The 72089-nt window shown below is 38.4% G+C and overlaps 2 protein-coding genes across 2 annotated transcripts in view; both read left to right on the plus strand.

Moving 5' to 3' along the window:
* Nucleotides 1-344: 344 nt before the first annotated feature.
* LOC308242027 (transmembrane protease serine 11G-like) lies at nt 345-19759 on the plus strand (the record flags this gene model as incomplete). Its single annotated transcript, XM_080655828.1, has 10 exons — nt 345-382; nt 3717-3838; nt 4409-4530; nt 8521-8588; nt 10137-10297; nt 11574-11612; nt 12938-13109; nt 14837-15096; nt 17005-17147; nt 19598-19759. 10 exons carry the CDS (start codon nt 345-347, stop codon nt 19757-19759), a joined length of 1287 nt encoding a protein of 428 aa, XP_080511954.1.
* Nucleotides 19760-42372: 22613 nt separating this feature from the next.
* TMPRSS11A (transmembrane serine protease 11A) overlaps nt 42373-72089 on the plus strand; it is a gene marked incomplete at both ends in the record, with an annotated part of 38978 nt that continues 9261 nt past the window's right edge. Inside the window, 8 exons of the mRNA XM_080655839.1 lie at nt 42373-42643; nt 45146-45278; nt 46584-46705; nt 48572-48690; nt 63253-63320; nt 64358-64518; nt 68037-68075; nt 70011-70182. Coding sequence (XP_080511965.1) covers nt 42373-42643; nt 45146-45278; nt 46584-46705; nt 48572-48690; nt 63253-63320; nt 64358-64518; nt 68037-68075; nt 70011-70182 — 1085 coding nt within the window. The remainder of the gene's footprint in view (nt 42644-45145; nt 45279-46583; nt 46706-48571; nt 48691-63252; nt 63321-64357; nt 64519-68036; nt 68076-70010; nt 70183-72089) is intronic.

Genomic DNA, 72089 nt, shown 5'->3' on the forward strand with positions numbered 1-72089 from the left:
AGATCAAAATGGGTTGCTTTTTAGAGTGCCCTTCTCTTAGCAGCTCTGAGGACCCCTTTCCACAGTCACAGATCACGCCAGCCCCTACAGCCACGGATTTTTCTAGGCACAGACTTCCCTGGTCCTCCAGCTCCTGCAAAACGCGCGTTCCTCTCTCCCGCCGGGACCAGAGACCTCACCTTATCCCAGGCGAAATCTGACCTTTCCGTGGTGGAGTGTAGAGCTTCTCTGAACCCGTGTGCTTGCGCCAGTTGGGGAGCGTTGTTCTGGGGCTCGCAGCTGTTCCTGGGGTGCCGCAGTTGTGGATTCTCAGGCTTCAGATAAGCTCCACTTTCCGGATCAAGATGGCGCAGACTCCTCTTCTTCTCTTCTATGTGTACTTGTAAGATAAAAAGAAGCAGTATCTAGAATTATCAGAACAATATTTCTGTCCAGTTCTCTAATTTGTTAGATCTTCCTGGACAATCCCTGATGGTCCTCTTCTAGCCTGCCTTGATTCTATAAATGTTCAGGTTTAGTCTTAACTGTGGGCTCTGAGCCTGAGAGGGGGAAGAGCTTTGTCACATTTTCCTGTTTCCACAAAGGTTTGTCAAATGTCAGTCATTTGCATATCACTTTCATATTTTTCTCATATTTGCATGCTACTGGTACTATTATTATCTTAATATTTTCTTTAAATTGATTCATTATTTACTCAAATAAATATGGCCTTATTCTACACAATATTATCTATAAAAAATCACAGGTTTGAATCTTAGAATCCTACTAGAGGCCTGGTGCATGGATTCATGCACTGGTGGAGGCTGTGGCCTGTGGGGATTGGCCTGCTGTGGGAGCACCACTCATCCTGGTCAGCCAAGTGGCTGTGGACCTGCCCTGTGAGTGGCTGCTTCCACTGTGGGAATGCACTGACCACCAGGGGGCAGCTCCTGCTTTGAGTGTCTGCCCCCTGGTGGTCAGTGCATGTCATAGTGACTGGTTGACTAGTTGTCCTGGTCGTGCTGCCATTGGGTCGCTGGGCTTTTATATATATAGATGAAATGGATATTCATTATATACCCGTAGTGGTTCTCAGGCCATGAAGTTTCTGGGTGCAAAGTCCTGATCTATCATTATTTATTTGTTTGTTCATTATGTAAATGATTTCTTTTTTGTGCTATTATTTCTTCCTTATTGTTCTTTTCTGTTTTTTTTCTACATGCCCTGTTTTAGATGTTCTTTGTAAACATTACAGATTACTTCTTCTATAAATGGAGATTAAAGGTTTATGTACAGATGTGTGCAAAAAGTCCTAACAGACCAAGTCTGTATTCTAGCTCCTCCAGGTTTCAGTAGTCACTCAGAACCTCTGTCTGTACATGCTAGAATGAAAGGAGTGTCCCATTTGCCCTCACTCTTTGAGGATCATTGTGATTTGAAGCACATGAACCACATATATGGTATTAGTTCATTTACAAAGAAAAACTATTTTAGAAAATCTAGGTAATGAACTGGGGAATATATGAAAAAGTAGTAACTATAGTGTAATTCTGACTTTTTAAAATCAAGATATAAAGTTAATCATCAATGAGTTTTTATTGACAGTATTTTTTCTGATTTTTTATTTTTAATATATTTTATTGATTTTTACAGAGAGGAAGGGAGAGGGATAGAGAGTTAGAAACATCGATGAGAGAGAAACATCAATCAGCTGCCTCCTGCACACCCCCTACTGGGAATGTGCCCACAACCAAGGTACATGCCCTTGACTGGAATCGAACCTGGGACCCCTCAGTCCGCAGGCCAACGCTCTATCCACTGAGCCAAACCGGTTAGGGCTTTTTCTAATTTTTTATAGATAAGCATATTCAAATGTTACTAAATGTAATATGAGCTAACCATGAATTCTAGAGTAAAAAAACCATTCTAAACAAATGGAAGAACATACCGTGTTCATGGATTGGTAGAATCAACATCATTAAAATGTCCATACTACCCAAAGCAATTTATAGATTTAATGTAATCCCCATTAAAATACCAACAGCATATTTCAAAGACCTAGAACAAACTCTCCAAAAATCCATCTGGAATAAAGAAAGACCCCAAAAAGCCACAGCAATTCTGAGAAAGAAGACCAAAGTTGGAAGGATCCCAATACCAGACATCAAGCTATATTACCAAGCCACAGTTCTCAAAACTGCCTGGTACTGGCACAAGAACAGAAATATAGACCAATGGAACAGAACAGAGAATCCAGAAATTGACCCAAGCCACTATGCTCAATCAATATTTGACAAAGGAGGCAAAAGCATACAATAAAGTCAAGACAGTCTCTTCAATAAATGGTGCTGGGAAATTTGGTCAGATACATGCAAAAAAAATGAAACTAGATCACCAACTTACACTATACACAAAAACAAACTCTAAATGGTTAAAGTACTTAAATGTGAGATGGGAAACCATAAAAACCTTAGAAGACTCCATAGGCAGCAAAATATCAGACATATATTGAAGCAATATCTTTATCGATGCAGCTCCTAGAACAATGGAAACTAAGCAGAAAATAAACAAATGGGACTACATTAAAATAAAAAGCTTCTGCACAGCAAAAGAAACCATCAACAAAACAACAAGAAAGCCCACTGCATGGGAGAACATATTTGTCAATGCTATTTTAGGTAAGGATTTAATCTCCAAAATTTAAGGGAACTCATACAACTTAACAAAAGGAAGATAAACAATTCAATCAAAAAATGGGCAACGGACCTAAATAGACACTTTTCAAAAGAGGACATTCAGAAGGCCAAGAGACATATGAAAACATGCTCAAAGTCACTAATCATCCGAGAGATGCAAATCAAAACAACAATGAGGTACCATCTCAACCTGTCAGAATGGCTATCATCAACAAATCAACAAACAACAAGTGTTGGCGAGGATGCAGAGAAAAAGGAACCCTCGTGCACTGCTGGTGGGAATGCAGACTGGTGCAGCCACTGTGGAGAACAGTATGGAGTGTCCTCAAAAAACTAAAAATGGAACTCCCATTTTACCCAGTGATCCCACTACTAGGAATATATCCCAAGAAGGTAGAAACACCATTCAGAAAGGATATATGCACCCCTATGTTCATAGCAGCACAATTTACAATAGCTAAGATTTGGAAACAGCACAAGTGCCCATCAGCAGATGAGTGGATTAGAAAACTGTGGTACATCTACACAATGGAATACTATGCTGCAATAAAAAAGAAGGAATTTTTACCATTTGCAACAGCATGGATGGACCTGGAGAGCATTATGCTAAGTGAATGCCAGTTGGAGAAAGATAAATATCACATGATCTCACTCAAATGTGGGATATAATGAACAACATGAACTGATGAACCAAAATGGATCCAGACACAAGGTGGCACTGAGCAGACTGTCCATCCTCGGGGAGAAGGCAGGGGTCAACCAAAGGACTTGTCTGCATGCATATTAGCATGACCAATGGACACAGACCCTGCGGCGGTGGTGGCTTGCCCTCAGGGGTGGGAGTGGCCAGGGGGGGTCAACTGGGGAAAAAGAAGACATGTAATACTTAAAACAATTTAAAAAAAATAAAGTAATTACTCATTAAAAAAATTAAAAATAAACAACAACAAAAAAACACACATTCTATGCCCAAACTGTGAAATTGAGATTCTAGTCTTTAAGTTCTGTTTGTTTTTAATATACAACTCTCTCTTTCAAAAGGCCACCAATACGAGGCAGAAGAACAAATTTCTTGAAACCATGGATGATTGCCCTTATTGTTGCAACTGTTGTGTTGGTTCTAGCAATAATCATCGGTCTCCTTGTTTATTTTCTGGCATTTGGTAAGAATCTATCTCATTGTATTTTTTTTTTAATTTTAAATATCCACTCACTTATTTCAAAACCTTAATATTGTTAAATATTTTAGAATACAATTTTCATTGCAACAATAATTTGCTTAAATGTATACATACTTTGTATAATGTAATGTTGATTTGCATAAATTTATCTACATTTCGGAAATTATAATCTTTTATGTATAAAAATGCTTCTAGCATTTAAAATTTGACTTGGTTCACATAATACTATTTCTTGACCAATGCCATAGATTTATATCCTATGTTATTGTATGATTTAATATTCTCAATATGATTTATTGAGAATAAAAAATTATTTTAGTAGCAATTCTAAATTCAAGGTCAACTTGTGTCAGGACACAACTGAAAGTTACATGACTAAGAGATTGTGCAATCTTCAAAAAGGAAGAGAGAAGTATTTGCCACAGCTATTGAATTAATTCTCAGGAGTTCATCAATTATGGGATATTTTTGCATGCCATTCCCTTTATGTCCATTATTTGTGTAGCTCATATGAACTAAAAAGAAACCATGCATATTTGTTCTCCCTTCCAGATCAGAAAAAGTTGCACTATTTCCAAACCTCCTTCCAGATCCCCAGTATTGAATATAATCCTGATTTTTCAGTAGAGCACTCAAAAGTTAGGACTGACCTGAAACAAAAAATCAATGATGAGGTAAGTCTAAGTTTTGCTGGTACCATTTCTACCTGAAAATACTGTTAGGGAGAAAGAGGTTAGAATAAAGTAAGAGGTGAGTTGAGAACACACAAAATTACATCTATGTTAGGTTTGCCAGATAAAATACAGAATGCCCAGGTAAATTTTAATTTCATATCTTCCTGAAAATATACTTCATTCAATATTTTCAACATGATGATACTAAAAAGCATTTATTATTTACATGAAATTAAAGTTTAACTGTATTTTTATTTGCTACTCCTGGCAACTCTAACCAACATTGTCTCAGGTACACTGGAGAAAGGATGATTGCACCAAAGACTGAACAATGTAAGCTAAACAAAAAGAAAAAAAATTAGCTGAAGTACAAAAAAATAGCGTATTTGGAAATATAACTCAATCATTCAGGCACAAACAACATTACCATATAACATTTATTACACACCTACAGTGTGTATGATCCTAATACATTTCCCATTAGGCAATTGTATTGAACATTTGTTCCTAAAAATAGAGCATAGAAACACATAGACTTCCACTGAAGACTTCAATTGTATACACAGCTTCTACTGAGCCAAGCATTGGCCAAAGATAAAAGATCATTCTTGCCAGGTTCAGAAATATTTCTTTAGCCATTTCCCAACCAAAAGCAGAAGGTGATGAAATGATTTGAAATATGCAACTAAGTGGCATTGGCAGGGTATTGAATATTTTATTACAGGAATAAATATATTGAATTGGAGACAGTCTAAGCTTTGAAGTCAGAATATCTATGTTCAATAGGCTTCTCAACTTTGGGAAGCTACTTGACCCCTCAAGGTTTCCACTTTCAAAATAACGATAATTACACCCACCTCTGAGTTATTCTGAGAATCAGTTTATGTTGCGAATAAAAAGTAGGAAAAACAATGTCTGAATGAATGTTAGTATCTGTTTATTATGTTCTCATGGAACTTTTCACACACCTCTGCTAGAGCACTTATTGCCTTGTGACATTATTATTATTTTATATGTCTAGGTCTCTCTGGATTTGTGAAGGGCTAAATCGACTTATTCTTATAATTCTGGTGCCTGTCACAGTGTCTGCCACATGGTAGGATCATAAAAATACTCATCAAACAAATGACTAGGGAATAAAGAATTTACTAGTAGTGGCCCTGTCCTCTAGAATACAAATGGTGACTACATAGGAGAAGTACATAATTGAGAAGTACAGTACCAAAGTACAGTAATTTAGACCAGGAGTTGGCAATTTTTTTTTTTGGACAAAGCCAGATAGTAAATTTTCAGCTTTGCAGGCCATACAGTCCCTCTGAAGCAATGCAGATCTGTTTTTGAAGTGCTACTGCACCAGAGACAATATGTCAGCCAAGCAGTGTGTCTGTAGCCCAGGAAAACTTGATTCTGGATGCTGAAAGTTAAATTTTATAAAAATTTTTAGCAGTCACAAAACATTACTCTTTTTATGATTTTTCTCAACTATTAAAATAATGTGAAGACCACTCTTAGATGATGGGCCCACAAAAATGAGTGGCTGGCTAGATTTTTCCTATCTATATATATAAAAAGCCAGTGACTGGAATCCCAGAACAACCAGAACAACTGGTTGCTCTGATGCCCACTGCAGCCAGCCAATAGGCCAGACCAGGGGCGGGGCCGGCCGGCCAACCTCCCATGTCCCCTCCCCCGCTGCTGGTCCTGCCAGCATGAGGTGGGCAGGCCGACCCCACCCTTGCATGAATTCTAGTAGGCTATAATTTACTGGTCCCTGATTTAGACTGTGAGTTACAGTTCTAGGAAACATTATCCCAGAAGAAATTACTAAAATTAGTACTAAAATGAAATTTAGAGATGTTTTTTGAAGTTCAATAATCTAGACTGTTTATATTCTCAATTGCCATGGACAATAACATGGTTGATTTAAAGGAAACAACAACAAAATAATGAAATAGAAAAGAGAATGAAAATAGGCAGAGAACTTATAATCCTATCTAATAAAAGAGTAATATGCAAATTGACCATCACTCCAACACACAAGATGGCTGCCCCCATGTGGTCAAAGATGGTTGACCCCATGTGGACACAAGATGGCCGTCACAAGATGGCCAGCAGGGGAGGGCAGTTGGGAGGGACCAGGCCTGCAAAGGAGGGCAGTTGGGGGTGATCAAGCCTGCAGGTAGGGCAGTTGGGGGAGACCCAGGCCTGTAGGGGAGGGCAGTTAGGGGAGACCAGGCCAGCAGAGGAGGGAAGTTGGGGGGGGACCAGGCCTGCAGGGGAGGGCAGTTAGGGGTGACCAGGCCTGCAGGGGAGGACAGTTAGGGGAGACCCAGGCCTGCAGGGAAGAGCAGTTGGGGGGACCAGGCCTGCAGGGAAGGGCAGTTAGGGGTGACCAGGCCAGCAGAGGAGGGAAGTTGGGGGGGACCAGGCCTGCAGGAGAGGGCAGTTAGGAGTGACCAGGCCTGCAGGGAAGGGCAGTTAGGGGAAAACAGGCTGGCAAGGGAGCAGTTAGGCATCAATCAGGCTGGCAGGGGAGAGGTTAGGGGGTGATCAGGCTGGCAGGTAGAAGCAGTTAGGGGCAATCAGGAAGGCAGGTAGCGAGCAGCTGGGAGCCAGCAGTCCGGGATTGTGAGAGGGATATCTGACTGCCCGTTTAGGCCCGATCCTACTGGGGTCGGGCCTAAATGGGCAGTCGGACATCCCTCAAGGGGTCCCAGATTGGAGAGGGTGCAAGCTGGCCTGAGGGACACCCCCACCCCCGTGCACAAATTTCATGCACCATGCCTCTAGTAAAATTTATAAAAATCTATGTAGAAATCTGGAAGGTCATATGCCCAAAATGAAAATAACAGGTTCTCAGCAGTGATTTAGAAATTATTTTAATGCTTTTCATTATGCTTTGCTGTTTTGCTAGCTTTTTATAACTTTTTGCAATGAATATGTATTAGGTTTTGTCATAAATGTGCATGTGTGTATATAAAACTATATCCTTAGAAAAACAAATTTTCTATTATTGTTAAAGGGAAACACATGGTCATTGTTTTTTTTTAATAACTTGATTTTTTTTAATAACTAACTGTTGATTTTTCAATAACTGTATGCATACCATCCTATCTAATAGGATATGATATGGTGCCTCACCAGAGGAAATTTCATAAATGAAATCAGATGAGTTAAAAGCACTTGTTCAGCACATGCCTAGTTTCACATTTTGGCAGCTCTTCTCTTCTGATTTGAGGAAATAATTATTGAGACTCAGGTTCACGTAAGATTTGGCACATGATCTGTCATTTTTTCTGAAAAGCCAGATTGAGGAATCAATGTTAATGAATCACAGATTCTGTAACAATCTGTGGTTTTAGTAAGAAATAATTTCTTCTAGGAATTAATATTACACAGAAATTATCCCACAAAAGTCTAAAATGACACACAAATAGCATAGTCCTATTCTGTTATTATTTCATAATTTTTCTTGCTGAGTATATTCATTTTAAAGAAGTACCCAAAAATATATATTCTTTTCCTCTCCCCCATTTATCACAGAATCAAAATATGGCTTAAAAAGTTTCAGAAAAGACTAAAAGACTGATTCTTTAATCACCTCCATGAGGATGATAACTGAACTTGAATGACAGAGGATTTTAAGTCTTTACATAGCAAGTTTTCAAAGAACCTCAGTCTTTGTACCTCCAACTCTGCATATTTTATATTGGCTGTTGAAACAGCTAGCTTCACTCAACTCTATATCAGCCATCTTTAACCATGTGACAATTTGTTTAAATATCAACATCTAATTACTAGGAAGATCTTTTTGATAATAGGATTATGCCCCAGTGAGCTTTTTGGGTAGGGATAGGTATAAAACAACACAGAATTAAATGCTATTTGAATCACTGCAGGTTTTATACAAACTTTTTTTGTGTTATATTGAAATGTGTGAAATTTATATTTAACAAAGTTCTATGCTGTGTGTGTTTTTTCTTTTCTCAGATAGATAAGATATTTCGAAATTCCAGTTTAAATCATCATTACATCAAGTCTCATGTTGTCAACTTTAGGTAATCATAACTAATCAATTTGTACAATGAAAAGGCAATTTTGTTTTATTTAATTATTCTTCATTTATTTGCTTTGTTGACAGGATATAAAAATCTTAGATAGCTCAGCTGGCATGGCACAGTGGTTGAGCGTCGACCTATGAACCAGGAAGTCCCACAGTTTGATTCCCAGTCAGGGCACATGCCTGGGATTTGGGCTTGATCTTTAGTAGTGGATGTGCAGGAGGCAGCCAATCAATGATTCTCTCCCATTATTGATATTTCTATCTTTCTCCTTCTCCCTTCCTCTCTGAAATAAATAAAAATACATTTTTAAAAAATCTTAGATATACCAAGAGCAAAAATAATTTCATATTATTTAATTATTATTCCTCTTCTACAGAGTACCTATAGGGGGCACTTTCTTGACTTGGGTAGAGATTAAATACACTCTTCTGGTTGTTCTTTTAAAGACTTGCATTTCAGCCCTGGCCGAATGGCTCAGCTGGTTGAGCATGGTCCAGTTGGTTGAGCATGTTCCTGTGCACCGAAGGGTCACTGGTTTGATTCCCCATTGGGGCACATACCCAGATTTCGGGTTTCATCCCCCCATTAGGGTGAGTACAGGAAGCAACCAATGGATGTTTCTCTCTCACATCAATGTTTCTCGCTTTCTCCCCTGTACCTTCCTCTCTCTTAAAAAAAAATCAATAAAAACATTTTTTGGGCAGAAAAAAGGTTGTGGATCTGATCTGGTAGGGCACATACCTAGGTTGTTAGTTCAATCCCCAGTTGGGGCATGTGCAGGAGGCAACCTATTGATGTTTCTCTCACATTGATGTTTCTCTCTCTCACACACACTCTTCCTCACTCTCTCTATAAAAACCAATGAGAACATATCCATGCATGAGGATTTAAAAAAAAAAAAAAAGACTTGCCCTTCAGTTAAAGATTCCCACAATCATTAAATACTTTTACTTAATTTTTTAAAATATATTTTTATTGATTTTAGAGAAGAAGGGAGAGGGAGAGAGAAATAGAAACATCAATGATGAGAGAGATTCATGGATCAGCTGCCTCCTGCATACCCACTACTGGGGATCGAGCCTGCAACCTGGGCATATTCCCTGACTGGAAATCGAGTGTGACCTCTTGATTCCTGGGTCGACACTCAACTGCTGAGTCACGCCTGGCTGGGCTTAATTTTTAAATTTTACTTAAATTTTAAACATAAACAGATATGAATTTTTAAAAATCAAGAAAAAATATATGTTGACAGAGTTGATGGATTTAACAAGTACTTTTGATTTATTTTTCCAGAAAAAAAATTCCAGAACTCTAGAATTTTACTCTCCCCTCCCTGAATATGATCAAATTTTACAAGCAGGGAATAATTTATGTACTAACACTATATGATAAAAGAAAGGGAAAATATATGATAATAAAATATATAAAATATTTATATTTATGTTGTATTTTTAAGATATAACTAATATTTAAATAATAAGGTATAAAATAATAATTATGGGTATGAATTCACTTACTTAATCCGGTGTTTTTGTTTTCCAGGTCAAGTGATAATGGATTAAAAACAGATGTATTGCTTAAATTTCACTTTGTTTCTAACAATGCAGAAACAGTAAAAAGTCAAGCTGCTAACATTTTGCATCAGAAGTTAAAATTAAATGAAAGCTTCCTGAAGATAGATACTTCATTGCCTTATCTTAAAGGTAAGAAATACCATTTTTCTCTCCTTGCTATAGTTCACAATTTTACTATCTTCTCATCTACAGGGAAAGGATCTTTATTTCACCATAAAATAAAACTGCTTTTCATGTTTAAGTCTCTCATTTACTTGATAATAAGCAAAAACCCAATCAACACCAAAATATTCCTTTGGTTAATATGTAAATAATTATGACAGAATAATTATATAATAATTATATAATAACACAAATATAATAGTATTTCCTCCTTTTTTGAAAGAGAGATATTAGTATAATTGTTTGAATTAATTAAACATGGATATAATTAAAAAAAAAAACTACACTCTGCTACTGTGCCATGATAAGACTCCCTTGTGTTACTTCTTTATAGCCACACCCAAACCCTCTGCCCTTCTCTAGCCCCTGGCAATCCTAATCCATTCTCCATCTATGTAATTATATTATTTCATGAATGTTACATAAATGGAATCATACACTTTATATCCTTTTGAGATTGTTATTATTGGCAAAACCTAATTCTAAGGGACTTACTCTAATAAACTCCCTACCCATAGTTATCTGCAGATGCATTCTATGTTCCCGGTTAGAGTCTGACCTACATTAAAGACTCCTTAATTTGCAGGCTTATTGAAATTTCACACAGCTTTCATTGTAACAAAATGTGGGTCTAGATTGCTCATTATGCTATCTGGCATAAGGAAGAATTCATGTAATTGTGGGGAACAACTGAGTGTGCTTTGTTTTCTATTTCACTTCATGAAAAAAATGACTAACATATTTGAGAATTTGTTAGGATATTGGTGGATTTTGATTCCACAGGGAGCATCTCTGGAACAACCCTAGATGCCAGCTGTCTAAGATTCTTGAATGGCTTTACAGTAACACTACTGTGTGAATGAGGATGGAGGAGAACGGTGTCCAAACATATCAGTATATATGTAAAAGTGGTCTTAGATTCTCTTCAGTTTTACTTATATTTTAATAAATTGGCATGGCATTAATTAGATGCTATCCACCTTCATGGCAAACAATATCATCCTCTCTGCCAATGTTTTTATAACCATTAACCAGTATTTTCCTGGAGTCCAAATATAGTAGTCAGAGGAAAGTTTAATTTATATCTAAACCTCCCCTTTCATAGGATTTTATTCTATTGCCTTTAAATTAAGTATTTCCTCACTAATTCAGTTTCTTCCAAATAGAAATATTCATGTCAAGTGTACAGTGTTTTAGATGATAATTATTCCATTGCTGAGCAATCATCTTGTATTTTTTCCAGATATAAATAAAATACAAGCAGAGCACATTCTGAACAGCGGTAAGTTAAAAAATATCACTGAGATGTTTTATAGATCAAATAATAAAACTTAAAACACTTTTAAGAGTTTCTTGCCCTTGCCGTTTGGCTCAGGTAAATAGAGCATTGACCTGCAGACTAAAGGGTCCCAGGTTTGATTCCAGTCAAAGACACATGCCCCAGTTGTGGGCTTGATCCCAGTAGGGGGTGTGCAGGAGGCAGCGTATCAAATGATTCTCATCATTGTTTCAATCTCTTTCTACCTTTCCCTTCCTCTGAAATCAATAAAAAGAGAGAGAGAGAGAGAGAGAGAGAAGAGTTTCTCTACTCCCATAATTACTATTTCCAAAGGCATATGATATCTATAAATGGTTACATGATTTAACTCTCCTCAAGGGAAAATAATTATCCTATATAATAAGAGGCTAATATGCAAATTGACCAAGTGGTGGAACTACCGGTCACTATGACGTGCACTGACCACCAGGGGGCAGATGCTCAATGCAGGAGCTGCCCCCTGATGGTCAGTGTGCTCTCACAGAGGGAGAGTTGCTCAGCCAGAAGACCTGAGCCAGGCTCACGGCTGGTGAGTGCAGCGGTGGCGGCGGGAGCCTCTCCCACCTCTGCGGCAGTGCTAAGGATGTCCGACTGCCCCACGGGGAGTGGGCCTAAGCTGTCAGTCAGACATCCCCTGCGGGCTCCCAGACTGTGAGAGGATGCAGGCTGGGCTGAGGAACCCCCGCCCCAAGTGTACGAATTTCATGCACTGGGCCTCTAGTTAGTAATAATTGGGAATTCATGTCACATGGGCTCCTTGGAAATAACTTGCTCTTCTTAACAGAAGGATTCACTGATGGCTTCTTTTAACAGTCCCCTTTCATTTTATCTTGTTTTTATTTGGTTCACTTTGTTAAAGTAGAAAATTTGTTTAGAAGTAAATGACACTAACTTTAATATGTAAACTTTGATATTTATACTAAGTTATGTAATGGTTTTCATATTAGACAAGTATTTTAATAAAATAGTACAAATAGTATTTTTTCTGCAATAATTAGTGTACATTTCACAATCAAAACCATCGACTATCACAGGGGTAAATGCTGCACCTAAGAACATGACCCCAAAATATAAGAAAAAAATTAAGTGAAATTGCTTTAAATACATCAGACAGGGTATTAAATATTTTATGTTTTAATTAATCATTTTTAGTGTAAATTATTATTCTATCATGTAATTTTGATTAAATTTTAAGGCCAGGCAAACCTATGAATGTTCCCATATTTTACCATGTGCCAAATATACAGATTGATAACTCTAGAAATAATCATCTTATTCTCTTATGACAGGTTGTGGTTTAGGGAGGGAGTCTCCGTCCATGGAAAAAATTGCTAATGGTTATATTGCAAAGAAAGCTGATTGGCCATGGCAAGCCAGCCTGCAAATGGATGGCATCCACTATTGTGGGGCCTCTTTGCTCAGTGAGGAGTGGCTGCTGACTGCCGCGCATTGCTTTGACACGTAAGTCCTCAGTCTGTACCAACAGAGCCACCAATTGCACTTTTTCTTCTCACCTTCACTTGCTTTAATTCGTATCCCTTTTTCATTAATTATCTTAGGCCTCCCAATAGTATTGTGATTTTTCTGGCAGGCTTAGAAAAAGTGACAATTAGTGAATAGTAGAAAAAATTAGACAGAGTATCTTCAGCTTTAACTGAATATAAATTCTCCAGCAATCTCAATTTTAACTAAGAACAAGCTATGGCGGGGTCTCCCTTTTCCGAGTCCAGCACGGAAAGAGAGATGAACCAGTTCTGAGTGGAGGCGGCTGGGGATTGAGAAATAAAAGTAAGAAAGAGACAAGACACAAAATGGAAGGAAAAAAGCTGGGAAATGGGTGGGACCACTGCCCTCTTCTGCTGGAGAGACAGTCAACCCAGAGCGGAGGCAGCGTGTTTATTTATATTCCAAATACCAGGGGGTTTCACCAAAAGCTTAGGATCAAAGGAGCTTGGGTGGGCCCAGGTCCTATTCATTCCCTCATTCCCGGTGCTAGACTAGATTTACACAACAAAGCCCACTCCTGACACCTGGGCAAAGGTAAGAGTCAGTGCTGAAAACACATCTGCCTTTTTGGTAAATGTGTATCCAAGAGGCAGCTCTGCCTGTCGCCTTGGATTCAGCTGACAATAATTTAAAGAATGCCCATATGCCTTCCCAGGCACTGTCTACAACAAGCCAACACTGTCAAAATTTAAACACATTCGCCAGTTTTTCTGAGATATATTGTGGATTTTTTAAAAACTCTGCTAATAATATCCCAACCCACAAACTTACATCTGATCATCCCATAAACATACATCTGATTTTCCCACATAGATATCTTTGGTGCTCTACTTTTATTATTTATATACTCATTGAAGATTTAACATATGGGACACTTGGAGAAAATAAAGAGATAGAGTAGCTCTAGTGAAATACACATAAAATGTGAAAATATTCTGGATAAAATTTAACCTAAAAGAAAGGATGAGAAAACACTGAATCAATTGTGGCTCTAATCTCTCTCTCTCTCTCTCTCTCTCTCTCTCTCTCTCTCTCTCTCTCTCTCTCCCCTCCCCTCCCTTTCTCTCTCTATAACTATATAATACATACATTTATATAACTATGCATGGACATAGTGATATGTATATGTATGTATACAATATCTCTAATTTTTATTCACTTATATTTTCTTCACAAAATAGCAATAATACATTGGTTTCTTTAAAAAAAAAATACAGCCCACACCGGTTTGGCTCAGTGGATAGAGCGTCGGCCTGCGGACTGAAAGGTCCCGGGTTCGATTCCGGTCAAGAGCACGTAACTTGGTTGCGGGCACATCCCCAGTAGGAGGTGTGCAGGAGGCAGCTGATCGATGTTTCTCTCTCATCGATGTTTCTAACTCTCTATCCCTCTCCTTTCCTCTCTGTAAAAAATCAATAAAATATATTAAAAAAAAAAAAATACAAACTCCCCCTGAAGGAGTATACTTTAAGCTACATGAGAATGGGGGGTTTTGTCATCAGCTAAATCAACACAAAGCAGCCCTAGGGGAAAAGCCTTAAATGAGAAGGTGGGAGGATCCCAATCTACTATCACCTTAAACAATCTGCCCTTTTCCCACCCTATGTCCCCTGCTCATCCAGAGTCCTGGGTAACTTCAGATCAGAAATGAACTAACCATAATCCTTTTCATCTGTGATCAGTTACAAAAACCCCAAACTCTGGACGGCTAGTTTCGGAACAACTCTGAGCCCTCCGCTAATGAGAAGAAGGGTGCAGTCAATCATCCTTCATGAAAACTATGCTGCCCATAAGCACGAAGACGACATCGCGGTGGTGAGGCTCTCCACTCCCGTCCCATTTTCCGAAGATGTGCACAGAGTCTGTCTCCCCGACGCTGCGTTTGAAGTCTTGCCCAAGAGTAAAGCGTTTGTCACTGGATGGGGAGCACTTAAAGTAAATGGTGAGTGTCTCAGTAAAACAATAAAAACCTCCATCTGGGTGGAGATGTAAAATAAGATACCAAATCAAAATACAGAAAATAAGAGATTAAACCTGTATGTCCCATGAAAAATATGGCAGAAACAACAAACAAAAACCAGATATTGTGAATTATGAAAACTTTGGCTATTGCTATTACATGGTATTTATGTTTATTGTATTCTTTATGGGTTTCTCTAAAAACTAGTTATAACTTTTTCAAACATAATTAAAGCATATTTTTTTCATATGATTTTTTCTTTCATTGCTCTTTCATATGTAAAGATTCTGTTATGGCTACGTAATTCTTAAAGTATGTTATTTGTGAGCAGTAGTAATGTACCATAAACAGAAATAGTCTTAAGAGAGCAATTTGAGCCGAAACCGGTTTGGCTCAGTGGATAGAGCGTTGGCCTGCGGACTGAAGGGTCCCGGGTTCGATTCCGGTGAAGGGCATGTGCCTTGGTTGCGGGCACATCCCCAGTGGGGGGTGTGCGGGAGGCAGCTGATTGATGTTTCTCTCTCATCGATGTTTCTAACTCTCTATCTCTCTCTCTTCCTCTCTGTAAAATATCAATAAAAATATATTAAAAAAAAAAAAAGAGAGAGCAATTTGAATGACATTCCTGATGCTGTGGGGCCTTCTGACACATGTATCTATAAAACAGTCTTTTTGAGTTTGAGAGTTTGAGAGTGACAAGTATGATATTTTACTATACTTAATAATATATAATAAACTGCTGATAGACATTTAGATACTGATGTAAGTTTCCAGTTTTCTTAGTTGCACTTTTTACATATGGTTTAATCTGTCCTTGACTTACTGATTCTCGTTCCAGGCTCTTATTATAAAGTTGTAGTCTTATTATGTTCTTGCTCAAAGTACAGCTTTTATCTACCAAGTCTTCATCAGTTGATTTTTATAGATGTCTGCTCTCTCGATATGCACTCCAAAATTCTCACATGGAGTTCAGGTTGACACACTGTTGTTATAACTGAGAGTCCTTTTCCTCATTATTAAGGGATCTGTCTTGTTATATAGGGTATGGTGATAAATATGAAGGAGAATTAAATCCTTTGGAATTAGGCAAACTGCTTACTGATTGGAGTAGAAATATATAGCATCAACCACAAGGGCAGGACCATGACACCTCCTCTAGAACCCAATTAAACTTAACATCGCCCTTTCTAGAGTAGTAGTTTAGCAGTGATTTGTGAGTTCATCATGAATCATTCAATGCCCAAAAGTGTGCAGATTATTGTGTATTGACCTATCTATTGTTATAAGTTACATCCTTTTTTAAAAAATAATCTTTATTGTTGTAAGTATTATACTGGTCTTTTTATAAAACAATAGTATTTCATCTATTTAGTATTGAAGTTAATTCCTGATAGTAGAGACTTGCTCTATATTGCTTTTTCTAAAGGATTCTCAATTCCCAATTTAAGTGTGTCATTTGAAGAATGATAATCCAGATTTCCTGATAAATCAGGTAAACTGTGACAGATTTTCCCAGGTAGTGATAAATGCCCTGACTTTAAATCAAATATTATCCCCATTTAGCTAAGTGGTCATTGCAAGACTCAAAGCCAAGTGAACTTTGGTTTATTCATCTGAAAAAAAAATCCATATCTATCTTTAGTAATTGTGACAAGTAGGAAGTAAGACAGTGGAAGTAATCGTGCCAGGGATGATACCTAACACATAGAAAACAAAGGGCATCCAGGAAATATAACTTGACTCCGAAGTGCTGTCATCAAGCCCAGAGTCCCACAACTTCCAGACATATATTTTGTCATTAATCTATCCTTTGTAAGACACAATTAACTATTATAAATATAAGAATTTGGAAATTCTTCACTTATTTGTGTGTTTTTTTTTCTTCTTTAGGTCCTTTTCCCAATACTCTTCGACAAGTTGAAATAGAGATCATAAGTAACGACATATGTAATAAAGTTAATGTATATGGTGGTGCTGTGTCATCAGGAATGATATGTGCTGGATTCTTGACAGGAAAACTCGATGCCTGTGAGGTAAGACTAGACACAAATCCACAAAAATGAATCTGCTGAATAGAGATGAGCTCACTGACCTTAAGTCAATGTCACTTCATGGCTCTCCATAAAATTAAGTTCTGCAGGAGAGAGCGGAGTGTAAAAGGAGGGAAAGGAGGAACCATAAGAAATACTCCTGTTATTATCTCCATGCAAATGTAAAAAATGACCACCACATGCACATTAGGGCTCTAATTAGAGAAAAGGAGTGGCAGCAGATAAGGGAAACTAAGTCAGGAAGCCACACAATCATTGCTTCAAGCCATAATTATAATTGATAGTTAGATATCTAATCCCTACTAGTTGTAAGGCATTGTGAGATGGGATTGGCAGTATCATTCTACGGGTGCTTGAGCCATTGACCTTAAATAGTACATCCAGAGAGAATTACACTATTTAGAAAAAAATTATCTTAATCATTAAACATTTAAAGAGAACATCACTTTTATTTTTTCCCTTTTTAAAAATTTATTGGGGTAACACTGGTTAACAAAATTATACAAGTTTCAGATGCACAATTTCACAACATATCACCCATACACTCTATTGTGTGTTGACTACCCCAAGTCAAATTCCTCTCCATCATTTATTCCTCTTATGGTTTCCTCCACCTCCCCTCACCTTCCCTCACTCTGGCAATCACCACCCTGTTGTCCCTGTCCATGAGTTTCTTCTCTTTTTTCTTTTCTTTTTTGCTCAATCCCTCCACCTCTCCCACCCAGCCTCCCAACTCCCACCCCTCCAACCGCTGTCAGCCTGCTCTCTGTTTATGAGTTTGCCTCAGTTTTGCTTGTTAGTTCATTAGATTCCACATATGATTGAAAATATATGGTACTTGTCTTTCTCTGACTGGCTTAATTCACTTAGCATAATGCTCTCCAAGTCCATCCATGCTGCCACTTTTAGAGTGTGGTTATATAAAAGAAGAAAAATAAATATCAAAATTAAAGATTTTACCTATAGCATTTGAAACTGAGCCCAACATTTCATAATTCTTGAAGGATTAGGAATGACTTTGAGATTTTTACACATGAGTGCTTTTTTTTATATGCAAAGTTGCCACCATTGATCTGCCATTGGTAATAAATATTCATTCACTTATTCATTCACTTTTTTTGTGAATTGCAAGGTACTATGGCAATTATTGAAGGAAACATAAACACTTAAAAAAGCAGGAGTCCATGATGAATTTACAATCTAATAACAGCACATAAGTACATAACTAAAAGCAGTGGACAAAAGATAAGGATTTGGCTACATATTCTGGAATACAAGGCCTCCTTCTACTAGTTTTAATTCTTAAGAAGCAGAAACAACATGTATGCTTCAAGATAGAACTGGATCACATGACTTTTGAGGAAGAACACAAAAAAGTCTATAATTAGAATAGACTCAAATCCACAAAAAGGAATCTGTTGAATAAAAAGTTGTATTTGAGTTTATAAGAAAGCAGATTTCCTCTTTCTATTGGTCCATGCTCTCTTGCTTCCTTCACCACCAGCACACTGAAGACCTAAGTTCGGATGTGGGCTAACTTAGGGAAGGAGCTAAGGAGCTGCGGAGGATAGCTTTTGGTAGACCAAGGTTTTCACACTCTGTCCACTGTGCACTGAAATGTACAAAAAAGCATGTTAAGGGAAGAGAGCTAAAGTGACAAAACTCTGGGACCCCATGCCTACTTCAAACAGGACCATTTCTCTTATTGAAAAAAAAAAAATCTGTAAGGGACTTCCACATAATACTTTTTTGGAATGAATAGGTTCATTGCTAAAAGATAAGTACAAATCAGTTGTCCAAATCTAAGGTTAAAGATGTCAGGAAAGTCGTCAGGATTCACAACATCCAAACAAGATCTTGAAGGCTAGGGATTCCATCTTATTTTGGAAGCAAAATTATTTGTGTAATAAATGGTGCACATTGGCTTAGAGTGCCCTTTGCAAATCTTCTTCCTCTCAAACCTACTGCTACACAGTGATAAGGTGCCCAGGACACCTTTCTGTCAGCTGGTGAGAGTGGAACAAGGTGAGATTTAAACTCAAAGCAAGAGATTGTTTCTATGTAACAGAGTTAGGAGAGGCTTCGTTGTAGAGGTGATGTTTAGTTGAAGCATGATGTATCTTTTATGTAAGAACTGGACGCCTAAATTTAGATACAGTTTGCACTCTCTAAATAGAGCAAAACTAAAAAACTATACAAGGATAAAACTGAAACATTATCTTTGTTATCATCTTTCAGGTGAAGACATTAATAGAGATAAGCAGACATAAATAATAAGTAATAGCACAATTATTATATTAATGCTAATAGTAAGCAAAAATAGAATTAGTTTTACATACTTTAAAATATTAATTTATTAGATATTAAGTTGCTGATTAACTGTCATTCTGACACTCATTTATTACATTGAAAATATTTTCCTTCTTCTCTAGGGTGATTCTGGGGGACCTCTGGTTATAGCACCTGATAGAAACATCTGGTATATTATCGGAATAGTAAGCTGGGGAATAGACTGTGGTAAAGAAAACAATCCTGGAATTTATACAAAAGTGACTCATTATCGGGACTGGATTAAATCTAAAACTAATATCTGATGCAACAACCATCTACCTCCAAGTGTAAATGTCATGTGTGGTGTCTAGGAAATTGTGTCCAGTATGTGTTTGCCATGTATGCTGTCATTGAGGTCAAGATGCAAATAAGCATGATCGGACAACTATCCCCCCTTAGATGTGAGGAGAAGGTAGGCTTTCTTCCACATAATCTGAAGTGTTTTGCTGACCATGAACACACAAGAAACTGTCATCTCCTCAAAGATCCACCATTGCTGCTGTGTCTCTGATGACCACCTTGTTCACCTTTCTATCCCTACTACACACTTCTCAGTTTAGCATAATCCAGCAGTTTAAGTAGGTAAGTACCACTTGGCTAAGCATTCTCTATTTTTTTTCCGCTGACAGATCACACTGTCCTTCCCCTGACTCCACGGTTTTTACCTTCCTCATCAAATAGCTCTCATTAGGAATCTGTAGGTCCATGTACTAGGCAAATCAAGGTAATTAGTTTTGGCCAATGCTAACACAAATGATGGAGGGGCACTAGATGTGAAACCAGGACTTAAGAGATGGCACTACTGTGAGTTCTTCCCCTTTGCCCTCAGATGCATATTTCACCTCTCTATAAAACTTAAAGAAAAACTGTCATTTACATTTACACCCAGATTTTAATCTCCTTAAACAACTACACTAATTTTTACTTTTGAACAATAATGAAATATTTGAATCAGACAGCAGGAGAACTGAAAATATTGCCAGCACTGGATTTTGTTTTAAATTATGTAAAAATGCCTTTTGATAGTCAGAAAAGTTTCTTGGCCTTTTCACTGGGTGGGACTGAGAAGAAGAGGCAAGGACTGGGTAAGAATGAGCTTCTTGCCTCTCTAACAATGGGAGAAGTTTCGATCTTAATATAAATTTACTTTTCAGTTCTGTTTAATAATTTCCTAATACAGTTTATTTTCTAAAAAAAATTTATTTTCAATCAACTTCAGAACAATTAAGGAAACCACAGAATAAATCAATGTAAATTAGATATTCATAAATAATTTAAACAAGAAGCCAGTATAAAATTAGACATTCATGGATACTTTGATGCAAGATTTTGGGAAATATCTTACTATACAATATTTCAATTTTCTGTTTAAAAGTTAGGCATTATTTGAAGAATGGTATTTACAGAGAAACTTAATCAAGAAAGCATCTTTGAAATGGTTTCATTATTTTCCTAGGTCATTTTCATATATATTTAAATGCATTTTTGAGACACTGTACATGGCAACATGACATGAGTAATATTCAACAAAACTCAAACTTTTTCTGTGCATCTAAACTTTTATTTGCTTCCCCCCTCTTTTTATAATTAATTAATTTAGTTAATGAAATAACTGTCAATGCTAAGAATTTTTTTTAGTTTTATATCAAGGGAGAGTCTCTCTTGTACTGCATAATATTATGTTATATACATTAAAATATATTTATAATAATAAAGTCAAACTCATTCTTTTTGGTCATCACTATTCTGCAGGGTTTCTTATCCTTGGTATCATAGACATTTTGTCAGAGATAAATCTCTGGGGGACGCGGTGCATGGAGGGCCAGCAGCTATCCTCTACTTTGTAGAAGGTTTAGTAGCATTCCTCCTTTCTACACATGGGATGCTAGCAGTAACCCTACCAAGTTTCAGCAAACAAAAATGAATCCAGACATTGCAAAATGTCCCTTGAGTGGCAAAATCATCCTCAGTTGAGAACCTCTGTCATGGGATCAATAGCCAAAAGAAAAAAATTCACTGTTAAAAATCTTGCACCATAATTTTCTTACATGAGTTTGGGGATATCTTTCTCCTCCCCATTTTCATTTTTTTTTTCATTTTAATTGAATTTTTATAGAGAGAGAGAGAGAAACATCAATCAGATCAAGGGATAGAACATGCAACCTGGGTATGTGTCCTGACCAGGAATTGAAGCCATCACCTTTTGGTGTACAGGACGACACTCCAACCAACCGAGTCACACCAGCCAGGGCTCTTCTCCCTCTTTTTATAATGCTGATGTATTGAGGATGCTGAGAGACCATCATGATCCCACCCATATCTAAACAATTCTAGCTAAATTAAGATCATTTAGAAACTGGACCTGGCTGGAGGAAGGAGGCTGTTTGAAGTTTGAACAGCTTTGGGCAAATAATTCATCTATCTGTCTATCTATACAACCACCTATAGAGAGACTTATATAGAGAGAAATCTATATCCTATAAAGTAAAAGGCTAATATGCAAATTGACCCTAATGGCAGAACAACCAGTCGCTACGATGCGCACTGACCACCAGGGGGCAGACGCTCAACACAGGAGCTGCCCCCTGGTGGTCAGTGCACTCCCACAGGGGGAGCTCCGCTCAGCCACAAGCTGGGCTCACGGCTGCAAGTGCAGTGGCAACGGTGGGAGCCTCTCCCATCCCCTCGGACATCCCCCAAGGGCTCTCGGGCTGCCAGAGGGATGTCTGACTGCCAGCTTAGGCCCAATCCCCTGGGGAGCAGGCCTGAGCCGGCAGGTGGACATCCCCCAAATGGTTCTGGACTGCAAGACGGTGTAGGCCGAGCTGAGAGATCTCCTCCCCTCCGCCCCCCACTGAGTGCACAAATTTTCATGCTCCGGGCCTCTAGTAGATATACATATATCTACAAAGAGAGTTATTTCTCAAATACCTTAATTCTGCAAAATTGTACCATAAATATCCTATTTATTATCTTCAAAATGCATAAAGAGATACTACTTGAAAGAGCATTATGTATTTGGCTGAGGCAGAATGGTCCACTCCATCATTCACTAACAGTGTAGAGTGCAGACTAGAAAATTGCAAAGCAACACTAGGCACTAAAAGCTGCACTGTCCAATATGGTAAGCACTAACCAGATGGGGCCACTTAGATTTAAATTAGTTTAAATGAAATACAATTAAAATTTGATTTCTTCAGTCATACTAATCACATTTTAAACACAAAATAACTACCTATGGCATATTGGGAAGTATGGATATATATCATTTCCATCATTGCAGAAAATTTTATTGGACACTACTGACCTAAAACATTCTATGCATCTACTTACATCAGCAATTTTCAACCTTTTTCATCTCATGGCACACAAAAACTAATTACTAAAATTCTACAGCAAACCAAAACATGCAATATATTTTGCCAATCTGACAGAAAAATTGGTATGAGTTTGATTCATTCACACCAGACAGTATTGTTGTGTTGACCAGTATCATATTTTTATATGACACTCTAGGGAAAAGAGGTCAGTGCCCTGACTAAATGGGTATTGCTTGTTTTAAAAATTCTTGCCGAAACCAGTTTGGCTCAGTGGATGGAGCATCAGACTGAAGGGTCCCAGGTTCGATTCCGGTCAAGGGCATGTACCTTGGTTGAGGGCACATTCCCAGTAAGGGGTGTGCAGGAGGCAGCTGATCCATGTTCCTCTCTCATCGATGTTTCTAACTCTCTATCCCTCTCCCTTCCTCTCTGTAAAAAAATCAATAAAATACATTAAAAAAAATTCTTGCAGCACACGGGTTGAAAATCGCTGACTTACATAATCACTTATTCATCGAATAAACATTATTTGGGGCTCTATGTGTCAGACATTGGGTACTCTAGACACTGGGTATACAATTGTGTATAAAGCCAAGTCCTGTTTTCAAGATCACATAAAAAGGTGAAAGTGTGTTTGATAACTGCTGGTGAAAGTAGGAAACCCTGGGGTGGGTGTGGCTCCTTTCAGACTCTCCTTCCTCTAGGGCACTGGTTCTCAACCTTTCTAATGCCGCGACCCTTTAATACAGTTCCTCATGTTGTGGTGACCCCCAACCATAAAATTATTAGGCTCTACAGGGTCACCTAAGACCATCAGAAAACACAGATATTTACATTACGATTCAAAACAGTAGCAAAATTACAGTTATGAAGTAGCAACTAAAATAATTTTATGGTTGGGGGTCACCACAACACGAGGAACTGTATTAAAGGGTCGCGGCACTAGAAAGGTTGAGAACCACTGCTCTAGGGGCACTGGTCCAGGAGTGGAGAGGTGAATCTCTGTATGAGTACAGCAGGCCCACCAGAGACCCACAGGTAGATGAAAGTGGTCAGAAATCACTTTTTAACCTTCCAAAGATCCCAGAACTTCCCCAATTAATGGTATGTTAAAGAATCAAAAAAAGTTCTTTGTTGCTTTTTAAGAAAACATGAAATTTCTTATAACTCAAAAAGATATATAATGACAACCAAAGAAAAGAGTATCAAGTAATGGAGAAGTAGCAGAGTCGCAAAGTTAAAAATATTAAATGATGTTTTAAGCAAGAAGTCAACCCAAATAAAACAAGGATTGGCATGTGCAATATGCTAATTTCATTTTGGTTGCCAGCGAGGAGGGAAGGGTGGTGATGAGTAAGAAGGGGGAAGGGGAATAAGAGGCACAACTTCCAGTTATAAAACAAAATAAAGTAAGTCATAGTGATGTATTGTACAGCACAGGGAATACAGTCAATAATATCATAAAAATTGTGTACAGTGACAAATGTTACTAGACATTGTGGAGATCACATCATAATTCATAAATATATAACTGTTGAATAAATAGGTTGTACACCTGAAATTAACATAATATTTTATGTCAACTATACTTGAATTAAAAAAGAAAAAAAAAACAATGCTGCAAGATACTAAGAAACTTAGACCAAATGTGTTACTATGCTGCCATCTCCTGGTCAATGTTATTTTTAAAATATATTTTAAAAATTTCAAACTATCCTATCTAATAAAGAGGGAATATGCTAATTAACCATCACTCTGTCACAAAGATGGCTGCACCCACAGCTGAGGCCAAGTTCCTATAAGGAGCCTTAATGAGCAATCAGCAGGGACCTGAGGCTATGCTCTCCCCTGCCCCCATGGGGCTTGACAGGGGACCTCAGGCCGCCTTCCACACACGGCAGGGCTTGATAGGGGACCTCAAGGTGCGCTTCCCATCCTGGTGCTGGGCTAGGGGACCTCAGGCTGCTCCCCCCACACCAGCGCCAGGCTGGGGGACCTCAGGCTGCGCCCCCCAACCGGCAGGGTTTGCCGGGGGACCTCAGGCCAGGCCCCCCACCAGGTGGGGCTTGACAGGGGACTTCAGACCACGCCCCCCACCCAGCGGGGACCTGAGGCTGCACTTCCCTGTAGATGGGGCTTGACAGGGGACCTGAGGCTGTCCCCGCCCCCCCTGCCTGGCAGAGCTTGATGGGGGACCTCAGGCCATGCCCCCACACCCAGCGGGGCTTGACAGGGGATCTCAGGCCATGTCACACATCTGGCGGGGCTTGACGGGGGACCTCAAAGCATGCCCCCCACCCCGGTCTGGGCTGGGGGACCTCAGGCCACACCTCCTGTCCTGGCGCCAGGCCAGGGGACCTGAGGCTACGTTCCCTGCCCGGCAGGCCTTGACAAGGGTGGGACTAGCCAGGTCTGGATCTATCCCAATGATGGGGGGGCCGGCCGGGTCTGGGTCTCACACGATTTTGAGGCACATATGGGTGGGCAGGGACTTGACTCTGGGTCCCATGGTGTGCCCCAGACTCTGACAGGAGGAAGGTTTTCATATACATTTTACTAATTTTCTTTCATTTCTGACACTTCTATTATAGAGAAAGGACAAATAGCAATATTAAATTATTTCCTCCATTTAATCCCCTTTTAATGTGCACGAATTTCGTACACCGGGCCACTAGTAATTTATACAATCTGTGTTCCAACATAGAGTAATACAAAGAAAAATCTGGCAATCTCGCCCAAATTTTCTCCTAAGTTAATCAAAGTTTCCCATTTTGTATATCCTTTCATGATTTTCTTAGTTTATATAAACATAATCTAAAGGATTTACCCACTTAAAAAAATTGTATCTTTTTATCTGCCTCTCTCTCGTTTCTGCCAAAATGGTGAACTAGCATAGCATACCTACTCCCTCCAAATCAATCCAATCAGATAAACTATAGAAAAAGAAGTAAACATGAATTCTAGGCCAGGAAATTATAATAAAAGTGAGAGACGAGGAGACTGAGGCTATCCTGAACTGGAGTATGTGAGGAGGGTGGGTGGCGGAAGCCTAGAGTGGAATAAGAGAATATTAAAGAAACACTTTCTAAGTTTTACTCTTTCATCCCTCACCCCGACCCCCAACACCCTTCCTTTCCCGATGTTGCCTTGAGACAATGTTCTCCTGCTTTTCATACCAGAAACTAGTGACAGCAATCCAGACTGCCAATTTTGGAAAGTATCAAGGCAAGTGTGTACTAAGGAGAGGAGTTTCTACAAAAGGTGACAACTAAGCAGCTACTTTCAGATATTCTCTTCCTCACCCACACTCCTCCAGACCTCCAGGGCTGGTATTGTTTCCTCCTAGTGCCGCTTAGCTGCTCCTCCTGTGGCCAGCCTTCACCCTCAGAGAAGAGCCAGTGTTGAGCTTCTCAGTTATGCTCTAGCCCCAGTCACCCGCTCATCTAGTGGCTTTGATAAGTAGAGTGTCCTCTGGGCCACCCCATGGAACATATGCCCTGATGCGTCTTCCAGCTTTACACAACATATCCAGCCTCTTTATTTCTTTCTCCACTCTCTACCAGGACACATAGGGCTTTTCTTTTCTTTTTCTTCTTTTTCATTTTCTTTTTTTAATCCTCACTTAAGGATATGGTTTTTTTTTTGTTTGAAAGAGAGAGGAAGGGGGATAGAGAGATAAACATTGTTGTGAGAAAGAAACATCCATCGGCTGCCTCTGATACACACTCCAACTGGGATTGAACCTGTAACCTGGGTATGTGTCCTGACCAGGAACCAAATCCACCACCTTTTGGTGTAAGGGATGACCAACTGAGCCACACTGGCCAGGGTCATAGGGCATTTCTGCTTCACTCAGCCTTGACTATTGCTCTCTTCAGGCTAAGAGCCACCCTATCAGCAAATCTGCCCAATCTCCTTACGTCCTTGCCAGCATGTTAAATACTATATCTCGAGAAAGTCAATAAATTCTTATTTATTTGTCTTTTATTCAACGCTGCTTCATCAACCACCCTCAAAATTCAATGCCAGAAACAGGAGTGCCCCTCTGTCAGCACATACTTATTCTTATAGTATTTTCAGTGCACAGTCTTCTTCCTCCCTTATCAGACCCTGCACATTCCTAGCTGTTATTGATTTAGTTGTCAATCAAGGAGGTGGGAATATCTCTCAAGGAGGCACCTGTGTCTTGTAGGGGAAAGGGCTCTACAGGATCTTTCAGCAAGGGAGCAGGGGCTGGCTCTAACTAAAGAGTTAGGGACTAATTCTGCAAATTCTGAGGGTTCAGGGGATCTGCAGAACCAATATCATCATGATATCCATCTGCTTATCTCCATCTTACATCTCAAGGTCCTAGGTTTTCCCAACCAGGGCCCTGACCTAAGTGTCACGGATCTGCTTTGACTAAGTTTTCAAATAAACTCTGACATTCTAACTATTAGATCTTCAGCCTGTTGCTTAGCTGTGTCTAATCTTTCTCTGTAGGACATCAGGGCCTCTTTTTAACCTTTAACTAATTGTAAATAACCCTCAGTTTCTCCTTATCCTTATGCAGGGCAACAGTGCAAATCAGCAGTTGGCAATAACCAGCCAAGTCCATTATTTTTTTAAAATATATTTTATTGATTTTTTTACAGAGAGGAAGAGAGAGGGATAGAGAGTTAGAAACATCGATGAGAGAGAAACATTGATCAGCTGTCTCCTGCACACCTCCCACTGGGGATGTGCCCACAACCAAGGTACATGCCCTTGACCAGAATCAAACCTGGGACCTTTCAGTCTGCAGGCCGACGCTCTATCCACTGAGCCAAACCGGTTAGGGCTCCATTATTTTTTTGTAGGCACTTTTCCCTCTCATTTTCCATTGCTTGGACCATCATACCTGGAGTCCCCTCTACCAGGAAGTTTTTCCAGGTCACTGCTGGTGAAATCTTTAGTAATTCAGCTACCCCCTTATGACAAGGATTATCTGTGCCTCCCATGCCTCTCAAGATGGCGCCCTCTTTACCCAATGGACAGTGAAGTGAGTTAGTCGGTCCTATGTTTTCTTTGACAATTCAATCAGACACAAGGTGAAATCTGAGGTGAAAGAGATTTATTGGAAGAAATTTCTGTGAAGAAAATGGAATACGTGCCAGAAGAGTCAAAGACCCTCCAGAATGCAGCTCGGGTCTGATCCTGAAGTAAGGAGGGAAGGAAGAAGAGACAGATAGGAAGAGTGTCACATGGCAGTGCAGTTCCCAGAAAATTTGGTCAGACCTATGGGGAGTCCTCAAGTCAAAGTTACCCAGCAGAGGAGTCCCACATCTCTCAGGAAAGGGTACAGCCTTAATAGGAATGTTCTACTTGATCATAGGCGGGGAGAAGCCAGCAGCAAGCATGTGTGAGTGCAGTGGTGGGCTGAGAGCACAGTGGCTGGGCCATTTGTCAATTAATTACATTCTCCAAAGCTGGAGATCTGAGAGGCTCATTTCCATCATCATCATCACAACAATAGATCCCTGCCTACAACTATGCATAAAGGTAGACTCCGGAAATAAATTAGAGACACGTTGAGAAGAAAAAAAAGAATAAAATTTATATATTAAATCAATCATATGTACTTATGATTGTCTTTGTGACTCGGAATAAGGAACAAAGCCAAGCATAGAATGTATCAACTGTTAAGGCAAAAAAATAAAACATACAGCTGACTATTCACTGCTTCTATTAGACAAATAATGTCCATAGATTGCAAAAGGTATTTAAAATGTCTAAAACCGTAAAGGTAGTGATACTAGAATATATAAAATATTCCTGCAAATAAATAAGGAAAAGGATACTTTTAATAGAAATATGGGAAAAAATTATGAAAAAGCAGTTTATCCTATATAATAAAAGGGTAATTTGCAAATTGACCAAACAGCGGAATGACCAGAACACCTACGGCCCTTCACCTTGGCCGGCCCTGCCCATGGCCCCTTGCCCCAGCCAGCCCGCCCCCCAAGGGCCCCATCGGGGCAGGCCGGCTGGACCCCACCAGTGCACAAATTTGTGCACCAGGCCTCTAGTAGAAAATAAAAACCCCAAAGCCAGCAAGCATATAAAACAAAAGCTCAAATAACTCTCATTGAGAGAAATAAAATTAAAATAAACGTCATCACTTTACACCAAAGAGACAAGTGGAAAAATGGCAAGTGTAGGCAGGCATGTAGACGAGGATTGTTGGTGTCAGCTGAAAATTTTAGTTAAATTACTCAGAATAAAAAATAAACTATAAAGCAAAAGATAAAATAAAAAAAAATATTTAACTATTCATTGCTTCTGTTAGATAAATAAAATCCATAGAATAGGAAAGGATATTTAATGTCTGAAGACCCCCAAATTTTATAATTTTCTATATCATGCACAATTCTCTTTCAAATTGTATCCCAGTGCATTTTCTTCAGATTAGATTATCTGGAAAAGTTTTAATTTTCCCATAAAATTTCAAGTGCAAACCAAAAATCAAGAACACATGAATTTTTCATTTGACAAGAGTTTAGTTCTGAGAATAGAATATTTGTAGCAGAAGGAAAAACACACATTCTTAAGTAATGCTGCCAGTCTTCACAGTTTTCAGAATCAACAACCCATTTCTATCTAATTGTTAAAAGAGGGAAAGAGTTTTTCACAGTTTGAATAAACATCAAGGTTGTTAGAGTAAGCAGTAAAGGATTGATCTCACATTCTATGCAAAACAACCAACATAGATTTAATTGCTCAGAGATGCAGGCAGTAAAAAGAAAGATTTTATGCCTTCATTTTTTAATTTAAATAGATTCTTATATGTATAACTTATACTTGTAACTATCTGTACTAACTGGCAACTTTGATTAAAATAAGTACATGAACACATTCCCTTATTTTTGTTCTATTTAATTAGAAGTGTGGACAGTATGATAGCAATGCCTATGATGTTCCTAGATCAGTATCCAAGCCATGACCTTTCTTTACCTTGAAACAGAATAAAAAGTCTCCTCCTGAAACCTCTAGGACAATAGCTTTCACAAAGAACATTTCTAGTAAGTGGGATTCTGAGTATGCTCTGCTCACTTCAACCAGATCTACTTCAATGTAATTTCTTTCATGTATTTAGCTTCAGCATAAAATTCAGTTAGAATGAATGGTCCCACTGCTTCACCCACCTCCACCTCAAATAACTGCTCTAATGCATTGTTTTAGGTTGACATTTGTTATATTTTGTGACCCAGTTCAATAGAAAAAGGAAGAGAGGTGGGGTATAGATTCTTGTGCAAATGAGAGGGAGACTAAAAAAAAATCAATGCAGGTCATGACAATTAAATGGATATGGGCGACCCTGGAATGGATGGAAGGGAATTGTAGATCCATATTTTGTTTGAGTACATTGAATTTGAGGTGTCAGAAACAGCACGTAGACTACTTCAAGAGCCAGACCTTTAATGAAGAAGAATTATAACAAATGTATAAAGAGATTTGTGGGTCAAATGCATAGAAGTGATATTTGAATCTGTGACAGTGGATTAGAAAATATAGGGAGCAACCTCATGATATTGAATGTGGCAAAGATTTCTTGGCTAGGACACCAAAAGGAGAGACAACAAAAGGATAAATTGGATTACATCAAAATGTAAAACTTTTCTGCATTGGAGGACACTATCAACAGAGTGAAAAGGCAAGCCATGGAATAGAAAAAAAACATTTGCAAATTATAATATATCTGATAAGGAATAGCCAGATATCTAAAGAACTTCTACAGTTCAACAACTAAAAAACAAACTCCCAAATTTAAAAATGGGCAAAGTATTTGAGCAGATATTTCTCCAAAGAAGATATAGATATGGCAATAAGCATAATACAATGCTCAACATCACTAATCATTAGAGAAATGCACATCAAAATCACAATGAGATACCACTTCACACCCATTAGTAAATGGAAAAAAGGGAAATAAGTGTTGGCAGAGATGTGGAGACAGTGGAACCCTTGTGCATTCATTCCTGGTGAAATGTAAAATGGTATAACTGCTATAGAAAATGTTATGGCAGTGCCTTCGCCCATTTTGGCTAACATAACAAAAATACCATGGACTGGGTGGCTTAAACACAAATAGTTTATTACTCACAGTTAAGTAGTCTGGTAAGGTCAAGATCAGGCACCAGCAGATCTGATATCTCGTGAGAGCATGCTTCTTGGTTCATAGATGGCCATCTTCTTGTTGTGATCTCACCTGGAAGAAGAGACAAGAGCTCTCTTGGGTCTCTTCCAAATAGGGCATTAATCCCATTCATGAGGGCTCCACTCTCATGACCTAATCATCTTCCAGTGGCCCCCACCTACTAATGCTATCACATCAAGGGCTAGGGTTTCAACATACAGATTTTGAGGAGACACATTCAGTTTACTACAGATGGTTCCTCAAAACATTAAGCATAAAGTTGCCATAGGAAACAACAATTCCACTTCTGGGTATCTATCCAAAAGGATTAAAAGCAGGAACAAACAGACACTTATTTGTACAGGTAAAAGCAACTGAAGAAGCCATTGACAGATCAATGGAGAAACACAATGTGGTGTAGATTCATATAAATGAATATTATCTCCCCTTAAGAAATAAGGAAATTCTGGCACCTGCTACAATATGGATGAACCTTGAGGACATTATGCTAAGTGAAATAAAGACATGCTGTGTGAGGTACCTAAAGTAGTCAAATTAATAGAGACAGATAGTAGAATGGTGGTTTCCAGGTACTGGGGGAAAGGAAAAATTGGGAATTAATGTGTGATGGGTACAGAATTCCAGTTTTGGAAGATGAAGTTCTGGAGATGGGTGATGGTGATGGTTGCAGAACAATGTGAATATACTTAATGCCAAAGAACAATATACACCTAAAAATGGTTATAATGGTAAATTTTGTGATGTGTATATTTTATCACAATAAAACAAGAGAGGGCCTGGCTGGTGTGGCTCAATAGTTGAGTGTTGACTTATGAACCAGGAGGTCACAGTTCAATTCCAGGTCTGGGCATATGCCCAGGTTGCTGGCTCGATCCCCAGTAGAGGGCATGCAGGAGGCAGCCAATCAATGATTCTCTCTCATCACTGATGTTTCTATCTCTCTCACCCTCTCCCTTCCTTTCTGAAATCAATTTTTTTTAAAAAAAATATATATATATATTTTATTGATTTTTTACAGAGAGGAAGGAAGAGTGATAGATAGTCAGAAACATCGATGAGAGAGAAACATCGATCAGCTGCCTCTTGCACACCTCCTACTGGGGATGTGCCCGCAACCAAGTTACATGCCCTTGACCGGAATCGAACCTGGGACCCTTCAGTCCCCAGGCTGACGCTCTTCCACTGAGCCAAACCGGTTTTGGCTGAAATCAATTTTTAAAAATTATTTTTTAAAAAAGTAAAAAAAAAAACAACAACAACAACAAAAAAAACAGAGGGACAGAAAATGAGGGGACATGGAAAGAACAGAAAATACAGCCATATGGAGACTGAGGCAGAGACTGGAGTTTTTAGATATGAGCCAAGGAATTCCTAGGGCCACCAGAGCATGAAGAGGCAAGGAAGGGTTCTTCCTAGAGCCTTTGGAAGGAGTGTAATACTGCTGACACCTTAAGTCCAGACATGTGGTCTCCTGAACTGTGAAAGAATAAATTTATGTCTTTTAAGCCACTAGGTTTGTAGTAATTTGTTACCGCAGACTCAGGAACCTAATGCAGAATGTATGAAGAAGGTCATCAGCTAAGAGTGAGGGTGGGAGAGTAGCTGAAGGGGTTTGAGGAAATAAGAGAGGTGAGAAATTGCCCTGGGGTATGGGAAAGTCAATAGCCTGGAAACATATAAAATGACAGCCTGCAGCATTAGGAGCTACTTTAGGATCATAAACAGGAATTTAAAATGAGATAAATCGGTTTGTGTGGTTTTTCCTACAAATCTGTTTATCTGTACAAGGGTACAGGTGAAGAATCATAGAAACTTGAATTTATCCAAGGTTATCTTTTCATCAAGAGAGTACCAAGTAAAAGACAAGTAAGACAGTTGATGATATATGTAAAGAACTGATTTTAATGATTGTCTTCTTTTGTAACTGCTCTCATCTCCAGGTACCTACAACATACCCTGACACATCATAGGAACAAATATCTGTTTAATCAATTACTAAATGGGATGATATTTACCATAGTAGGCTTCTCCAAAATAAACATAACACAATAGAGTCTGAGCTACATCACAGATAAACCTTGCCACACCACAATCTCCGGTGTGTGGGTCCATGAAATGCTCTTCCTGTGATCCTGTGGAAGAGCCTAATTTCCACCAGCACCATGACTCCTAAGCTATGTGATGCTTTCCACCTATTCCCTTCTTACATGACAACACTTGTTTTTTTGTTTTTTTTTTAATTTTTAAATTTTTTTAAAAATATATTTTATTGATTTTTTATAGAGAGGAAGGGAGAGGGATAGAGAGTTAGAAACATCAATCAGCTGCCTCCTGCACACCCCCCACTGGGGATGTGCCCACAACCAATGTACATGCCCTTGACCGGAATCGAACCCGGGACCTTTCATTCCGCAGGCCGACGCTCTATCCACTGAGCCAAACCGGTTAGGGCTGACAACACTTGTTTGTCACCTGTATCAGTTCTGTAATTTCCCCTTAGGAGAGAGAGAACAAAAATATCAGTTGAAGAGAAATATTCCGAGAAATATCTCACATCTCCAAGAAAAGTATATTGCCATTGATTGATGATATAATCCTTAGGCTGTAGGTGTTTGTCAAAAACTCAGCATTTTTAGTGAATAGTTCTGTGAATTTTGGCAAACACATACAGCCTATAACCACCACCACAAAATAGAAAACACTTTCATCATCTCTGTTAGTGAATGCCTCCCTGCCACCATTGGACTCTGGAAATTCTGATCTCTTTTGTCCTTATAAGCTTTGTTTTTTTCTAGAATGTCCTATTAATGGAAGCATGCATTTTGAGTCTAGATTCTTTTACTCAGCATAACTCTTTTGAGGCAATCTCATTTGATTTTCATATACATGACTATTCTCAGAGAAGAAAAATCATATTCAGAAAGTTAATGAACCTACTCAAAGCTGTAGTGATTGAGGGTCAGAAATTTGGTTCCAGTTGCTTCAAAGTTGTATGTTTCTTGTTCACTATGCCATAATGCCTTCTGTTAGCTGATGGCTTATGCAACTCTCACTACCAATTCTTGAATTTATCCATTTAGTCCTCTACCCTCCTGCAAACAAAGACCAGGAAGCTAAGAAGACAGACATCAGGGCCAAGAGAGGCTGTCTAAGCAAACTTCCTGTCATGTTTGCCATGCTGACATTCGTGCAGTCACCATGTTATCTTAATACCATTAAAGATTCAGTTCTTACATGTGCCACTAGTGTGGGAAGCATTTTACATGCATTCTTTCACTTAATTCTTACAACAGTCTGGAAAGCTATTATGTATTCCATGCACAGAGGAGGAAACTTAGGTGCAGGAAGGGGCCAAGCAGCAGTAGTGTCAGGGAGCCATGATTTACAGACAAGGGTATTTTTCTTTTTTTTAAATATACATTTACTTTACTCTCAAATTCTCTTGGAAATTCACCAATAGGGCCATAAAACATTAACAAATTTTAACATAGACATTATACAAATTATGTTCTCAAAAGAATGGAATTAAACTAGAGCTCAAAAGCAGAAAGATAACTGAAAAATCTCCAAATAATTGGGAATTAACCAGCATACTACTAGTAATGTGTATTTTCCTCCAAAGTCTGAGCTTAGAAAAGGAAACAAGCCTTCAGCCCCCTACAGTGGAAGTTACGATTTCGTACCAGACAGTGTGCTAGGCAGTGCCACGTATATTATGTTATTTAATTCTCACAAAAGTTGTACATAAATGGTATCAGCTCATTTCATACAGGAGAGCACATGCTGATAGGGTTTATGTAGCCTGTCGAAGTTCACCTAACTATGAGGAAGTCAGAATTCCATTCTAAGTCCATGCCTCTGTTCACAATTCCTTGAAGTACTATGTCAGGGGTAGGGGGGCATGGGAGGGGAAGGGCAAGGAGGAAAAAGATGGAAGGAAAGGAAACAGAAAGGAAGGGAAGAATGTAGCTATGTGTGCTCCTTCCTTGTTAGTTCAATCGAATGAGCTTCACGAAGGGTTTCTCTGAAAAACGTTAGCTAAGAAAATATATACAAATAAATTAAGAACTTCTAACAATATTAGATGATATTTCTGTAATGCTTCCATTGCACAAGGCACTAATCCAAGCATTTTACCTATGTTAACATATTTATACTTCAAAAAGCCCTATAAGGTAGTCACTAGTATTATTTCTATTTTACAGACTACAATTTGAACCCTGGCACTCTAATTCTAAAGAGTTTGTCCACTTACAAAATGACGTGCACAGTACTAAAATTATTTAAAATGTACTCTCCCTATGTGTTAGAAGCAATGACTGATGATAACCTTTGTTTGAGTAGTGTTTCCCTTTGAATGGGTACAATTTAGTTGTAAGATTATAATCAAGGCTAAACAGGGTGTTCATACTTCATATAGTCACCAAAAAGAGAAGGTAGGGAGAACCAAGATAGTGGCATAGGTAAGCACCTGTACTCGCTGCCTCCCACAACCACATCAAAATTACAACTCAAATATAGAGCAACCATCAGCCAGAACCACTGGAAAGCTGGCTGAAAGCACACTGAGACTAATAGGAGTGCAGAGGCGCAGAACAGGCTGGTCGGCACCCACCAGTGCTGCTTTTTTAATCAGGAGGGAGGTCATCTCTGCAGAGGCCGCGCAGAGGAGCCAGGGGTCCCAGCCCCACACCAGACCCCCCCCAGTCCAGGGTCCCAGAGCTGGGAAAAGAAGTCCCCATAACTATCGGCTATAAAAACCAGTGCAGATTGGGGCTCAGTGACACAGAGGCTGCTGGAGACCCAGCTGTTCCTCTTAAAGGGGCGGCATCATGAAGTGAACTTACAAGGTCCTGCTTTCTCTGAGCTCCAGCTCCAGGGTGAGGATCTGGGGGACACATTTGTCTGGCATCAGGGCAGGAACTTGGGGGTGGCTTTCTCACAGACAGAGGTACTTGCAGGGATCATTGTTCCTGTGCTGGGACCTCCCAGGTTGCAGGGCTGACTGGCAGCCATTTCTGTGTGCTCTGCCCTGGTGATTCCTTAAGATACCACCTCATCCAATTTACAATCCCACCCAAGCTGCCTGCAGCGGCTTTTGCATATAAATGGCTTGTCCTTGAAAATCAAATACAAGCTGCAGCTGGGTCAGGGAGCCTCAAGCCTATCAATAAAAGGCCCAAGACCCAGAACCAGCACCAGCCTGCCTTGCTTCACAGCTGGGCCTCCTCTGGGCTCTTCAATACCCAATACTAAGAGGAAGAATCTATAGATCTCTGTGTAGGTCCTTCTGGGTGGCCCCAGGCAGGGGCTGACTTTGCACCTCTCTGGAGACTCAAAGCCAGTGTACCCAGTGGTCAATGTCAGACCATACCAGATTATAACTCTACACATCCATAAGAGACACATTCAATGGGCAGACTCAGTGATCACCAAAGCCCCACTGAAGCAAGTCCTGCTCCATAGGGGTGTCTCCTGCATGGTAGCTCTCCCACTGTAGTTGCAGCTGGTCCTCATAGCCAATTGTCCTGGAGGTCAATTCCTCCTAGTGATACCAAAAGCAATAAAGGCTCAACTGCAACAAGACTGTGCTCACAGCCCACAAAGGGGTGTACCTAGAGTGCCCAGTTCAGGTGACTGGGGAGGCTGAGAGCTACTAGGCCCTATAGAACACCTACTACGCAAGGCCATTCTGTCAACTCAAGGAGACTTAGAAGCAACCCGGTACATAGAAACAAACACAGGGAAGCAGCCAAAATGCAGAGACAAAGAAACATGTCACAAATGAAAGAAATGGAAGAAAGCAAACTACTGGCTATAGAGTTCAAAACCACAGTTGTAAGGTTACACAAGAATCTTCTAGAAATCTGTAAGGGACTTAGTGAGACTTTCAAGGATCTTAGTGAGAAGAAATTAAGCATACACTGACTGAAATAAAGAATAATATACAGGTATTAAACAGTAGAATAGAGGGTTCTGAGAATCAAATCAATGGATTTAAATATGAGGAAGAAAAAAACATCCAACCAGAAAAGCAAAAGAAATAAGAGTCCAAAAATATGAAGATAGTGTAAGGAGCCTCTGGGACAACTTCAAGCATATCAACATTCACATTATGCGGGTGCCAGAAGAAGAGAGAGAGCAAGATATTGAAAACCTATTTGAAGAAATAATGATAGAAAACTTCCCCTACCTGATGAAAAAAATAGACTTACAAGTCCAGGAAAGACAGAGAGTCCCAAACAAGAGGAACCCAAAATAACCACACCAAGACACATCATAATTAAAATGCCAACAGCCAAAGACAAAGAGAGAATCTTAAAAGCAGCAGAGAAAAGCAGTTAGTTACCTACAAGGGAATGCTCATATGACCGTCAGTGTTTTCTCAACAGAAACTATGCAGGCCAGAAGGGAGTGGCAAGAAATATTCAAAGTGATGAATAGCAAGAACCTACCACCAAGATTACTCTACCCAGCAAAGCTATTTAGAATTGAAGGTCAGATAGAGAGCTTCACAGACAAGGAAAAGCTAAAGGAGTTCATCACCACCAAACCAGTATTATATGAAATGCTGAAAGGTATTCTTAAAGAAGAGGAAGAAGAAGAAAAAGAAAAAGTTCAAAAATATGAACAACAAAATGGCAACAAATACATACTTATCATCAATTGAATCTAAAAATGAAAATAAATGAATAAGAAATCTAGTGAACAAAATAAACTGGAGAATAAAATAGAATCAGAGGCATGGAAATGGAACAGACTGACAGTTCTCAGAGAGAAGGGGCTGGAAGATATTCAACAAAGATCTTATATGCATATATGCATTACCTATGGACAGTTCTCAGAGAGAAGGGGCTGGAAGATATTCAACAAAGATCTTATATGCATATATGCATTACCTATGGACACAGACAATAGGGTGCTGAAGGCCTGGGGTGGGACAGGAACTGGGTGGAGGGAGGCAATTGGGGGGATGGGAGAAAGAGGGACATCTGTAATAATCTCAACAATAATGATTTTTTTTTAAAAAGGAGAAAGTAGATCTGTGTTTCTTAACATAGGAAGATCTTCAAAATACTAAGTGGGGGAAAAAACTCCAAAAGAATGGGTACAATATGATGCTTTTTAATTGATTTCATGTGTTTTTTACAGATATAAGTGTGTGTGTAAATACTTAGTGTGTTCTGTAAAAAGAGAGACCTTTTAGGACAAGATCAAACAGGACTTTAGTCTCATTTTTAATGTTTCACTATTCACAAAGAGCAGGTATTTATGTTATTTATGTAATGTTCTAATTAAAAATTATTGAAAATATTATTTGTTTCTCATCTCTTTTTTGTTTTCTTCATGCTGATAAATCTCTCTCCATATATAAAAAGACATATATGTGTAATATATACTAGCACAACATAAATGTAAATTGTAATATATATTTGTTATGTAAAATCATTTTGGGGAAAATTTGATTTGATATAAATTTATTTTAGAAGTAGATATTTTAAAAGAAAAATGATTATGTATTCATAAATTCACTATATCCCTGTGACACATGGAGTTAGCTCTTTTCAACAAAAAATTTAAGGAGTATTTCTTGAGTTATTTTATGAATATAAGTTTTAAGAATATCTGGTTGTTTTTATTGAGAGCTTTTATGTGAAGGCTTCTTTAAGATATCTGTATACCTACCAATAATCTTCTTTAAACTCTTAATCCTAGTGCATTCCTTAAGTGTTTCTCATTCAAATCCTTGCAACCAGTTTCTTCTCCTTTGATGAAATTAGTCAATACTAAAAAAAAAAAAAAAAAAAAAAGATATTGCTTTCTTGTTGGGACTATGCTGTCTCTGAGCTCTTCAAGCTGTTCTATGGGTTGAGACTTCTCTGTTCAGACTTGTCGAACTAGTTTCATTTCAACTACTTGTAATTTGTTTCCTTCTTGTAGCTGTAGACCTTTAATATACCAGAGATGTCATATAGTTGATTAGAAAGTCGAGTTCAGTGGGTGCATGCTTCCAAGATCATATTTTTCTCCTGTAGATGATGTTGCGGTAAGTTCAGCTTTGTTTTGTAAATGGCTTGTTTGCTCTGCTGTGTGTCAGTGGCTAGATTCTTGGTGTGTCAGAGGTTTCTGCGAGGTGTCCTCAGTGGCTTGAATCTCTATTGGATTTTGTGAGATGTCTGAAATTGTTATAACACCTGGATTAATTAATCTCTGTATTTGAAATTAGTGTTTTTGTATTTAAAGATCATTGTTAGCATTACTGCTCATTGTCAATTTCAAATAGTTGGGATTTTAGAAGTTAATGAAAACTATATTATACTGCATCCTGATTGATTCTGATTTGGGGGTTAAGGGAAAGGTGTTCATTTGTTTTTGAGAAGCCTGTTAGCAATCTTGGTGTGTCAGAGGTTTCTGCAAGGTGTCCTCAGTGGCTTGAATCTCCATTGGATTTTGTGAGATGTCTGAAATTGTTATAACACTTTTCCTTTAGTTGCTTTTCCTTGTACCTTAAAGTCAGTCCCTGGGAACTAATGCAGATTGGGAGGCCAGTAACTATAGAGGCACCTGCCTTCATCATAGAACTGTCAGGACTTCTTGGGGGAAGAAAGAAAACAGGAGACCCGGATTGGGGAAAACATGTCTATTCTCTTAAAATTTTTCTATTAAATATTAAGAAAAAATAAGACTATGATTTCAAGTTTTTTCTTTTTCAAATGGGGTTTGCTACATGCAAAGGAGAGGAAAAAGTAAGATTTCTCGATATAACTATACACAATTAAAACAGTGATTTTAAACATCCATGATGACAATAATACTTCACCATTTATGCCATTTCAAACATTTATATTTATGTTATTTCATTTAATAGCCAGGACACTCTTGTGAGATCAGTAGAACAGGTGTTGTTAACTCTGACTTTAAAGTGAGAAATCTGAGGGAAACAGCAGTGAAGGGGCCTCCCAGGTCTACGGAGCTGTGTAATGACAGAGCCCGAGAGCTGCAATGCGCAGCTCCTCAAGTCCAGTCTTCCCGGACTCCTGCAGATGCTCCAGGTGGTCAGGGTTCCACCAGGGAAATTTCAGAGATGAGAACTTGACTCTAGATTGGCCAAGTTAATGGACTTCCCTGGGCTTCCTTCCCCACTAATAAAATCCAGATTTGTATCAGCACTTTAGTGAGCACATTGCAATTGTCAAAGGGTCTCTGAGATCCTGAGAACAGGTCTAGAATGCTTCACACATAATCGGCACTCCGTAAATATTTGGTGAACACATGAACGAGTAAACACATGTAACTGTTTAGCATTAATGTTTTGCTTATTAAAATTTATTGATTTTGAAACTGTATATCCCATGTTCATTGAAAGCATGATGTTGTAAAGCAGCAGTTCCAATCTTTCATATTCACATTGCCCAAATTATTCTTTTAAGAATATGAAGTCTCATGATTATAGATACCCAAAATTGTTTTTTCTAATGAATATCTGTATTTATAGGAATGTGTTCAGTTTTAGGGAAGTAAATTACAGGAATAATTTTGGAAATCAATGCTCTTGTTTAGGGCACCCATGACACTTGTTGTTAAAGAAAGGGGACAGTAGGAATCATCAAAGTTTTATGGTTCCTTTAAGATAAATTCAAGGAACACTAATCCAGGGGTTAGAGGATTTGCAGGAGGTGGCAGGACACACTAACAGGTAAATCTGAGGCAAAGCAAAAGCTTAATAATTTCTGGTATCCCCACTTTTCAAAAGTTCATGTTATGCCACTTCACTTTACAAAAAAAGTCTACATTAGTATTTGCTTTTGTTAACTGAAAGAAACCCAAAGAAGACTTTCGCTTTTATAAAAAAAAAAAAAGAAAGAAAAAGAAAAACATGAAAAGCAAAAATAGCATTCAGTGTTTGTTTTGCAGTGAGCTGTTACAGAGACAGCAAGCACCGTGAGTGTTGAAAGTGGCATCACCAAGCTCAATCTAGTTTATACCCGCCATGTATTTACCACTATCATTTCTGTTCTTACTACATGTTAGTGTTACTTTAAGTTGTATGTGTTATTTGGTATGATCTGGTAAGTTATTTTGGGGGTCTGGGAATGAGCGAAAATTTTTCCATGTAAATTAATGATAAATGTTTCTTCCCTTTATGCCATTTATGCTTACTAGAGGTTTCATAGGAATGCTCCACTTCCAGAGAGTGGGGGAAACTGGTGCCATGACACCCTATATCTCACCTACATTAAATCTACAATACGTTCTACAATCACACGCACCATTCCTACTTCTCAGTGAACAAGAAATACAATGGGAACCCTTGTCAAATATATTTGACGCATATCTTCACTGTTTCTGCTCTATGGAACCTTAGATCTCTTCTCTATGGGTTTAGTGACCCTCTTCTCCACGTCTCAGAGATATCTTTAGTGTTTGAACCTTGCTGTGAATATTCATGTGCATTTGCCTTTAGCAATATCCAAACCCCTACTCTTCTTTAAAAATGTATTAATTGGGAGAATTACTCACTTAAAATCTCAGTTATTTCCCTTGTATAAATAAAATACTAAATGACTTCATCTGAGATTGTTGTTCTTTTCCCATAAGTCTGCATCTCCCTCTCTTCCTATAGCACATTATTTTTGGCATTGCTAAATAAATGCAAAAATTTGATTCTTCCTCTCCATTTTTATTCTTTAGAGAAAAAGATCATCCTGGGAAAGTCTTTGCAAACATTTACATTTTATATTTTAATTTCATTCTAAATACTCATTTTAAACAATTTGTTAATTTGCCAAGCCCATTCTCTAATATATTCAAAAACCAGAATTAAAATCAAAAGAGCAAAGTAAAACCTTCATGTTTCTTACTGATTACTAAGCTTTGTGAAAATTATCAATTTTACTGTTTTTTAACTTTTCGGCAATCTCATAGTGTTTAGATACTGTTAAATACTATTATTATCTCCATTTCATAGATGAAAGAGTAACTGGCCATACATCATCACAGGTAGTAAAGTGAAGAGTTGGGATTTGAGGCAATATGGAATCAGAGCTTAACTATTAAGATATTCTGCTTTTCCTTCTTTTGTTTTTGTTCTTTGGTTTGTTTGTTTATAATTTTCAAGCAAAAATAACTTGTTTTTTTTTTAATTTAAAATTTGACTAAAAGATCCATATTGCTAGTCACTCAAAACTCCACAAAGCTGTGGCAACAACTACATGAGATAACCCATATGAAAACGCCTGACCCACAGAATAAATTTAATATGTGCTAGAGTCCTTCATTACTCGCTTCAATGCTTCACACCTCTGGACAGTATTTATTGTCACTGTTTTAAGGTGAGATAATTGAAATTCAGAGAAGTCATATAAATTTCTCATGATACATGTTAAAGAGTTATAAGCAGGGACTGAGGCCAAATTCTTCTACTCTAAAAGATGGGGCCATATCTGCAATACAGGATGCCTTCCGAACATTTGTCCAGGCAGTTGAAGACTTAAAGGAATTTTTAAAACCTTTGTCTTGGAAAAACTCTGTGTTTTTCTTCGCTTTCATGCTACTACTACACTCAGAACACTTTGACACTGGCTGTGTGGGGCTTTTCCCCAAACAATTCAGGAGCACCAGCTGTCCTACAATTCAGTTCAGTTCTGACAGTAATCAGAATTAGCACAGATCCCTCAGATGAAGGGCTCATCCCCATCAGACTACCCTTGTCCCACTTCAGATGCCAACTCTTCTGGGTTTCTATTCACTTGTGTGTTGTTTTTTATGCTGCTTGAAGTTTCACACATTATTCATTTGCGTTAATAGGAAGCCTGCTCTGGAAAAAAAAATCACTCTCAAAGGGAAGTTTGATATCTCAGAGAAAGATGGGCTTTTGAGTACTAGTGGCCAAAATTTGATTATCACTCTGCCTACTGACTGTATGAATTGAGCAAATTATTTGCCTGTAAAATGAAGATAAATAACTCTACTGACAAGAGTGTTTAGAGGATGAAAGATTACAAGATATCAACAACTCCTACAAAGTCAGCCCTTAATAAATAGTAGCTCTTGTCCTTATTACTTTTAGTATTAAATGGTCATTCTAAAATGGTCATGTATTAGGTCCCCACAAAAGGATGCTTTTCTGTAACAAATGCCTGATATTAGTGGCTCAGAGGGAATGATGGTTTTCACTGGTGAAAGGAGAGTTCGGCACTTTGGTTCTATGAGAACTTTCCTCCAGAGGTGGGAACCAGGCTGGAGAAGGAGGAGCAGTTTTCTGCACCAAATGGCTCCCAGGAAGTTAGTGCATTTAGCACCTTTGTTCAGTTACATTGGGAGTTAAATAGACATCTAAGTTGGCCCGGGAAGCTAACAGATAACTTCTTTTAAAATCAGATAGTATATTTTACACTTCAAAAACTGTCTTTATGAAGAGTTATGAGACCATAACCCATCTATAAATTGGTGCTTATAAAACAATCACGTCTCTACCTGTATTTGTGTAAAGATACCATGTGTCAAGGAAGCAAAAAGCCCTAGCTGATTTGGCTTAGTGAATAGAGCATCGGCCTGCAGACTGAAGGGTCCCGGGTTCAATTTTGGTCAAGGGAACATGCCCAGGTTGTGGTCTTGATCCCCAGTGGAGGGTGTGAAGAAGGCAGTCAATCAATGACTCTCTCATCATTGATGTTTCTCTCTCTCTCTCTCTCTCTCTCTCTGTCTCTCTCCTTTCCTCTCTAAAATCAATAAAAATATAAAGCAGAAAAATAATCTTGTAAAAGGAAATATTTGGAGCTTATAGATAAAATTATAAAGGGCATGTGGTTGACTGTGGAGTGAGCCAAATTTGCTGCCTTCAGGGAAGGCCTTTCTAGAAAAAGGTAGATCACATGTTTTCATTGACAACATCTTTGGAAAAATCATGCCATGAATATACTGAATAATCAAGCTTAATGAAGGTATAATGGATATGAAAAACTGGATTTCATGGAATGCAGATTGCCTCATCCCAATGCATATGAGGGATTAATTTTAGCTTTCTTTCCATTTTAATTTCCAAGGGTTCACATTGCATTCCCCAAATTATTGCTTGGAAAAATATCCCTTAATCTTCTAATTGCATGCTTAACATAGAATTCCATTGTAATGAAATAGTTCTTCACCACCCCCACAATTAGAGATTTAAATCTCACATTTTTTATGAAGTCTATAGATTTCTGTCCATTTTTATCGAAGTCATAATATTTTGTGATAAATTTGTAAGATTCTTAGTCCTCATGCAAATATTCCTTCTCCTATTTATTCAAATGAATATAGGTGCTGCTGTGAAGGAATTTTGGGAATATAATTAAGGTCTGAATCAGTTGATTTTAAGATGGGGAAATTATTCTTGTGGGCCTAACCTAATCAAGTAATACCTGAAAAAAGGACAAAGCTCACCCTCGCCAGGTAGCTCAATTGGTTGGAGGATCGTCCCATACACCAAAAAGTTGTGGGTTTGATTCCTGGCAATTACCTAGGTTGTGGGTTCCATCCCCAGTCATGACACGTATGAAAGGCAACTGATGGATGTTTCTCTCTCACATCCATGTTTTCCTCTCTCTCCTTCTCTCTCCCTCCTTTTCTCTCTCTCTCAAATCAATAAAGACATATCCTCAGGTAAGGATTAAAAAAAGGACCAGGCTCTACCTAGAGAGAAATTCAGAATATGAGACAGATTTAAAGTGAGAGAGATTCACCATCACTGGCTTTGAAAATGGAGTGGGCCAAATGGCAGAAAGATAGATTTCAAAGTTCATAAAACTCCTTGAGTTCTAGCCTTTTTTATTTTGTTCTTTTTTGTGATTTTGAATGACTTGGAGACATACTGATAAGATTCTCTGAGAAAACGAATGGCCAAATGTATAAAGAATAAATGAGTGAGTGACTAAATAACTATATAAATAATAAACATATTTAAAAATTAAAATGCAACCAATGGAGAAGCAGTCTGGCACTGGGGAAAAAAAAGGTTGAAGGAGTGAGAATTCATGAGTTTAAGATTACTGATGGTTCTATTATATTGGAGAAATGACTTTTTCTTCTCTTGGCTTCAGTTTCCTCATCGAGAAAATGCATTAAACTATACTAAGTAGTCTCTAAGTTATCCCTAATATTTGAATTTTTAGATTTTAAGCCATTTAAAAGACTAAGTAATGTTATTCCCCATGGACCTTCTGCTTCTAGCTTCTATCACCTTAGTTCTTGTCCATCAGAGGACACATTGCTTTTCCACAGCCAGTTAAAAATAAAAGATAAAAAGTAAATGGAATAAGATAACCTTCTTTTTTACACTGTATAAATGTACCACAGTTTTTAATCCACTCATTTACTGATGGGCACTTGGGTTGTTTCCAGATCTTAGCTATTGTAAATAACACTGCTATGAACATAGTGGTGTATATATTCTTTTTGATTGGTGTTTCTGGCTTCTTAGGATAGATTCCTAGAAGTGAGATCACTGGGTCAAATGGCAATTCCATTTTTTTTGGGGGGGGGTGGAGGGGAAGGAACTTCACACTGTTTTCCACAGTGGTTATACCAGTCTGCATTCCCGCCAGCAGTGTACTAAGTAGAGTTCCTTTTCTCCACATCCTCACCAGCACTTGTTGTTTGTTGATTTGTTGATGGTAGCCATTCTGGCAGGTGTGAGGTGGTACCTTATCATCATTTTAATTTGCATCACTCTGATGATTAGTGAGGTTGAATATTTTTTCATATGTCACTTGGACATTTGTATGTCTTCTTTGGAGAAGTGTCTGTTCAGGTCCTCTGCCCATTTTTGTTTGTTGAGATGGATGAGTACTTTATTACCCTTTGAGAAATCATGGAGGGACATGAGAGTATTATGCTAAGTGAAGTCAGCCAGTCAGAAAAAGACAAGTATCACATGATCTCACTTATATGTGGAATCTAATGAACAAAATAAACTAATGAACAAAAAAGATCCAGAGACATTAAAGCAAGTGACAGACTGACGTATTTCAGAGAAAAGGGGGAGGGATATGGAAGAGATTAATCAATGAACTTTCTAGTATATGCATAGCCCATGGACAGACAATATTGTCGGGAAGACCTGGGGAGGAGGTAGGAGCGGCGTAGAGTGGGTCAAAGCAGGGGAGGAAAGGGAGACATCTGTAATACTTTCAACAGTAAAGATAAATTTAAAAAATGTAAATGGGATAATAGATTTGAAATCACTTTGTAAACTCTAAAAGGGTAGACAAATAAAAGAGATGATTTTTAAAGTACTGGAGAAAGAAGAAATGGTCCTTTTTGAAGCATGCATGCTACTTTGGACCACACTGTTAAGGGAAGTCAGATCTAGCCACCACAGAGAGCCATCAAAAGCCTCTAGAAATAGAAACCAGAAGCAATATTATGGATTTCCAAATTTTGATATTTTCCACACCTCCCCTCACACCAAGATGACCTTGACCAAAATGGAAGACAAATATCTTCTTGCTGGGAAAGGTAAGCTAAAGCAACTTGCACTTAGTCAAGGAGTATCAGAAAGCCTGTAACCATGACTATGTGAGAGTTACTGGTGAGTTTTCCTTTATGCAGAGCATTAGGATTTGGCACCCGAAGCCGAGGTTTGAAACCATGGATGATTGCCCTTCTCGTTGTGTTATTGCTGATTGTGGTGGCAGTGACCATTGGTCTTCTGGCTCACTTCTTAGTCTCTGGTAGGTAAAATTATGGATTTCACTCAGTTTGAGTTCATCTTTCTGTAAAGCTTCATTCGCAAACTATGTAAATGTAGTTTCATCCAAAAGACATTTGTACTTTTACCCATAAATGCCCACATTCTGAATATTTTTATTTATTCAATTATTTCATCGACAACTAATAACTGAATGCCTATTATATGCAACTACTTTTCTGAGTATTCAAGATAGGCCACTAATCAAAGCAGACCAATTTCCTATATCCTTGGAGCTCACAATCTAGTATTCTTTTGAGAAATACACAAAAGATCAATGATAGTAATCATAATACATTCTAATCATCATTGTACATTCAAGGGAAAAACTATGATAAATTACTTACTAAATTAATAACTAAAATTGGCTCTTTTACTCATCATTTTTTCTGTCCACCAACATTTCAAAGCTAAAAGCAAAGCACATGTCCAAGAAAATAATTAATTTTGAAATGACTGGTAAACTATAAATATAACACAATGTTTTTACTAACATTTAGAAAAAAATTTGCACTCTCCAAAATAATATTCAGGGATTTTTATATTGCCTGATATACTTATAATCACAGAAACAATGCATTTTAGAGTTGTCTCTTCTAACATTACATTTTTCTCCACACAGAGTAAAATCCATTTACGTTTTTTGACAAAATTCTACAATGTGACTCTGACCCAGATTATGTGATAAAACAACTAGTTCAGGCTGCTAACTTGAATGGTCTTATCTGCTGTCACTTTCCTCAGACTTGATGAGGGACTGAAGACTCTGTTATGAGCTTCAAAGGGCTTAAGAACATAGTTCTGACTCCAATATAACAATCCAACCTATAGTTTACACGATGTCAAAAGAGTTTTAGGTCAGTTAATTCGATTGCACAAAAACTCCTTTGCTATGACTAAAAAGATTGATAATTGTGGATTGTATAGATAATTATCAGGGGCACAAAAAGCATTCCATATCCACAGATGTCCCACTTAGGAGAGAGACTATCCCGAGATCCCTGTTTCTTTCCTAGGTCCATGGGAAACCCTCATCGTGTCGTCTCTATGCCAGGCTCCCGAGGAGAAAGGTTGTTTTGTGGTTGCTCTGTGCTCAATTTCTAACTCTCTCATAGCTTTCTTGCCCACCCACCCTCCACCTGGAGGCTTTGGTCCTGAGATTGCCAAATGCCTCAGTACTTTCCACAGTTCTCTGTGTTCTCCCCTTTCTTACTGATTCATCCCAGTTGCACACTGTTCTCACTACCAGCCTCATAGTGTTCCCCCGCCTTTCTTTTCATGTGTTTCTTAGTGTGCCTGGTTCTCACATTACAAATTAAAATGTATAAAGGTTTTTATTTAAAAAATTAATAAAAAAATAAGTGAAAACACACACAAAAAAGATTTTTATTTATGTCTACTTCCAGTAGAGTATAAGATGGCATACACTTCACCTCAGAAAGGGGTAATATGGTAATTAAACATTCCAGGACTAGAGCCAGACTGTCTGGGTTTAAAACACAGGTAGGTCACTTATTGCTTCCATAGCATAGAGCAAGTTTCTTAACACCTCTGAGCCTCACTTTTCCATTGGTGAAATGGAGGTGATTATAATCTTAGAGAGCTGGAGTGAGGAAATACTACAGGTAGAGTGCCCAGAATGGGGTTTGGCACATAATAGGCATTCAATAAATATAAGCTACTGTTATTAATTGGCAGCATTAATCATTATTTTCACTATACTTTTTATTAAACTATATTGGAAAGGCTCTCAGCAATATATTCAAGACCATATTAGCCTCATTATAGTTGGATTCTGAATTTTTTTTGCCAAAACCACTTCATTTTCTGCTTTTTCTTTTCACCACAGGCCAGAAAACGGAGTATTATCATGGTATATTTAAAATTTTAGATGTACGAACCAATGGTAATTCTGGACACAATGGCATATACCAACTTAAGGACTTAAAAGAGATAAGTGAAAACTTGGTAAGTCAGATACAATTATTTCTATCATAGGATAATGCAGGTAGAAAGGATTTTGTAGATAATTTCACTCAATATTTTTCAAAACGTAAGTTTCAGACTACCTGCACCAGAATCATCTTGCAAATCCCGAGGTCCCGCTCCAGACCCACTGAATCGGTGTCTGATGGGAAGGGAAGGGCAGGATAGGGGAGCAAGGGCGTCAGCATGTCTAACAAATGGGTCGTTCTGATAAACCACTCTTTCTGACTCAACTACTTCATTTAAAGGTGAGAGAACTGAGGTCACAATATGACCTAAATGGGAAAGCTTAACCATATTAGAAGTGGTTATTTGTAAGACCACATGCTTGCTTTTGGAGACCACATTTTAAAATTTTAAAGATTTTTAAAAATATTAGGAAAGATGATCATAAATATTCATTTTCTCTTACAAACATATTAATAATGTTAAAATACTCAGTCTTACTACAATTTAGTTCAATGAAATGCTAACACCTTTTTTAAACTAAAATTAAGGAATGCTCCTAAAAAATAAAAAAGTAAACTTAGCTGTACAATAATTCTGCTCAGGATACCTGTGAACCCTCACTTAAACGCTAAGCTCAAGTTAACTTTCCTGATAACACAGAAGCACAGTTATTTTAAAGATGTAAAAATAACAGTTGTATTGGTTTGTTTTAGTCAAAGAACCTTGTTTCCCCTCAAAACATTTTCTTTTTTCCCTTAAATCAATTTTTACTTTTCCATATCACCATCCAATCCTAGGCATTCTCAATTACAGCATATGGTAAATATAAAGATGAGGTTTATAATGTATATTTTTAATTATCATTAAATCATGCATACTTATTCTATATTGAAGTATCATCTCCCAAATCAATAATCATTTATAGATTGATACACATCCTTAAATTCTTCTATATTCTTGGCACCTTAGAAAATAGAATTTGTAATCAGTTCTTGAGGAATACCAGTTAAAAACTATATACATACCCTAGTACTTTATTCCTCTAATCCTGAGAAACTCCACATAACTTCCTCAGTGAAAAATATGAGTATACTGTAGTTAAAATGGTATACAAATTCTTTGAACAATGGGAAATATTATAGTAAATGTTGGGACAGTTAAAAATCTGTGTTTTTTGTTTTATTTTATGTTTTCTTCCCAACATTGTTGTTGGTTTAGGCTAACTAAGATATTGTCTGTATTGAAGTGAATGATCAAGAATGCAATAGATGTTTTAAAAGAAAGCAAAAGAAATGATAAAGTACATCTATAACAGGAACTGTGTTTGGAAATAGACTTTTAGATTTCAATACAGCATGCATTTCTAGGAATGGAGAAGCCTTAGAGGCAAAGGCTAAGTTAGGTGATGACACACTGTCATCCTGAGTACATGCAAGGCCTTCTCTGCCTAGGCATCAATATTTATTATTCTTTATTCTCATAGTACACTCCCATTCATCTCCCCCTGCAGGTGACCATTCTGTATTTCATGTGTAGACTTTTGTTTGTAATCATTTTTGAAAAAAATACTTTTTATTGTTTTGTATGCACATGCTTTTAATTATTCTTTGTGTTATAAATCACTTGGCTTAGTCAGGTCTGGCTGCTTCCCAAAGTACCACAGACTGAGTGGCTTATAAACAGCAGAAAGTCATCTTTCACAGTTCCAAAGGCTGGAAGCCTAAAGTCATGGCACCAGCATAATCAGTTCTGTGAAGGCCCACTTTCAGGCCAGACCATAGACTTCTTGGGGTATCTCACAGGATGGAGAACAGGGAGCTAAACAGCCCTTGGAGTCTCTTTTGTAAGTGCACCAATCCATTTATGACCTAACTAGAAGCCCTGTGCATGAAAATTCATGCACTGGAGGGGGAATCCCTTAGTCTGGCCTGCCCCCTCTCACAGCCTGGGAGCCCTCAGGGGTGGGAGGCCACCTGGCGATCAGGGGAAGGTGATGCCCCCATCATACCTCTGCTGCTGCCACTGTCAGCAGCACAAGCCTCAGCTGGCCCTGGTTACCTGAGCCTCAGGTGGCTCTGGGCTGCTGGGCAGCTGACATCCAAGGCTTGCCTGCACCTTGGGCTAGCCCTGGGCATCTGGGGGACTGAGGGCGGGTCCAGCTGCACTGCACACCTGCCACCCCGCCCCCGGTGGGGCTGAAAGGACTGGGGGACTCCAGCAGGGCTGAGGGGACTGGGTGCCACCACCTTGTTGCTATGGGCACCGCCACCTTTGTGATGGCATGACAGTCAATTTGCATATTACCTCTTTATTAGATAGGATTACCTCCCAATATCTTCCCACTTCCTGATATCTTTACCTTGGAGGTTAGGGTTTCAACATATGAGTTTTGGGTTAAACAAATATTCAGTCCACTGTATCACTTTTTGTTTCATACATTTTTACTCAGATTTGTTAAGATCTATGTTGTTAAATGTGCATCTAATTAATTGCTCTTAGCAGCTACATGATGATTCATAGTATATACATACCATGTTTTGCCTCCTCCCATTATTTCAAGAAATGCTGCACTAAACAGCCTCCTCCTTATCCCCTTATGAACCCATGCAAGTTCTTCCGGAAGCAGAATTATTGGGTCATTAGGTGTGCATACACTTAATTTAACTAATTGCTGTTGGCTTGCACTTCAGAGTGACTACATCAGTGTGCACTCCCATCTGCATGCGTGAGGATCCCCATGTCCCAATATCTTTGCTAAAACCCGGTATTAGTTAGCTTTCTAATTTCTGCCAACCATTAAATTGTATCTTACCAGTCTTTGTGATTTAGTTTGCATTTTTCTAATTCCTAATGAGTTTGAGCATTGTTATAATATACTTGTTAGCCTTTTGAGCTTTCATTTTCATAAACTGCCTGCACCTTTCCTTTGCCTGTTTTTCAGTTAAGGCTGTTTTGTTTTATTAGCATTGCTTTGCAGGAGTTCCTTATGTTGTGATGTAAACAACCCATTGGCTACAGACATTGTACTTATGCATTCTGTCTGCTATTAATTTGGACCATGCTTCCTAAAAATAGAGATTTGCAATTTTTAAGTAATCATATTCATCAATTTTCTTTGCCTTACTCTTGTGTTTTTAAAGGTTTTTAGGAAGACATTCCCTCTCTCTAATTCTATATTAAAACATTCTGTTATAATTTATTCAAACTTTATAGTTTGGTCTTTTACATTAGGTCTTTAATGTATCTGGAGTCTACCTTTGAGTGTGATGTTAGGTAGGGACCCAGGTGTTATTCTCCATATAGTGAGCCAGTTTTCCCAATTGAATTAAACAAGCTGTTTTCCCAAATTTCCCAACACATGGTATGGTTATTCAGCTCTTTACATTTTCGGCATCTGAGTCTTACAAGAAAGGAAACATGATCGGTTCCTTAAAGCTGCTCCCAATCTCTTTGGCGAGATCAGAGTAACACACATGAAATTGAATAGCATGACACAATATAATTAAGGATTAAATTGTATGTTGAGGAAATAAGTACAGAAGGACTTCAAAGAAGAGGAAGATCAACTAGGGTTCCCATGGCCAGGAAAGGCTTTGTATTGTTTTAGCCCTCTTTAAATAAAACAGGTGTCACTTTCCCTCCACTCCCCACTAAGTTACCTTTAGAAGAATTACAGCAAGGGTTCATGCCTCATCCTGAGCCACTCCTATTTATTGTTGTTAAGTTCCAATGAATAAAACCAGATTCTTCTCTCTGCCCCATAGGGGTGCTCACTAGACAGCCAGGACAAACAGGCTGCAGTCCTGTTCTTCCTAATAATTTGGGATTTAATTGTTTGAACGCAAATAGAGATGTAAAAGTAAAATGAATTCATGCTCAGATACTGCTAAAACCCAACCCAGGTCCCTGAGATAGTGGCACAGACATATCTCATCTTTCATACAATTCTTCAGAGAAGACACCAGTAACCAGAAACCAGTAATTCATGACACTCCCAAGTGGATAGGTCACTTTCATCATTAGTATAAGTTTGAGTAGTGTCACTGACAGAGGGAGTACTTCATTTGGAAAATTATATTTCAGAAATATCAAGAAATATTTTAAAATTATAAGGTCATTACAAATAACACCATGACAATAACATAGCTAACATGTATTGAATACTAAGCACCACATTAAACATCCTATGTGTCATTTTAGTTAATCCTCAGAAAACAGCCTTATAAGGTAGGCACAAACTATCATAGTTTTACAGATGAGAAAACTAAGGTACAGAAAAGTTAACTTACTCAAGAGCACACAACCAGTAACTGATATAGTTGGGACTTGAGATTACATGTTCTTAATAAACTATCATCCAAAAGAATCATCTATGTAATTTTCTTTCCCATCAACCATCCCATAAAAATACCAGAAATCAAGTAATTATTCCTGGTACATTCATCTCTCTCAATTATACTATTAGGTGGGCTAGTGATCAGCATCTGCATTAGCAAAGGCAACAGTCAGGAATTTTCTTATTGGGGTTGTCTCCCACCAAAACACAAAAACAACAATCTACTCCTATACCCAAAGCAGTCCTAAATTTTATCTTCTTTATACCCAGGGACACCAAGGACAGGGCCTGAAATAATCCTAAAAGTATCCTCGAGCTTATGTGTCTAAAGTTGTAGTGACAAAAAAAATTGGAAACAGAAAGTGATGCAAGGAGATGAATGTAATTAGAAACACTCTGTAAAAGAATTAGAAGGCAAAAGTGAGATTTGGCTCAGATCAACACTGAAGCAGGAAGTTCTACTGAGAAAAAGCAATGTGTCAAGGTATACTTAAACTTAACAAAGGTAGCAAACTATATAAAGTTTGTGGTTGAATAAAGTAAGAAAGGTAAAAGACACCTCATGCTTGGCGAAGGGCTATAGCCCTATGCCCAGAGAGAGCAGATTGGATTTGGAAGCCTTCAGACAAAAATAAGCAAATGTTACCAAGAACCTTGTGTTCACAGGTTAGAAAAATTGGATATAGAGAATGGCTGAGTCCTTTCTTGAGAGCTAAGACTTACTTTGTTTTGTGATTAAAGATTAGGCATGATGAAAAGAGGAAGATGTGTAATACTACATCTACTTTCTATGTCTTTAATTTGAATCCTGAAAGAAAAGGTTAGTTGTTGTATATTTCATGTCAAATCTTCAATATATCAATGCAAAGGAGGCATTATTATCCACGCTTTACAGATAAGAGAATTAAGCCTCTGAAGTTAAGGTGTACAACTAGGAAATGATAGAGGGGAGATCTGAAGAAATCTAGGTTACTCAAACATAAGCTCTTTTCTCTAAATTGCTCTACTAGTCAAGAAAAAACAGCTAAGATAGGAAACTCGGTTCTATATAAATTTTTCTCTCATATAATATTTAAGCCCATAAAGATTATAAATCTCATAAATGGTACTAGATTACTTTTAGTTATGTAACACATTGTGTTTACTTATTATATAAATACTAGAGGCCCGGTGCACGAAATTCATGCATGGGCGGGGGTGTCCCTCAGCCTGGCCTGCACCCTCTCCAATCTGGGACCCCTCGAAGGATGTCCTACTGCCGGTTTACAAGGATCGGGCCTAAATTGACAGTTGGACATTCCTCTCGAAATCCGGGATTGCTGGCTCCTAACCACTCACCTGCCTGCCTGCCTGCCTGATTGCCCCTAACCACTCTGCCTGCCGGCCTGCTTGCTCCCAACTGCCCCCTGCTGCCGGCCTGCTCACCCACAAATGCCCCCCCACCAGCCTGATCACCCCAAACTGCCCTCTGTGCCAGTGTGCTTGCCCCCAACTACCTCCCCTGCCAGCCTGCTCGCCCCCAACTGCCCCCCACTGCTGGCCTGCTCACCCCCAACTGCCCCCCCACCAGCCTGATCACCCCTAATGCCCCCCCCACTGGCCTGATCACCCACAACTGCACTCCCCTCTTGGCCTCTAACCGCCTCTACCTCAGCCCCACCACCATGGCTTTGTCCAAAAAAATGTCCGGAAGGTCTCCTGGAAGGTCTCCCAGTCTAATTAGTATATTATCCTTTTATTAGTATAGATAGAGGCCTGGTGCACGGGTGGGGGCTGGTTGGTTTGCCCTGAAGGGTGTCCCGGATCAGGTAGGGGTTTCCTTGGGTTGTGAGGTGGCCTGAGTGAGGGACCTGTGGTGGTTTGCAGGCCAGCCATGCCCTCATGGGGTGAGGGTCCCCGCTGGGGGGAGTGGCCAGTCTAGGTGAGGGGCTGAGGGCTGTTTTCAAGCTGGCCACACTCCCTTCAGGTTGGGGGTCCCCGCTGGGGTGCCTGGCCAGCCTGGGTGAGGGGCTGATGGCTGTTTGCAGGCTGGCCAAGCCCTCAGCAGGGACCCTCACCCCGTGGAGGTGTGGCCAGCCTGGGTAAGGGGCTTTTTTTCTTTTTTCTTCTTTTCAGCACCTCCTTGAGCAGAGGCCAGGGCCGGCTGGAAGCAGGTATCTGGGATTTATTTATCTTCTGTAATTGAAACTTTGTAGCCTTGAGCGGAGGCCAGGGCTGGCCAGGGAGGGCAGGAAGCTTGGCTTCCTCCATCACTGGGGGCAACCCAAGCCTCCTGCTCACTCTAGCTCCGTGGCCACCTCCATTTTTGTTGGGTTAATTTGCATACTCGCTCCTGGTTGGCTGTGGGTGTAGCAGAGTGAAGGTTAATTTATATGTTTCTCTTTTATTAGTGTACACTAGAGGCCCAATGCATGAAATTCGTGCAAGGGGCTCAGCCCTTGTAGCCCCAACTGCCTTGGCCCTTACAGCCTGGCTGCCTCATGGCCCTGCAGCTCCACCCACTGGTCATTCCCGAAGGTCATTCAGGAAGGTTGTTCCATGGTCCAGTCTAATTAACATATTAGCTCTTTATTTTATAGGATGTCTTTATCCTTACTTTTTTGCTCCCCTGTATCAGTTTTTATCCAGCTTTATTGAGATGGAATTGACATATAACATTGTGTAAGTTTAAAGTGTAAACCATGTTGATTTGATACACTTATGTACAAGATAATTATCACCATAACAATATTAATTCTTACAATCCATGAACATTGGATATCTTTTATTTGTTTTTGTCTTTTTCAATTTCCTTCATCAAAGTCTTATAGTTTTCAATGTAGAGATCTTTCACCTCCTTGGTTAAATCTATTCCTAAGTAGTTTATTATTTTTGATGCTATTGTGAATGGGATTGTTTTATTTCTTTCTCAGATATTCTGTTGTTAGTGTATAAAAATGCAACTGATTTCTGTATATTAATTTTGTGTCTTGCAACTTTACTGAATTTATTGATTAGTTCTAACAGTTTTTTGGTGGAGTCTATAGGGTTTTCTATATACAATAGTGATGTTCTTCTATATGCAATTTGTTGAGCGTTTTTATAATGAAAGATGTTATATTTTGTTAAATGCTTTTCCACATCTATTGAGATGATTACGATTATTTCTGCTAATGTGTGTATACATTACTTATTAATTTGTGCATGTTAAACCATTTTTGTATTCCAGGAATAAATCCCACTTCATTATGGTGTATGATCCTTTCAATGTGGTGTTGAATTTTGTTTAGTAATATTTTTGGGGGGAATTTTTGAATCAATATTCATCAAAGATACTAGCCTATCATTTTCTTTTCTTTTTTAAAAAAGTATATTTTTTATTTCAGAGAGGAAGGGCACAAGAGAGATAGAAACATCAATGATAAGAGATAACCATTGCTCTACTGCCTCCTGCACACCCCACACTGGGGATTGAGCCTGCAACCCCGGCATGTGTCCTGATCAGGAATGGAACCGTGACCTCCTGGTTCATAGGTTGCTGTTCAACCACTGAGCCATGCCAGCTGGGCTAGTTTTCTTTTTTTGTAACGTCCTTATCTGGCTATGGTATCAGGGCAATTCTTGCCTTTTAAAATGAATTTGGGGGTATTCCTTCCTCTTCAATATTTTTGTAAGCATTTGAGAAGGGTTGATATTAATTTGTATTTGAATGTTTGGTAGATTCACCAGTGAAACTATCTGGTCCTGGGCTTGCCTGTGTTAGGAGGCTTTTGATTATCCATTCAGTCTCCTTATTCATGTTTTATCTATTTGGATTTTTCTATTTCTTCATGATTCAGTCTTATTAGATTGTATGTTTCTAGGAATTTATCCATTTCTTCTAGGTTATTCAATTTGTTGGAATATAATTGTTCATAGTAGTCTCCTGTGATTCTTTGTATTTCTTTTGTACCAGTTATAATGTCTCCTCTTTCATTTTTGATTTTATTTAGTTGACTCTTCTCTCTTTTTTCTTAATTTATCTAGGCTTGTCTATTTTGTTTATCTTTTCAGAAAACAAGCTCTTAATTTTCTTTATCTTTTTTTGTTATTTTTCTAGTGTTTATTTAATTTTATTTCTGCTCTGATCTTTGTTATTTCCTTGCTTAATCTAATTTTGGGGTTAGTTATTTTTCTTGTTCCTTGAGATGTAAAGTTAGATTGTTTATTTAGCATCTTTTTTTTCTTAATGTAGGCATTTCTTTATATGAGCTTCTCTCTTAGAACTGTTTTTGCAGTATCCCATAAGCTTTGGTATATTGTTTTTTCATTTTTATTTGTTTCAAGATACATTTTGGATTTTCCTTTAACCCATTGGTTGTTCTAAGTATGTTGCTTAATTCCCACATATATGTGAATTTTCTAGCTTTCCTCCAGTTACTGATTTCTACTTTCATACCATGATAGTAAGAAAATATACTTAGTATGATTTCAATCTTCTTAAATATTTCCTAAGATTTGTTTTATGACCCACCATATGATCTATTCTGGAGAATTTTTGTGTGCACTTGAGAAGAATGTATTATTTTGCTGCTATTATTAGATATAATGTTCTGTTAGATCCATATGGTCAAGTCCAATGTTTCTTTGTTGATTTTCTGCCTGGATGATCTATGCATTGTTGGAAGTGAGATACTGAAATTTCCTACTATTATTTTATTGTTGTCTGTCCCTTCAAATCTGTTAGTATTTACTTAATTTAGGAGCTCTGATGTAGGGTGAATATATATTTATTATTGTTATATTTTCTAAATAAATTGGCCCTTTATCATTATATTCTTTGTCTCTTATTACTGTTTTTACTGTACAATCTCTTTTATCTGTGTCAGTTTATGAAGAGAAAGACAACAGTTAAAGCAATTGTAATAGAGAGAGGAAGGAGGTTAGTGGATATATTTGCATTTACTGGGTGTCCCCCCAAAAAAACATATACACACTTTGAATAATTATTAATTCCAATGAGTTCAATCTGAAAAGGAAGAACCAGCAATTGAGCTATCAAGAATGTATGTGTATAAATTTGGGGGGGGGGGGGGACATAAACAATCTATGACTGGAGGAAAGATGTGGATGGGTGTTTTCTGAGGTAAGTTTTTGGGTGAAAGGAAGCAATATTAGCTATCTTTAAACTTCCTAATAAAGTTGTAAATATTTCACAATCTTCATTCTATTGGATAACCTGCTTAGGCTATTATTCATTATTCAGGCACTATAAGAGAGTCTAAGATAAATTTCTCTCTCTCTCTCTCTCTCTCTCTCTCTCTCTCTCTCTCTCTCTTTCTCTCTCTCTCTCTCCTTCTGAAAGAATAATCAAATTTAGACATTTTGAGAACAATCACCTGGAGAGGACATGAATCTTCTAAATAATGATCATCTCTTGCTTTGAGTATTCTGGTTTAAACATCTTCAGTACAACTTTAAACAGCGACTAATTATATATTTTCCTCTTTTAAAAAAGATAATTCAGAGATCTAGGCTTTGGTAGTATACTTAAATGTACTATACTTAATAATGTCTTTATCACCCTTAATTGCAAAAAAATTTAATTCTATGACTTTATTTTGCCTGTCAATCTCAGGAATATAAACCAATTTGAGATAAGTTTATCCAATGTATTGTTACTTGTGATATATAGTTAGTTAGTCACAGATGTCTGTTTCCTTCTGGCATTTTACAAAGAAACACTGAGGAAGTAGTAGTACAATAAAAGAAACAACTTCGGTAACATCACATAACAATACAACCCATTGGGTTGCTATAATTACTTCCCGGTTTAGAGTAATCAGAATGCCACACTTCCATGGAAACTGCTCACACACCCACAGATCCCATATGACAATGGATCCAGCTGCCTTCTCCAAAAGACACAAACTGGTTGCAAAGCTGTGGGAGTTATAAAGAGGACTTTTGTGAAAATGAAGTGACTTGATTCCCAGAAGGTCAACAAGCCCCCAAATCCTGGGAGCCCCACCAATGCTCAGGTTAGCCATGCTCTATACAGGCTTATAATGAGTCACAGCTCACTTATTGAATCTTGGGTTTCACCAAAAATCTGGATACAATAACTTTAAAGGATTGTAATAGAACTATTGAGATTATGACCTTTATTTTGGGGAGCAAAGAAAACAGTCTGCCTTCGGAGAGGAGTATAACAGTTTCTGGTCCCTCTAACACGCTGCTTGCTACATGTAAATGGGTAGGAACCCTTAGCGAGAGCCCACCTGTTTGCTCACACTGAGGTCAGCTGGCTCACTGCTGTGTCACCTTGGGCAATTCACTTACTTACCTTTATGACAGTATTTACCTCAGAGGTTGGTGTGAAAGCAAATGAGCTTAGATACAATGGAGTCTGTGCATGGTGCACAGGTAGAAGACAGCAGTCATACTAGTCTTCTATCATAACTAGTGTAGTCTCATTATAGAGGAGTTTTCCACAAGGAATCAAATTACCTGAGAATGTCAACAAGGAGGAAAATGTTTCAAATAATTCATGGGCAATTTTTTTCTCTAGGAGCATTAATCACAATTTGACATAAAGCTCATTAAAAACTCTTTTAAATATCCTGATAAATGCAAGACTTTCTGATAAATAAATTTCTCTTTTATTAATTCACTCAACAAAAACATGCTGCATTCCTATATATTGTAGAGCATGAAAAGATGAATCACAGTTCCTATCGAGAAAGGGTTTGTCATTTAGTAGAGGAAATAACATATTTGCATAAGTAACTATATTAAGGAGTGGAAGGTTTAAGAGGGATAAGAAAAATTAAGACAAGAGGAAAAATGATTACTCTGAGGTTCAAGGAATAACCCCAATGAAGGTATTATCTGAAACAGACCTTGAAGGAGAGCTGTGCTTCAGAAACACAGAGCTAGCAGAATGGGGGAGGGTGCTTCTGACTGAAAGAATAGCTTGAGAAGGGCAAGGGCATAGCCAAGCCTGAAAGGTAGTGGTGGTGCTGAAGGGGGTCGGGGGCATTGGCACATGGTGAGGCCCTTGAATGTCTGACTTTATGGCTAGAGGCTCAGATTCAATTGTGTTCTGTTTTTTTTGTTTCTACCTTGAGTTCAACCCTTGTAGCAAGCAACATCCATTAAGCCTTACTAAGGCTTAGTGGCGTATTTTTAAAAATACATCTTTTATACATCCTTTATGTGGTATTCTTGTTATAATTGTGAGAAATCAACAGAATCTGAAGTTTTCTTCATGGCATATTTTGGTTCATTGGGGCTCATCTGGTATGATGGTGGAAGGAACTGCTTTTATATCTCACTGGGCAATCTTCAGTGGCTTAACTATCTGAAGTTTGCATTCTCAGCCCTGAAACTCCCCCTATGTGAATACAAAGACTGCTGAGAGAGGATTCAGTTGGGAGCATCTGACAGTGAAAGGAGGCTACGTGTGTAAACAGAATTCGTTTGGGAATGATCATTGAATGGTTGGGTGAGGTCTGTTTGTTTGAGTTGACAGCCTCTCCCTAACTCTTTCATTAAACACCCAACTAACCTCCAATTGCCCTCTTAGAACTTAATCTCAGTGCAATTACTAGCATTTCAAAATCATCCAACACAAAGAGGTACTACCCTGAAAGGGGGTCTTTATTCAATGTTAGGAGAGTAACTCCAACTACAAAACTCTACAAGTGCCCCAGATGGGAAGTAGGATAGATTTAGAAACCACTTACTCTATTAGGTGGTATAAATAATAAATTTATAACAAGCTGGCACACAACTTAAGTGTCCTCCAACATTTCTGGGAATTTAGAATGCCAAAAAGTGTTGGTGGAGTGTTTCTGATGAGGTAGGCCTTCATCTACCAGGGAAACATGATTTCGGGTGTCTAGAAAGCTAGTTCATACATACTAGTAAATGCCAGTCAGCAATAAAGTTTATGTTCATGTTTGCTCTAATTTTTCCCTTCATAAATTTAGTTAGTGCAATATTCCTAGCCAGTCTGTGTCGTAGCATTTCTCAAAGTGTTTTCCTCAAGCTACCTGACCACCTGGAAATCCAGGCCTCACCCCAGACCTAATCAATGAGGCAAGGTCCTGGAATTTGAGTTATAAGGAAGAAAGTCCTTTATTACTATAATTACTGAAGTTACTTCTACCCAGATATTTCTTACGTTGTTATTTCAGCTCCTATCTTCCCAGACAGTTGAGTCATTCAAAGATGAAGCTGATGCTGGGTGTAGATAGTCTTCTCAGTAGCCATGTTGCCATATGAATGATATCATCCAGAGTCACAAACTTACTCCAATACCTTCACCAACAAGTTACACAGAGCCAGGGGATCAACTGTGGTTGGGATTCCAGAGAATAATTACAAACCAAATTTTGAAAGATATCCAACTGCTATTAAGTTTTCTTCTTTTTAATATTTTCACTTTTATCTCTGTTGTTCTTTGGTTTGTCTTTGCTTTTCTTTTGGATTTCCCCCAGAAAACTGAGTAATAGGACTGGTTGTGGAATACAAGAAAGAAGTGATTATAATAATGTCACTCTTGCAAAAACATATATTCCAAAAAGTTTCGTTACTAGTAAATAAACCCCTTACCTTCTCAGTCCCTTTAAGCTTTTATTTAAACACAAATAAAATTATACTTTGGATCCTAGCATTTTCTCTGTTTTCCAAGTGCCGCTTTTGATCTTAAATGAACAGCTATTACCAAATGCATATCTTTACATCTTTTATACTTTTTCTTTTAAAGTCAACCAACTAGTTATTTTATAATTTACTATTATGTGTTCTATAAAAAAATTGAAGTAAGGTGTATATCACATTTAACAGGGAGGTTGTGTGTTTGATGAGAAGAGACCTACAGACAGAAGACCTAGGTTTAAGTCCAAGTTTATTATTCACGTAATTCCAGAGAAATTCATATGATGTCTCTGAGTCTTAGTTTCATATTTAAATACTAGAGGCCCAATGCACCAAATTTGTGCTAGAGTAGGCTTTCCTTCCCCCGGCTGCCAGCACCGGCTTCCCTCTGGCACCCGGGACCCGGGCTTGCCTCGCAGCCCTGGATTCCTCTGGAAGGATGTATGGAAGGACATCTGGTCTAATTAGCATATTATGATTTTATTATTATGGAAAATAAGAATCAATATAATTCTTAGTTCACAGAGTAGGGATGACTAATGATGTTAAGGAAGTCGTAACGTATTCCTTGAGCCCTAAAACAGCCTTCCATTTATTTCTATCTTTTGTGTTTTTCAAAATGATAGTTGGTCTTCTTGCTCCTTCCATAAGGGTGTAGGACATGGTTTTTTGCACCTGTGGCTGATCTACCAAATGTGAAATGCAGTGCCAGCATTCTGATGACACTGTTGCCACCAAGTGGTCATTATAGGGTACTGCAAGCCAAATCTAGGTGTGATAAACCACAGCATAATAGTGCTATGACAAGCAATTCAAACTGTGCATATGGACTAAAACAGTAGCTTTTCTTCTCCTTCCTTGGTGACATAAAATGAGTAACACAATTCTTATCTAACCTGAAACACCATCTTACTCTTTCTTCCTCCTTGATTTACCCTAGAGCCCACAATCCACAACAACAATTTAAAAATCATTGGCTCTCTCCTAAATTCCTAATCCCTCTTTCCTACTAGTATACATACAGCTGAAGACCTGCAAAGAAATCTGAGATGTGAAATGCCCAGAGGGAGACTAGGGAGCCACCAGTAGTTGACTACCATAATATATCCAGCATCTTACATGTGTTTAATCTTTGAAACCCTAGGAGCAGCATACAATATCTTTGTCTTACAGGTTAAGAAACTAAGGCTCAAATGGAATCAGTTTGTGAGCAGCAGGATAGGCTTCAAACCCAGGAAAGAGCCAAGTTCTCTCCAGCACCTCTCAAGGCCTCCCTTCAAGCCCGGTGGCTGCTCTGTCATTTTCTGCTTTACCTTCTATGGCGTTTAGGAATTCTCTACCCAAGATACCTACACCAGCACATTCAGAATCACCTGGCCAAAGTCTTACAATATGAATGCCTAGGTCCCTTCCAGACCAATTTTAACTAAAACTCTGGAAGATAAACCCCAGCATCTGTAATTTTTTAAAATCCTGCAAATTACTCTGTTGTACTGTGAGGGTAGAGAACCACTGGTTTAAATAATGATATTACCCATGTTAAATTGTTTTTCTACTGCTTTAGTATTTAATCGGGAGTATATTCTTATTATGAAATATTTTATTAACACAAAGTTTCTCTCTTGTTGTAATAACAGGTGGATGAGATATTTATAGATTCGGCCTTGAATAAGCATTATATCAAGAACCGAGTAGTCAGACTGACGTATGTATGTTTGGGCAAAGGTGGAGTCACAGCCTAATGGGACAAAGGGCCAAGGAGACAGGGACCCTCATATATTCTGCATCTCTATGAGCTAGGCTTTGGCTATGGTTTCTCATAAACATAATCTCTACAACAGTCTCAAGACATAGCACTGATCACCATTTTGTAAAGGAGAAAATGAAAACTTGGGGCAGGGGGGAGGTTAAGTGATATGTTCAAAGTTCCCCAAGTGACAGTTTCCCAAGTGAAACAGAACCAGGATTCAATATCTGGAACTACCAGAATATGTGTCAGGGGAAAACCCAGCAGCATGTCACTGCAGGCACCATGTTGTATTTTTTTTGACAAATATGTCATTTCAAAAATATTAAGAAGGAAAAGTTGACTACAGTTTGGGACAATTAGTTTTACCTGTAATAAAGCCCCAGTGTCAGTGGGCACACCTAAACAAAAAGAGGTTTCTGTTTTAATAAATGTTCTGTTTGTTGTAGTGGAGGGGGAAGACTCATATCAGCTGCAGGAATTGCTCAGAGGTTTCTATTGTGTTATTTGGAAAGCACATAGCTGAACATATACATAATAGGTACAAATGTATGGGCCTGTATGACTCATCTTCTTAAAGAAAATGAATATATTTAGACAGATTTATTTGAAGGAAATAATCACTTTTCTCACCCATAGACTAATGCCTAGTAACAGACTTACTCCAAGTTCCTTACAACTTTGCTGACTAACTAGTGACCACCAGAAGAATTTTATAAAATGGGTAAATTCTATAATACTTAGGAGATAAAAGGAACATATTTGCTGAAACTTTCTGGACTTCGTGCCTTTTATTTTGAAATTCTGATTTGCCATAATATTCAAGCAACATTATCATAATCTTATGAACTCCTTTAAATTTGTAGCCATTGTCAATGAATTTTTGTGTGAGTCCAACAATTGAGGCATAATTCCGGGGAAGAAAATACAGGAAAATGTGTACGTTGATACCAGATTATTACTTCGAATAATCACCTTTCTCTTATGTCTCAAAGTCCAGAGGACGGTGGTGTGAAAGCAGATATCATTATGGTGTTCCAGTTCCCCTTTGCTGAGCAAAGGGCAGTAAGGAAGAAGAAAATCCATAGCATCTTAAACCAGAAGATAAGGATCACAAGAGCCTTGTCAATAAATGCCTCATCAGTGCAAGTTAATGGTAAGTAGGCACCTTTCTGTGTGATGTGAAATTCTCTATCAGGTTCATTTTGTGTCTCATCTTAAACTTACATGCCATATTTCTATTCCAAATATGAAATTCTGGGTGGGACCTTTCTAAACAAACGCATGTGTTTCTGTATATACTGAAATTATTACATTTAAAAAATGTATTTTTTATTGATTTCAGAGAGAAAAGGAGAAGGAGAGATAGAAACATCAATGATGAGGGAGAATCATTGATTGGCTGCCTCCTGCATGCCCCTTACTAGGGATCAAGCCCGCAACCTGGGCAGGTGCCCTTAACTAGAATCGAACCCAGGATCCTTCAGTCCACAGGCCAACATTCTATCAACTGAGCCAATCTGGCTAGGGCAATTATAAGATTTTTGTTAACTTTTTTCCTATGGGCATTTGGAAAATTATAAGATTGCTTTGGAGCCACTAAAGCAATCTTATAATTAATAAGTAAAAATTACCTAGAAAAAAAATTATTGAAACAATTATACTGTTATCACTTCTCTGAACTAGAGAATCAACTTTTATCAAGGCCCTGTCTGTGCCCTTTATATGCTGCATCTAATTTCTAGATCCTTATGAAGTAGGCAAATGTTATAGATGTGAATGAAGGCCTCAAAAGATTAAGGACTCTAATTGTTAAAAGGAGGCAAAATTCAAATCTAGATCTCTAATTTCTTGAGAGGCTTTATTTAAAATGGCTCTGTGGTCAAACACATTTTAGAAATTCTGTTTTTTAAGATTCATCTCTTAGAAATTCATTCCTTATTAGCATACCCTGATGAGTCCAGCTAGACAAAAACCTGTCCACCCTTGTATATTAAGCTGCATCTACTTCCGGCAGACAAATGCAGACTTCCCTACATATTCCAATGGACACCATCCTTAGCATCACAGAGAGAATCAGAGTGATTAATATCAGATGGGAAACAGGATGCCCTGCCCTTGTAAGGGTCTGACTGACTCTTCAAGAGGAAACCTGACCAGGAAGCAAAAATCTGAGTGAATGGGATGGGCAGGAGTTTGCTGATGTGGCAAAGAGTCAGCTACTCAAGGAATAAAGCTGTGGACCTCTCCCAACCCAAGGGGGAAGAAACTGTCAAGGGCTTAATCCACCTTCTTTGTCAGGTGGGAAAGCAAATGAATCAAGGTTATGAAATAGTGGCAATCCTGATAAGTTATATGGTATGTTCTATTTAATTCCCAATAACCAGTTAACTTACCAGGAATTTAAAAGCCTGACCTATCTGAAACTTGAAATGAGGTGTGAAATGGTCATGGATTGCTTGATCTTTTTGTTTCTTACAGACTCAGATTGTACACTGCAGTTTATTTTGATGACTAGAGTAGATTAAGGGTAGGATGCTGATGGAGAACCTGATTTAAGAGTTACCTGACTAATTCTAACCCCATTGAGTCACTGCAGAACTAACCAAGTAATTGGCCCAGGCCTTTGCTTCATTTTCTCATCTATAAAATTGTAATGATAATGTTTGTTCTTCCTGAAATCATAGAAATACCATGAGGATATAGGGGAAAACACACACACACACACACACACACACACACACGCACGCACGCACGCACGCACGCACATGTATATATGAACATATAGACTATTACCACGTAGAAAACTAGTAAATTGTGCATATGCTTTGGAAACTGAAAGCATTAATGTGAGTGACTGGTAATAGAAAAAGCTAGAACCTTGAAGGTTTCCAAATTTATAAATGTAAAAAGAGCAGTGTTTGTTAGCGCTTAGGAAAGGCCCATTTAGTGGAAAGCTCATTAAGAAACCTCAAGGCTGTTCTTACAGGCAAAAACATTGCTCTATAGAAACACTTAATTTGGGAGACTCCCAAGGAATAAAAAACTGCAGCCCAAGATTTATCCATAAATTTGCCAAAATATGTTTTTTGTTTTGACAAATAACTGTGTGGTGTGGGTCCTTCATGTGATGCAGTGTGTGAAAGCAAAGCCAAAGTCAACATCTTTGCATCGCAAATGCCATGGCTGTGGCAGAGCAGCTCACTGCCTACCTGCATTGGGAGCGCTCCCGCTCCCATCATGTTACTTGTAGGCTGTAGAGCCCTGAATACTGACTACATTACTCCCGACTCAGGGTTACTTTCAAGACTAGGGTGTTCATGTTTCTTTGTGCTCCCAGATGTGGAAAGTCAAAATATTGATACAAATTAGAAACCTTCAACAGCGAGTGACTTGTATATAGGTAGTTTACCTCTAGGTGTAATCATACTCCCTAAAAAGTCAACCCTTAAAAATCCAATTACACTTACAACCATTACACTTAACCTGGTATCATTCCTGGAAAAGAGATATTTGCATCGTGCTCAAACTAAACTGAAGAAGTTTTAACTGAAGAATTCTAACATTATACTATTTTCCATTTTAGTGCATTACTACGGTGCGGCATTTTAAATTTTTTTTAAGTGAAATAAGAAATTTACTAAAAACAGTATTTGACAGAAAATTGAGTTCCTTCCATAGAGTAAGCATTGAGAATGTGTCCTGAGAAATTGATTCTTCACCATATAATAATTTGGGCATGCCTTCAAGGGTATCTTTGAATTCAATATTTTCAAAACCCCAATTTACAGAGTTCATCATCACTAGTTTTCCAAGTGGGACTTATAGAAGGTGGAGAAAAATTCTTATTTTGTACAATGAGAAGTTAAATGCAGAAAACATGAGTCTAAACATACCACTGGTGGAAATTTGTATAAGTTTATCTTCATTCTACTCAGCAAACAATTTTATCTTGAAAATCATCAGTATTCAGGCAACCTTCCACCAACTTAACTTTAAGTATTCATGCTTTCTGTATCAGATCCCTAACTTTGTGGGAAATAAACAGAATTTAATTTCAGTTTGTGTTCAATAATTGATGTTGGATAAGAATACACAATAGTTTTTACTCTTCAGAAAAAATCATTTTGATCATTTAGAAGCTATGTTTTAGAAGTATTTTAAGTACAGTTCGAATGAGTGTTTTCAATGTGTTTTTTTTTATTATTATTATTCCTAAACCCTTTTACCAAAGAAAGGCTTCTGTGAACTCTTAAACAGAAGAGATAAAAGCAGACCTGCTCTGGTTGAGGCTGGGTTTGAGCCTCAAAACGTCATCTACTTGCTCCCTAGTTCCCCACTTTTTCTATCTTCTAAGATGAAATCCAAAGAGGGTGTTTTCTGCACCATTGGAAAACTACTGTTCTGTAGTAATATAAACTATTTGTGAATTTTAATATTCACTATTTGTGCCCTAATCACCCAGTGCTTGAGGTATTTTGCACCTAATTGGAGGTTGCCTATAAGTCTCTACAAAAATTGTGCACATATCCTGTTACATCTGGTAGCCATTCTCCTGACTGATGAGTACTGTCTAGAATCCATATATGGTCAGCACTTCCTGATAATTTCAGGTCATGGAGGCCAATCAGGAGAATGTCAAATTATTATTCTTTGTTCTATTTTGTTTTTCAGCAATGAGCTCATCAACAGGGAAGTTAACTGTCCAAGCATGTAAGTCTAGTTAGCTTATAAAAACAAGTTCTATTTCCACATCAGAAAGAACAATATCTTCAAATATTAGTTAATAATTTCCCATCCATGTCCCACTTTTCTTGGGAGAGAATAGCAATTGGGCAATATAGAAATACTTTTATTTCTAACTCTGAGATTGACCTTTTCTCATGTTTAAGAAAACATTTTACATGATTGAAATTTTGAGCATTTTGAAGAAGTTCTATATATACATATGTGTATATATATGTTTCTGGTTTGGAATAAATGGACTTGCTTTTCTAATTTTTAAATGCTATCAAATGTGCTTTCTGCTGAGAAATAAAATGAGAAAGTGAGACGGAGAGGAGATAGATTCCATTATCTGTGACTGACGTATACAATTTGCTTAATATATCTTACCTTTATGGTTGACAGCAGCTCCACTTGCTTATTTTACATCAGTGTAACCAAATTTTTTAAAGATTTTATAAAAGTGGTGATGAATTTGAGCAAAGCTGTTCACACATTCATCTATGTGTCTTACAAACACGCCACACTACACATTTTAATTCATTAATTAATTCATTCAACAAATACCATTTTAATATCTACTAAGTGCCAGGAAGTGAATATCATTGTGAATAAGACACAATACTGCTTCTAAAATTAAGAGTTTGAAGTTAGGGGAAGACATAAATAAATCAGGAAATGTTAAAATGGTGTGATAAATGCTATGACAGAGAAAGTGCACACTGCTATGAGAGTTAATCAGAGTTAGCTAACCTCGTCTTGTGGAGTCAGAACGTGATCTGAGACAGCAAAGAGGAGAGACCATGAACCAAATGACGAGTAGGATGGGTGTCCTGGCAGGGGAAGTATGTAAAAATGTCTTCTAGAAAGAAAGGACATGGTCATGTCTTGTAATTGCAAAATATCAGTGTGGCTGGAACACAGAATGGGAATTGAAGGTATCAGAAAGAGGCATGGTTAATAGTGATCAAAGACCAGAATCCTGCTGACACATTTTGACTTTATTTGAAGGGCAGTGAAAAATCACTAAAGGGTTTTACTCAGATCAGAAAGATCACTCAGTTTCAATGTGGAGAACAGATTGGAGGGACAAGACTAGATACAGGGAGATAAACTGGGACGCTGTAGAAGTCTTCCAGAGGAGAAAAATGGTAAACTAGAACAATGGCAGAGTGATGGAGATTTTAAAGTGACTGGCCACAGTTGGAGTGTAATCAATGCCAGTAAAATCAGTTTTCTCTTTTGGTACGTAATTAGTTAGAACAAGAATTGAAGCTAGTTTATTTTCCTTATTAGCAAGGTGCTAATAAAGGAGGCTGACTGTTAGCAGGAACCCTAAGCAGCAGACTAATCTCTGATCTGATGCACATAACAGAGTACATATTTATTCCCACCAATAGTGAATGTGATGTTTATGTGGAAACATGGAACCTCCATCCTGCAGGGTGAGGGACTGGTCACGATACATTACCTCAGGCACACTTTAAGAACTGGCCACTCAGAAAAATATAAAGAAGAAGGAGCTCCAACACATAGGCAATTACTTGTCTGGTCAGTTCTCTTGTGAGAGTTCATGTCAAAGTGACACTGTTGAATCACCTAAAATTGAGAAACAGTGATCTCAGTATGAGCTCCCAGGATATGTAGATAATTGATACCACAAGTCCTTAGGATACACACTTTGAAGTGTGCCAACCCTTTGCAGCTGTACATAGTTTCAGTAGGCAATATATTCCACATATATAAAGGGAGGGAAAAAATAAAACATCAACATATTGGTAAATACAGAGGACGGATATTAATATTGTACATGTTTATATAATGATAGATGCAAATACTGTATTGTAGTACTCTATTAGAGGTTCTTTGCATCAAAACAAAACTTACACATTTCTTAAAACTTAATAGTGTCATCTCTTTCAGGTTGTGGTAAACGGGTTGTTCCATTAATAGTCAACAGAATAATGTCCGGAGACATTGCGGCCAAGGCTGCCTGGCCTTGGCAAGCTTCCCTTCAGCGTGATAACGTACATCAGTGTGGGGCCACCTTGATTAGCAATACGTGGCTCATCACTGCAGCACACTGCTTTAAGAAGTAAGTTATATTAAGATGGACTCCACTACTGCTAAAAAAAAGTCTCTGAGATTTATTGTGTTCTGAGTAATAATATCCCCAAATATTACTGAGGTAAAATGAGAAAACTCAGGTTCTTTTCTAAAACAATGTTACGTTTGCATACTTATTTGAAAGTTGCAGGTGGAGTGAAGTAGTCATTGATTAGGTCCTCAGACTTCTTTCTAACTAGCTTCACTTTATGACCTTTTGCCAATACCAAATATCCTGGTAAGAAAAACAGAAATTTCAAAAGGACTTTATCTATACTAATAAAAGGGTAATATGCTAATTAGACTGGATGTCTTCCAGACATCCTTACAGACAAAGCCGGGCCCTGGACAAGCCACCTGCCCTGCGGTCCCGGGCACCAGGACCTGCGGCTGCAGCCAGGGAGAGGGCAAAGCCACCCATCCCCTGTTGCCCGCGGCTGTGGCAGGCTCAGGGAAGCCGGCCCAGTCCCGAGTGCTTGTAGCCAGCCAGAGGGAGAAAAGCCTGGATCCTGGGTGCTTGCGGCTGGCTAGAGGAGGGAATCCTGGGTCCCGGGTGTGGGGTCGAGGCAGAGGTGGTTAAGGGCAATCAGGCAGGTGGGCAGAGGGGTTAGGGCCAATCAAGCAGGCAGGCAGGAGAGTGGTTAGGAGCCAGCAGTCCCGGATTGTGAGAGGCATGTCCCCAAGGGGGTCTCGGATTGGAGAGGGTGCAGATCGAACTGAGGGACCCCCCTCCCCTGTGCATGAATTTCATGCACTGGGCCTCTAGTGTTAGAGTAATAGTAATAGCAAGAACTAAATGGTGTGCTTTAACATGTGAAAATTGCTTAGAAATTTCTGTTGGAAGATAACCTACTATGAGTTAATTCACAAAACTACAATTGTGATTTAGATTACATTAAAAGAAATTCAGAACCCAGAATAAATGAGATATCATACTCTTTGTTGGTCAGATCCTGCCTAAAATAGTGAATTCTGTCCTGGATAATACACTTAAAGAGAACTTGACAAAACAAAATGCTCTTAGAGTAGTAGCGAGTCCTTGGCGATAAAGAAAGGTGCTGGTATATCCATACAATCTTGCCACTCAAAGCATAGTTCATAGACCAGCAGCATTGACATAACTACAGAATTTGTTAAAAATGAAAGAATCTCAAGCCCTATCTCCACCCTACCGAATCAGGAACTGCATTTTAATTGGCTCCCCAGGTTATTTGTTTGTACTTCTGATAGAGATAATAAATAGTTATATTCACACTTGAGGCCCAGTGCAAGATATTCATGTGGTGGGGGAGAGGCCTCAGCCAAGCCTGTACCCTTCCAATCTGGGACTCCTCAGGGGATGTCCAGCTGCTGGACATCCCTCTCATAATTCAGGACAGCTGGCTCCTAACTGCTCACCTGCCTACCTGCCTGGTCACCCCTAACCGTCTCTGCCTGCTGGCCTGATTGCCCCTAACTGCCCCCCCATGACGGCCTGGTCACCCACAACTGCCCCCCTGCCAGCCTGGTCACCCCCAATTGTCCCCCAGCCAGCCTGGTTGCCCCTCACTGCCCTCCCTGCCAGCCTGGTCACCCCACGCAGCCTGCTGTTCGGTCGTTACTGTGAGGGCTTCCTGATCAATTTGCATATTACCCTTTTATTAGTATAGATATCTGAGATACTTTCCTGTGGAGAACTAGGTAATAAGTAAGAATTTTTCAACAGTCAGAGATGCTCAAAGATGAAAGGGATTTTGAGGTAAAGAAAGGAATATAAAAGCAATGATGTCCCCATCTGCAAAAGGGTTCAAGTGTAGACAATCTCCACTTTAGAGTGTTCTTGTAACAACAACTATCATCATTCATTAAGCCCCAATATGCTGAAAACATTTGGTTAGGTGCTTAATATTTGTTTTA

The sequence above is a fragment of the Plecotus auritus genome, assembly GCF_963455305.1.
Source record: "Plecotus auritus genome assembly, chromosome: 1".
Classification (NCBI taxonomy): domain Eukaryota; kingdom Metazoa; phylum Chordata; class Mammalia; order Chiroptera; family Vespertilionidae; genus Plecotus; species Plecotus auritus.